The sequence below is a fragment of the Poeciliopsis prolifica genome, unplaced genomic scaffold, assembly GCF_027474105.1.
Source record: "Poeciliopsis prolifica strain line A6 unplaced genomic scaffold, Auburn_PproV2 SCAFFOLD130, whole genome shotgun sequence".
Classification (NCBI taxonomy): domain Eukaryota; kingdom Metazoa; phylum Chordata; class Actinopteri; order Cyprinodontiformes; family Poeciliidae; genus Poeciliopsis; species Poeciliopsis prolifica.
Genome location: NW_026562505.1, coordinates 333118 through 405206, shown reverse-complemented (window position 1 = coordinate 405206; position 72089 = coordinate 333118). Strand labels below are relative to the sequence as shown.

At 39.2% G+C, this 72089-nt stretch overlaps 2 protein-coding genes across 4 annotated transcripts in view; one reads left to right on the top strand and one right to left on the bottom strand.

Annotated features, from left to right (window-relative positions):
* The window catches only part of sub1b (SUB1 regulator of transcription b), a 3599-nt gene extending 1010 nt beyond the window's left edge, over positions 1 to 2589 (top strand). The window contains exons 2-5 of one of the 2 annotated variants that reach the window (XM_055024830.1): positions 88 to 160; positions 398 to 514; positions 2016 to 2124; positions 2233 to 2589. In XM_055024830.1, the coding sequence (XP_054880805.1) occupies positions 92 to 160; positions 398 to 514; positions 2016 to 2124; positions 2233 to 2312 (375 nt within the window). In that variant the 5' untranslated portion in view covers positions 88 to 91 and the 3' untranslated portion in view covers positions 2313 to 2589. The remainder of the gene's footprint in view (positions 1 to 87; positions 161 to 397; positions 515 to 2015; positions 2125 to 2232) is intronic. The other variant, XM_055024832.1, reaches the window with a different exon arrangement.
* A 21085-nt stretch (positions 2590 to 23674) lies between these two features.
* Positions 23675 to 70607, bottom strand: npr3 (natriuretic peptide receptor 3). 2 transcript variants are annotated; one of them, XM_055024846.1, is made up of 8 exons: positions 69720 to 70607; positions 48572 to 48694; positions 39329 to 39495; positions 29312 to 29447; positions 26733 to 26827; positions 26503 to 26629; positions 26321 to 26405; positions 23675 to 24181 (listed from the first exon to the last, which is right to left on the bottom strand). In XM_055024846.1, exons 1-8 carry the CDS (start codon positions 70369 to 70371, stop codon positions 24070 to 24072), a joined length of 1497 nt encoding a protein of 498 aa, XP_054880821.1. In that variant the 5' UTR covers positions 70372 to 70607; the 3' UTR covers positions 23675 to 24069. The 2 variants fall into 2 exon arrangements, with proteins under 2 accessions (XP_054880821.1, XP_054880822.1); XM_055024847.1 differs by lacking the exons at positions 26503 to 26629; positions 26733 to 26827.
* Between the last annotated feature and the right edge of the window lie 1482 nt (positions 70608 to 72089).

The window sequence follows — 72089 nt, the reverse complement described above, 5'->3', positions numbered from 1 at the left end:
TACATTAAGAGGTTACATTAATTGTACCAATCCTATCTGAAGAGCATTTCTCTAAACAATAGATCTGAACTTTAAAATTTATTTCAGCAGAATGCCCAAATCAAAGGAAGTGCTGTCGTCCACATCTGGAAGTGACTCTGACAGTGAAGTAGAGACTAAGGTTTGATCGTAATTGCAAACTTATTTGTTAACTTGTCTGATGAAATATATATGTATATAAAACTGATGTTTAGTGTGGTTTAGTGTGTTTTTATAGTTTCCATTACCTTAAATGTTCTTCTTATTTTTTTAGACAAATCTTTTCCCAGCCAATGTGCACAAGATAAACCATACGCTTAAAATAATTTCTGTGTAGTTTCTATGTATGGATATAATGACAAGTAACATCTGTTCCTAGGCAAAAAGAAAGAAGCCAAGTGCACCAGAAAAACCAGCCAAGAAACAAAAAAGCGGAGAGAGCTCAAAACCTGGTAGCTCCTCCAAAGGCAGTGGTGACGGAGATAACATGTTCCAGGTGAGCTGCAGTAAGATCACAAGTTACTAAACACAAATATTAGCTGATACACACAAGAAGATGGCCACTGAAACTGCAGACTGTTGCATTGACACAGTCAGGGTAGTAAGTGGTGATTTGATCCTCCTTATTCTTTTTAAGTTTGTCCTTCATGCTAAGGTCAAAAGAATAAAGGTTTGAAAAAATACATCAGCATGCATGCATTCTTTCAGGTTGTGTAAAATATTGTGATGGTCCATGGTTTGTTATTCAGCTTATAATAAGAGAGAAAACCTGTTTACAGAAGTTCTACAACCTGCACAGTATTACAATAGATCCATAACATTGGATCCCCCACACACAGCCTCACAGAAATGTGCGATAGAGTTTAGATCAAGAGGAATTACAGGGCTGGTCACTGAACGCCATGCTCAGAACAGTTATATGTTGGAACACATGCAGAACTTGTACCAGTTACTTTAAAGTAACTTGAATTAAACCAGAATTAAGTATGAATAATCATTTTATACTGTTTATTACTCTTTGGTGATTTGGAGGCGACAGATGCCCAGCTCCAACCCTTCCTCCCCAGAAACAGTCATTGTTTCTTCCTGAACTATATGGCTCAAATAAACAAGGTTGCAGGTTGCAGTCCTTCATTAGAACCAGCTCCTTTTCTCCATCACTTCATCCAGCCTCTTCCTCCAAAACTGCACATAAGTCGCTCAAGTCTTCGCTGAAACTCTCACAACATCCTCCCCTTCTGTGTGCTCAGCTTGAATTGTTCATGTTTTGACTTACCCTCATTACAAGACAAGATGGCACCAGCGTTTGACCTGATTACTACAGACAGAAACAATACGACTCTGAAATGTTGTGGAATTTATATCAGTCTGTGTGAAATATTTCTTATTAACAGCTTTTGTGTACATAGAATGAAAACACAGTAGTCCATCGTTTTAAATCATGCAAGTGTTTTCTGTGCAAGTGACACTTTAAGGTTCTCTGTTTATTATTTGTGTTGTGTATGACTGACTGAATAATAATACAATTCTTTTTAGTTTTCTGTCTGGCCATCGGTTTATGCTAGACACCTAAAATAGACATAAGACAAAAACAAAATAAGAACAACACCCTGATTTGGGGAAATGATGTATTTTGTGAGCTGTAAATCAACTCCAAATAAGTTAGACCCAGAGTCATTCATCCCTGTTTTAATAGATGTATTTTGGAGTGAAAGCTTTGGATATTTTCCTGAAGAGATGCAGCCCAAACTTTTCGTGGCAGATCAACACAAGAGAACAAACACTTGGCAGATGGATGGTCAGGAGGATTCAGCTGATTCCTGCTGATTTTGATGTTTCCTGATAATTCCACAGAAGTCTATGTCTATGACTCCTGGCCTCTAACATGATCACAAACTGCTCATGCAGAACATACAATGCCCTTTTTTGGTCCTGGACTTAAAAAAGAAAGTGGGTTTTAAGTTCTGTAGCTGGATTGACTATTCTTGTTCTTGCAGATCGGGAAGATGAGATATGTCAGCGTTCGAGATTTTAAGGGCAAAGTTCTGATTGACATCAGGGAATACTGGATGAACCAAGATGGGGAGATGAAGCCAGGGAAGAAAGGTAATCCCATCAGGAAGTTTGGGTTATGTTACAGATGAATTACCATGGGATGTTAGTATGGCTTTTGCACGCATAGTTATTCTCCTTTGTTTTGTTTTTGGTTTTTAGGCATCTCCTTGAATCCTGAACAGTGGAACCAACTAAAAGAACAAATTTCAGAAATCGATGACGCAGTCAAGAGATTATAAATATTCCTTTCATCTTTACTTGTTGATCTAATTGGGCATGTTTATTAGGTAGTTTTGAAAAGCCTTTGGATTGATTTCCTAATTTGTAACTTTTAGGTTTAGTTATGTGCAAACCTTGACTTTGTGTGAAAGTTATTTTGAGCTATTCTTGTGAGTTGTGGGGGGAGGAGTAGGTGGATAATCATTATACTTTGTTGGGAATAGTGCACCAATTCAGTAACTACAGTCATGTTTTTGTATTGATTAATAAAAACAATGAAAGCAACAACTAGCTTAATTTGTTGTTGTTCCTATTGACATCTCTCTTAGAGCAAAAAGTTGCAAGACATGGTTTAATGTGATGTATTGCTTTGGAAAACTTAGACTAATGCCCCTTTTCCTCTGGTTTGAGTGCGTAGTGTGTCCCACATTCTCCACATCTTCGCCCCGCCCATTTCTGCCCTTTTGCGAATTCCACATTTTTACAGATTTCAGCAAAGTATGTCACCGAAAATTCATTGCTGCATGTGACATTTTGAGTTAAAAACATCACATACAGTGGCAATGTTTTGCTGTTTCTTCCAGTCTTTATAGAAAATTCAAAGAAAATAGCATGACAAGACACACATTAGTAATAAACTCGAAAATTCCTGAAGAAATTTAACTGGGGCAGGCTAAATTGTGCGTGTCAGTTTGGACCCAGCGTTGTGATGCTAAAAATCAGCATCAATGCTAAGTTTAGCTAACAATTACAAAATAGCATGTGGAGAATCACAAGAATGTTAACTAACCTGGACTTGCGCCATTCAGTATGTTAAAATGAATGAATCAGCTAAAATTAGCCAAAAAGGTAATGTTAGTGTGAATGCTGTCAGTAGCATGTGGTGTATCAATAGCATGTCCTACATGGACATGTTCATTCAGTGCACTAAACATGTCTAAAAAATAAGTAAAATATCAAATAGCTTATTGTAGGAAAATGGCTAATGCTAATGTACGAAGGAGGGGACGGGGGGCAGTGAAATGCTAATGTTAGTGCATTAACCTGAGAGAAAAAGAAAATACTGGCTTATATTGCACCGTGTATGATGGTGCACTAACCAGAGAAGATAATTGAGGCTTTTATTTTGAAATTTTCAGTAATCTTTAAATGGCCACACTAATCCAATGTATAACAGTGGTTGGGTTAAGTCAGTTATACAATGCCCAAAACATTCTGCAGTGTCTGTAGTTCTAACATTCTGCTCAGCCTCCTTCTGCAGTAACTGAGTTCCACCATCATTGTAGATTTTATCTGCCAAGCCAGCCCTCCTCTAGTCAGTAAGAGTTCCACCATCTCTGTAGTTCTGACATTCCATCATTGTAGTTCTAAAGTGGAGCTCAGCTTTCAACCAATGGTGTGCGTGTGTGAGACAGGTGGAGAAAGAATTTTATCTTTGTGAGACACCCAGTCAGTTTTTCTGAAAAAAGCATTCTGAACAACTCCTTCCTGTTCAGGAACTGTGAGATGTGTATTCAAAAACCACATGAAGCATATTACCATTTCTCGTTTGCGATTTATATCTGTAGCTCTGCACTAAACTGAAAGAAAAAGATAAATTTTCAGTGAGCTGTGTTTAAAAAGGCTATACTAGTCCTGTGACTAACAGTAGTTAGGTTAAATCAGTTATGTAATACCCAAAACATTCTGCCATGTCTGAAGTTCTAGATATGGCATCCTTGAAGTAATTCAGAGTTCCACCATCATTGCAGTTCTAAACGGCAGCTCAGCCTCTGTTTTAATGGGATGTTGCACCACAGTTTGTGGTCCTAAGCAGCAACTCTCCCCTGCTTTATGTTCTGTTTCTATGATAATTAATCCTGCCTGTCAGCTGTGAGTGAGACACAATAGTCCAAAGTAGGATGTATTTTTGTTTCTTTCCTACTTACGAAACATTTCTGTTTACACCATAGGTTTTAGGTGCCTTTCTATCCGAAAGAAAAAGATATAAAACGTCAGATATTTCACAAAGAGGTATTAATATTCATAAAAAAAACTCACATAACCTTATATTTAAGCAGAAAGTACGACGGCCACTGTAAGAAAGGCTTACAGTATTTGACTAGAAAATTACTGAAGAAATGTCACCAGGCCCTGCCAAAGTGTGCCTGTTGGTTTGGACCCAGCATTCTGATGCTAAAAATTAGCATCAGTGCTTAAAAATTACAAAGTAGCATGTGGAGAATCACAAGAATGTTGAATAACATGGACTTGAACTATTCAGTATGTTAAAATTAGTGTATAAGATAAAATGAGCAAAATACTAATGTATGATTCAAACATATATGGCCATACATTGAAAAAAGACAATCTGCCAGGGATAAACCCTGTTTGATTGGGATGCTAAGCATTTATTCAATCCAGTGGCCAACATTTTTGTGATCATCTTGGGCTCAACATTTTGCAGTGCAATTGGCCTAAAGCTAGCAGGATTGGTTTAATCCCTCCACTTTTTAGGAAAAAGAGAAATGTTAGCCTCGTAAAGAGTTTTGGGCAGTTTTCCATCCTTTTTTGAAGGAAAACTTCAAAAAGGTTTTGAAAATTTTCTTCAAAACTTCACTCTTATTTGTTCTAAATAAGAGTGATGCAAGAAGGTCACAAAATTACTTATAGAAATTAATGCCAAAGCCGTCAAGACCGGCAACTTTTTCAGATGGAAGGACATTTACAGCGCCTCTGACCTCTTGAAGCGTCAAGTCAGACTCAAGATGGTCCTTGTCAGATTTATTCAATTTAGGGAGCAGCAATCTAATTTTAACGATTAAAAGAAATTGTTAAAATTACATTGTGTTGCATTATTCTCGGAAGAATATGGCTTTTCGAAGCTCTGAATCTGTCAGTAGGTTGGTTAAGAGAGTGCCTATTGAAGTTATATTTTTGTGTGTGTGTGTGTATATATATATATATATATATATATATATAATATATATATATATATATATATATATATGTATATGTCCTTGTCTCACTCCCACAAGGAACAATAGCAGACATAGAGGACAGTTACAAGTACCTAGGTATACCACAAGCAAATGGCAACCTTGATGAGGCCACAAGGAAAGGAGCCACAGCTAAATACCTCCAATGAATAAGGCAAGTCCTGAGAAGCCAGCTCAATGGCAGGAACAAAATCTGTGCGATAAACAGCTATACCCTGCCAGTAATCAGATACCTGCTGGAATAATTAGCTGGCCAAAGGAGGAGATAAAAGCCACAGATATTAAGACTAGAAAGCTACTAACCATGCATGGAGGGTTCCATCCCAAATCCAGCACCCTGAGACTGTACACGAGCCGCAAGGAAGGAGGCAGAGGACTAGTGAGTGTGAGAACCACTGTCCAGGACGAAACAACTAAGATCCATAAATACATCAGGGACAAAGCCTCAACAGACAATGTGCTCAGTGAATGTCTCAGACAACAGGGAACGGAGGCTGAGGTGCCAGAGATACCATCATGGGAGGACAAGCCCCTACATGGGATGTACCACCAGCAAATAACCCAAGTGGCTGATATCAGTAAATCCTACCAATGGCTGGAAAAAGCTGGACTCAAGGACAGCACAGAGGCCCTCATCCTGGCCACCCAGGAACAGGCCCTAAACACCAGAGCAATAGAGGCCCAGATCTACCACACCAGACAAGACCCAAGGTGTAGGTTGTGCAAGGAGGCCCCTGAGACAGTCCAGCACATCACAGCAGGGTGCAAGATACTGGCAGGAAAAGCGTACATGGAGCGACATAACCAAGTGGCAGGCATAGTGTACAGAAACATCTGTGCAGAATATGGACTGGAAACCCCAAGATCAAAGTGGGAAAACACCCCCAAAGGTGGTGGAGAACGCCAGAGCTAAGATCCTGTGGGACTTCCAGATCCAGACAGACAAAATGGTAATGGCGAACCAACCAGACATTGTCGTAGTGGATAAACATCAGAGGAAAGCCATTGTGGTAGATGTAGCAATACCAAGTGATTGCAACATCAGGAAAAAGGAGCATGAGAAACTGGAGAAATACCAGGGCCTCAGGGAAAAACTGGAGAGGGCCTGGAAGGTGAAGACCACAGTGGTGCCTGTGGTCATCGGGGCCCTCGGGGCAGTAACCCCCAAACTGGAGCAGTGGCTACAACAGATCCCAGGAACAACACCAGACATCTCAGTCCAGAAATGTGCAGCAGTCCTTGGCACAGCCAAGATACTGCAGGACCCTCAAGCTCCCAGGCCTCTGGTAGAGGACCCGAGCTCAGAGGATAAGAACACCCGCGGTGGGTGAGAAGGGCATTTTTAAGGGTATTATAATCTTAGAACTTTGGACGCTCCAAGATTGTCGCTTGGATTTCATAACCGATCATCCTGTAGTGTGTGGTAGTGTGTGGTGTGTTACGGTAGATCATTGTCGCTGCTCTGATCCAAATCAGGGTTTTCCCCGACTGTTAACGCAACCTGTTGAATGTGACCGGTAGCCAATCAGAAAGCGCGGATTCTCCTCGTGTTTTCTGAGGGGAAACACGGAGGGGAATCCCAAACTGCTGACACGGTGCAACCCGAAGTCCGGCGGACAACGAAGATGAAACGACATTAATGTTTATTCAACAATGACAATATAGAGTTGGAGCAAATTGCTACCACATTTGCAACTTCAGCTGTTAATCGTTAACGTGACATAAATAGGTTATCATGATATTCATTCAGTGAGGACTGAATGAATATCATTCATGTAGCATGTGGCTGACACTAGCCACATGCATTGCAGGTAGATTGTAGTGAAGCATTGATCAATGCCTGGTTTTAAAATTAGTTAACCGGACTTGTAGTCATTATTTTGTGCCCATTGTTGGACACCACACGACACAATTGAACCCAATTGAACAGTCATACCTAGGATTTCTGTCGGCTAATGTGTGGTCTCTCAAGTTTTGAAAATGGGCCGACAATGGGCAGACAGCTCTAAGATTGTGTCGTGTGCGATGGGCATTACACTAAGGAAATGAGGAAGGGAGGGTCACGGGAGAGCACCAAAGTTGAGCCTTTTTTCATTCAGTGTCACCAACACTGAATGAAAATTAATGGGAGAAAAAGGCTAGAAGAAACGATAAAGCCGATAATTAAAATTAGGTTGATTGTTTTAATTTATCGTGCGATTAATTGATTCATTATTTATCGTGACCGGCCTACATAAAGCATGCACAATTACACAATTTTTCAGATGCTAGTGAAACTGGATATGGAACTGTTGTGTACATTCGTATGGTAAATTATAAAAACATCATTCATGTTGCTTTCCTTTTGGGGAAGGCCAGAGTAACACCACTGAAAGTTATCACCATTCCCAGACTTGAACTTCCAGTTGCTGTCTTAGCTTTGAAGGTGGATGCTATTGTTAAAGCAGAGCTGAATATTCATCTGTGTTAAAATATATCAATAATGAAGACAGATGCTTCCACACGTTTGTGGCAAATAGAATTGCAACCATCAAAAATTTGTCGGCACCTACTCAGTGGAATCATGTCAACACAAAAGAAAATTCGGCTGATTATGTGTCTCGTGGATTGAAAATTTCAAACTTACTAAAAACCAGGACGTGGTTGAATGGACAAGAGTTCTTGTGGAAAGATGAAGAAAGGTGGCCTAAACGGTAGAAATGGATGTCAGCAACAAAGATTGAAAAGGGAGGTTGCAGTTAACATCATTGGCTTTGACATTCCGCCACCTACTGACCAGTTTATTGCACATTTTTCGGATTGGAGAAGACTTAAAAGAGCAGCGGCCTGGTAACAAAGGCTAAAGTGAGTCTTAAAGGGGAAATGTATGAGAAAACAACTGGACCCTTTAACGGACAAGAATCCAGTTGTATATCAGATGAACACAAGAGGGCGCAAAAGGACCACTAAGAGCAGAGTTCTTCCTCATTTTGTACTGTCCCAGCACAATTTCCAGCATGACATTGAAGCTCTGTCAAACAACTCTAAAGTAAGGCATACGAGTTCTATATATATGCTGGATCCTGTTTTGGAAGATAGAATTTTAAGAGTTGGAGGTCGGCTTCATAGAAGTGCAATGCCAGAGGAAGTAAAACATTTGATAATTCTTGCCAAAGAACAACACATCTTTTTTTTAGGTTAATCCTCAGGCATTTTCATCAAGTTCTTGGACACGCAGGACTGTTGGGTGTAAGAAAAAAGTTTTGGATTACGAAGGGAAATTCTGCAGTGAGAAAGGTTATTGGTGAGTGCAGCACCTGCAGGCGGTACAACAGTCGACCCTTAATGCAAAACATGGCTGACTTACCAGATCATCCTCCCTTTTTTAATACTGGGGTTGATTATTTTGGGCTGTTTGAAGAACATGCTGCAGGAGATAAGGTGTTTTATTTACCTGCCTGGCAAAGTGAGCCATCCATGTGGAGGTTGCAGCTACACTTGATACAGATTCCTGCATCAATGCACTGACATTTATCAGCAAAAGAGGACAAGTTAAACAGTTGTGGTCTGATAATGGAACAAACTTTGGTGCTGAGAGAGAACTGAAAGAAGCTCTTACTACTCTAGATCAGGACACAAAATCATTTTTGGCACAGGTGCTGCATCAGCAAATTCTTGATGATGAGGGGCTGAGTACAGTATTGTGCAAAGCAGAAGCCATCTTGAATGATGAAGGTTCAAGAATATTTACCCTTGCTTCAAAAAAGGCAGAAATGAAACAAGAAGAGGAAAAGTCTAATTTAATATGTTAGTGTTACATTTGTGTCACATATCGTCTCCAAAAGTCTTGAAGATATTGTGGTCATAATGGATCCCTCTGCACCTTGAGGATCCTGGCCTCTTGGGAAGGTTTTGGAAGAGTTTCCAGAAGGTCATGGATTTGTGAGGTCAGTAAAATTGAAAACTAAGTCCAATGTTATTGAGAGACCGATTTCCAAACTTTGCATGGTGTAATGCAGGGGTCCCCAAAGTCGGTCCTCAAGGTCTGGCATCCTGTATGTTTTACTTCTCTCCTTGGTGGTAGGGACAACCTTTTCAGAATGTCAATATTCCTCTTTGGCCTTTATTGAGCCATCATTTGATCCAGGTGCGTTAAATCAGGGAGAGAAATAAAACATGCATGATGCTGGCCCTCGAGGGCCGACTTTGGGAACTCCTGGTGTATGCTGTCTAATTTAACATGTTAGTGTCACATTTTTGTGACATATTTGTCTCCTGTATTATCACTGTTGAGAATTGACATATTTGTTTATTATGTCAAATAGGGGATGGTGTATTGAAGCCAAATATGTGTATTTTGGGGTTTTGGTCGCTAGGTGGGGCTGTGGCCTCCAGTATATAAACCATGAGGTGACAAATGGCTGACATGCGTTGAACTTGGAAGGGTATATAAGTTTTGAGAGCAGAGTCATTGTTGATGGTGTTGCTGTGTATAGCAACACCAATAAATAGAAACTTCACAAACAGTTCTTCTGACTATAGCATCATCAGATAAAAGAAGAATCTTGGGATTAAATATACATTTGATCAACAGGTACAATGTTGTAGCACATCCTAACAAACAACACTAAGCTAGTGCAGTACTGAAACTAGCTATTATAGTCCCAGGTTTTGACTTGATTCTATCAAAGGATCGTGTGGCTTGGGCTCCCTTACGTTGTAGCATTAACAGTTTACCAGGCTTATCTCCAAGCTCAAAATTCTTTTGTTGTAGTTTCCAATGCAAATTACTAACCTGGTCGCTCACAATTCCGTTATATTCGTTTCCTTATAGTTGTCAGGTGATTCAGAGATGTGATACTTTCTTCAAAGTCAAATTTCTTTTAAGTCATGTTTGATATATAGAACATTTTTATAGTAACTGAATAATTACTAGCTTGTGCTATAAAATGGGACTGAGCCTGGAAAATACATAATACTGCCCCCTTTACTACCCCAATACTGTAGTTGAGTGTTCATGTAAAAACAATGAGCAGAGCAGTCAAGCACAAGTTACACATGACTGACTTTAAGTGTCAATCTTATTAGAGACACATACAGAACACACATCACCAAGTGTATGGGAAATGTCAACAAATCCTCAACATCCCCTCCCTCACAAGACAGCCCACCATTATGCAGTCAGTTTTGTTCAAATAGTTACTGGGTTAGAAGAAGTTTTATTCCCAGTAGGCATGACGATGTGAACTTTACTCAGTCTGCACATCTGAATACTTCAGGGAAATGGAGTGGTTTGTCTTTTGCAAAAGTTTTTTTTAAATGACATCACCTGATCAGAGCAAATGTTGAGGATGGCAAAGAAGGTGCAGGAAGTTAACAATACCTTTTCTTTTTTCACAGCCTGATATTATTTAAAGAGTCCAAATAAGTTCTAAAAATAAAAGCTCAATGAATGCCCCCTTAAAGTCCATCCATCCATCCATCCATCCATCCATCCATCCATCCATCCATCCATCCATCCATCCATTTTCTGAGCACCTTCTCCCTAACGGGGTCGGAACTTAAAGTCCACCATTATTCCAAATTAAATTTTTGATTGTTTCTGTACTTCCATTTTGGCAGTGAAGAGGCTTTTAAAGAGGCAGGGGCTAAAAAGGGGCACATTGAACAAAACACCGTACAGAAACATAGCAACAATCCATATCAAGTTAGACTCTAACATTTAACTGTATCATATTTTATCATTGTCATCATGTGTGGGCAATGCAAAGCATATGTGTTGATCTGAGACTGTAGTTTTTAAACAAACCATAGGAGAGAAGGTCGCTGATTATGAAGTTATGAAATAAGCAAATTTGTTGCTATTTTGTTAAATAAACCCTAATAAGCCTAATAATATCTGACTGTTTAGCCTCCATTGAAACTTGGCTGCAGATTGCTCTAAAGGTCGAAAAAGCTTGGAGGGGTTAACTGCAAATCATTTTTTAATGTTAGCACCTCAGAGAGATTTAGAATTGTAAGGTTGAGAGATAAATTATTTTTCATTAGATTTTGTCATTCTAGAAACGCTTGAGAAAAATCCATGCATTTAAGCTCAGTTGATTACTGTGACAGTGTCTTCATAGATCTGCCCTGAAAATCTATCAAACTTGGCTACAATCTGATGCCATCTGTAATATTTGTATTTGAGCTGGGTTTGTTCACAAATATGTCACAGTAAATAATACCCGATAACTGATGATTGATTTTAAGCTGGCCAATTAACCTGAGCCCACTGTCACAGAGTTCACTAAATCTATATTTAATCACTGCTAGTGATGCGGATGTTCTTAGTAGGAAGGGGGGTTGGGGCTCTAAATCAGATTCTGCCTAAGGTCCCATATTATCTTGGGCCTGCCCTGAGTTAGAGCTGCTCCCCTGCGCTGTGCACTTATCTCCTGGATGCGAGAGACCAACAGGGAAATTTTATTTATGTGGTACTATTAGGGACAGACGACAAGGCTTTTCTGTTTCGTGACTGTTGAGCCACAGAGGCTGTTTTGGTTGCCAGGGTTTCCTGGTTTTTTCCCCCTGATCAATCAGCAGCAGTGCGAACTCGCCTAGTTAGGTTAAAGTGAAGCAGAGAGCGAACAGTGAGCAGGCGCTACCGGGGCTTTGAGGTGCGTCATGGTAACAGGCAGTGTGTCGTTTCTCTATATCAGGGCATCTGATTCTGACCTGCAGCAATGGGACCGACTCAGGCTGCCTGCAGCGAACTGGGCATTTAGTCCAGTACTGTGGCAGCCTGATGAAATGAAAGTCAGAAGTTTTCTCTGAAATCAGCCAAACGATCTCTGTGTTGCAGAACTTGGAGGGGGCTTTCCTGCTATCATGAGGACAATTACGATAATAATAGAAAAAGTTTTTCTAGCTTCCACACCACACCTAGGGTTTTATTCACAAACCAGTGTATGTTGGAAAAAAAAAAAATTTTGCCCATATTTTGAAAGTTAGAGTTCCGTCCCCCTCCTCCTCGCCATGGCCCTGGTGTCTTCGCAACATACAGAGGCAAGGGTACTGAGAATCTGTTCAGTCATTATTAGACCAAGAGAGCGAGACTCATTCATTTAGTTGAATTGTTATTTTTAGCTAAATACTATTTTCGAAGCCTGTTTGTGGCCCTCTAGATAATAAATAAATAAATCAAGAGTTTATTGAAAAAGGACAAAAAAAAGAAGACTCAAAATGGGCACTTAGAGCATCAAAAGGGCAGGAGCTCAATAATCAGCAACCTTTTTGATCAATTAAACTACCTCACGTTCAGGCCCAACTCCTTTCTAATGACCTAAAGCCAACTGTTGGAGGATGGAATATCATAACCATAAATGCCACAAAAATGATCAATTGTCTATACACTCTTATCTCTGTAGAGTCGAGAGGGAAAAGGTTTGATTACTTCTGAAATCAGCTAGGATGGTATGTTCTCTTATGTTTTTATTGTGGGGCCACTGCTTTCTATGGAAGGGGGATTTAAGTAGATATCAAAATTTGACGTTTGAATAAAGCACTGACCTTTGTTTAATAACTAATACCTATCAAACTCTGACCTCTGGCTGTATTGTCTAAAATCTTGCTGATTCTGCTTGTCAGATGATCATGTTTTATCCCCTTCCTTCTTGTTTATCACTGTTGCTATGAGATACGAGACCAGTAGGGTTGTATACATCCAGCATGCACTGGGTGAGCTATGAGGCACACCCTGCAACAGCTCATTACTTCATCACAGACTTGCTCTCTCATAACACAGAACGCATATCAGAGAGCAATTTAAAGTAGCTAATTAACCTAAGAGAGATGGTGGTTTCTACAATTAGAAAACTCATGAATGCTAAACACAGGGCTCAGCAGAACTTTTTGCTCTTCTATATTTTCACTCTGTTTTTTACCAGCTGTCTCTTGCACCTTTTGATATTTTGATTGCATGACAGTGTTTTCTCTTGTTTATGTTTGTTTTTCTCTGTATCTTCTGCCAGGTATCTGTGGCTCCAGAGCAGCATGTGTACTCTGCAGTTACTGGCCCGAGAACTGTTTATTGGTTTTTGTTGTCTCTTTTTCTTTCATCCAGTTTGTTTTTCCTCTTAGTGTCCTCTCATTTCAACGAGCAGAGGCAGATGTCTGTTTTCCATTAGTTTGGCTGCATCAAAGGTTTCCTTTGTTTTAAATTGATTTAACATCATTTGGTGAATATAAACAGGATTGTTGGGTTGATCAAAGCACAAAAGATTACAACATGTCGTAACATACGCCTACAGTGATTAATGACCACAGGTCTATTTTGCTGATTAGAGCTTGCAATATTAGTATTTTTTAAATAACTGTAGAAGCAAGACAAGAATTTGTCACATCTGCCTTATAAATGCTCAAATTTATGAACAAATATATCAGGGCATGTTGCGATAGGCAGAATGAAGGTATGAAACATTAAAGTATGTAAAGGACTTAAAGCAAAGAAGAGTAAAGCAAAGACGGAAGGAAGACATTTTTTCCAAAGCTGAAAGAGGATGCATTCCATTGCAGCTTGACCATGAACAGTAAGAGATCTGATAAGTTTTTGACGTCAGTCAAATCAGCCGTTGATGACTATGTGGATAATGTCCAAATCAGCATCATAACATGGTAGTGAGGAAATGACTGTACTCAGCTTTCTTTGTTAAAGCTGAGATTGAGTGACTTCCTTTTGTGATGTTTACAACAGTCTTACATCAGATATCCCCAAATCCTCTGGGGACGCTGCTTTCCTCTCATGCAACAGTACAAGTTCATTATTATTTATTTCTCCAAAACTCAACATGATTTGTTTTCAAGAAATGTTTCAGAAAAGTGCTGACAAGCACATTTGGGAAATAATCACAGCTGTATATTTATCATCTTAATTTTTTTGGTTTTTCAACATCTTGACTCAGAAAATTAAAGAAGATAATTGATAAAAGTAGAGAGTAACAAAATGCATTTGAAATATTTTAGTAATAGTTACATAAAACATTGTGTCATGTTACTTAATTCTGTACTTGTATGTTTATTGCAGGTCTTCAGGTCTGCTGCACATCTTTCATTTGTCTGGTGTGAATAGCTGAGCATTTAGTATAGCGTAGAATAAAGGAGAAATATCTTTTATTGTACTGTATTGGAGAAATTCGTAAGTGCCAGCGCCAAAGTGACAGGTAAATGTAAGCATGATTCACACAATGATAAAAATATAACAAAGCAAGGTCAAATTTTCTACATAAAAAGAAATACAACACAGTTATTAAAAACAGCATACACAGATAAAAATAAATTTGTGACCATGTAGAGTAATTAAAATATGTATGTCTGTTTATGCATAAAAAAACCTGCACTTACTGAAAAACCTCAAATAACAGCAAGGATGTAAAGAATTTATTGAAACAATTACTCATATTATTTTTTTAATAATAATATTAGGGTTTCAATACATCCTCCTTTGAGGCTAGATACAAAACTCTCAGTTGAACTGCCTCGCTGTCGATCCAATTCATTTTTTATACAGTGCCAATGGACAATTAATGTCAGCAACAAATGTCACTTACAAATAAAATTGTGGGTTTCTTTTCAAAACAAATTTTGAGAAAGGTAGTCAATTCAATCATTCAGACACATTCAAGTATACGTGCATTCCAACTGAGACTATCTATCAAACAATGCAGTGCAGTTCAAATTACTATCAAATTAGCAAAAAAGTCTCACATTTTGGGTTACCGGTACTAACTTTTAGGATTCTTTCTCCTGGATCAGCATGCATGAGTGGTACACTTTGCAGCAATTCCTAATGCTGTGAATGCACATTACTATCAAATTTGTAGTAATGTCCATTACGACAAATGCGCATTACTACATGTGTAATAGACCCAGTCCAAGACTGGATTTGACCAGTAGAAAAAGTGCTAGCCTTTTTCAAGTATGTATTCTCCAGAGTTGGGCAGGTTGGAAAAATAAAATATGTACATTGTGTGGTTTATGCCTTTTTTAAGGCTGCATGTTTGTCTTACATATGGATTACTTTGTTGTTTAGGTCCACTGGATGATGGGAGTTCAGTGGAGCATTTTCCAGCATAATATGTCATTGGTGAAATCTGGTTGAAAACATAATATGTGTGGCATGTTACACAAAAGTTATATAAAAAATATTTGCTTTTTTGAAATTATGGCTAAACAAACAAAAACATAAGAGTAGAAGGATTATAAAACATCTGGTTACTACGGACTCCAAGTGACTGCTTTCACATCCGCTTGCTCTTTCTGTTTTTCCATTTAACAACATTGTGAAGGGAACAGATCTGTCATTTGCTTGTTATTTTGTGGAAAAGGCTATTTTATTTTGTGATTTTCAATTTACGTGAAAAGGTTAAAGGTACATGCAGGTTTTTGCTGAAGATTTTATTTAATTCAAAGAACTCAACTGAATTATAAAAATTACCATAATCAGCGCTTTGTGCCAACTCTTGGCAAAAATCCTTGAAGAAACTGCAGGCAAGCCTGAGTTACTAGTACATGGATTAGCAGCAACTAGGGGTTGTATGTTGCATCCAGCTTATGAGATGCAATTGTTTTTTGAACCCAACAACCATCAACCCCAAAAAATAAAACTGAAAAAGCGACATGCAGGCGTTCCGCTGCATGTTAAGGAATGCAGAGTATTACAGGAATAACAATGTAAATCAGAGAACTGGGGGAATCTTTCTGCCATAATGCAAGACCACACATTGTCATTCTGAAAGCAGGATTTCATGTCTTTTGTTCTCAAAACTTTTAATACTTTTGTTTGCATTTTCATTTTGAGAGCAGGACTTCATGTCTTTCTTTTCAAAACTTGCAAACTTACTCAAAACTTCTCTTCACCCTCAGATAAAGTCTCTGGTCAGATTCTCTGCTCGCTTATGAAACATTTCCTGCTTGTTTCTGGAACAAAATAAACACACCATCTTCTAGCAACCTCTCAGCCAATAGAATGAAAGTGCTGTACTGGGTGCGTTTGATTCCGTCTCACGGGTGTACCTGTGTGGCTACTATCCATTGTAGCAACCTACGCCACCGAGCGGATGTAGGAAGAAACAACGGCCTCAGCTTTTTGCTCCATAAACATCCGCCATCAGTGTGCTACTGATCGCTAACAACCTATATTTGGCAGGCGTGTGTTCACCCAACCAACTCAATACGTTTGTACAACCTGCATCTGATTGTTGTGGCTAATCTGGAAATCTGTGACTTTGTGTTCTCAGATCACCTGCCTATTTTATTCAGTGTTAGTTTGACACCTTCTGCAGTTAAAACCCGCTGCGGCTCGGCGCTGTCGGATTATTAACCCGACCACGGCCACTTAGTTCTCTACTGATTTTCTTCAACTTCATGCGATCATCTGACTTCCTTCACTTTGATACTGAAGAGTTCTAGTCCTGGTTCTATTCCTCCTGTCAAACAATCCTGGACTCGGTTGCTCCATTAAAAACTAGTCAACCAAAGATCAAACCTGAGCCTTGGTTTAATGACAGAACTCGTGCTGTAAGGAAGGAATGTATGTATGTATGTATGGATGGATGGATGGATGGATGGATGGATAGATGGATGGATGGTGGATGAATGGATGATGGATGGATGGATGATGGATGGATGGATGGATGGATGGATGGTGGATGGATGGATGGTGGATGAATGGATGGATGGTGGATGGATGATGGATGGATGGATGGTGGATGGATGATGGATGGATGGATGGATGGATGGATGGATGGTGGATGAATAGATGGATGGATGGATGGATGAATGGATGGTGGATGAATGGATGATGGATGGATGGATGGATGATGGATGGATGGATGATGGATGGATGGATGGATGGATGGATGGATGGATGGTGGATGAATGGATGATGGATGGATGGATGGATGGATGATGGATGGATGGATGGTGGATGAATGGATGATGGATGGATGGATGGATGGTGGATGAATGGATGATGGATGGATGGATGGATGGATGAATGGATGGATGGATGATGGATGGATGGATGGGTGGATGGATGGATGGATGAATAGATGATGGATGGATGGATGGTGGATGGATGGTGGATGGATGGATGGTGGATGAATGGATGATGGTGGATGGATGGATGGTGGATGAATGGATGATGGATGGATGGATGGATGGATGGTGGATGAATGGATGATGGATGGATGGATGGTGGATGGATGGATGGTGGATGAATGGATGATGGATGGATGGATGGTGGATGGATGGTGGATGGATGGATGGTGGATGAATGGATGATGGTGGATGGATGGATGGTGGATGAATGGATGATGGATGGATGGTGGATGGATGGATGGATGAATAGATGGATGGATGGATGATGGATGGATGGATGGGTGGATGGATGGATGGACGAATAGATGATGGATGGATGGATGGTGGATGGATGGTGGATGGATGGATGGTGGATGAATGGATGATGGATGGATGGTGGATGGATGGATGAATGGATGGATGGATGGATGGTGGATGAAGGATGATGGATGAATGGATGATGGATGGATGGTGGATGGATGGATGGATGGATGGATGGATGGATGGATGGTGGATGGATGGATGGATGGATGGTGGATGGATGGATGGTGGATGAATGGATGATGGATGGATGGTGGATGGATGGATGGATGAATAGATGGATGGATGGATGGATGGATGGATGGATGGATGGATGGATGGATGGATGGATGGATGGTGGATGAATGGATGATGGATGGTGGATGGATGGATGGATGGATGGATTGATGAATTGATGGATGGATACTGGTCACGTTCTCTATTGAAATTCACAATTATTCTTCTTACTAAAAACATCGTGTTCATTATTATTTCCACGAGCCATCATCATTCCTGTGTCAAGTCTCCCGTTTTTTCTGGGAAACTATTGTATTCGCAGAAACAAAGTGTGCTACTGATCGCAATAACAGGTTAAATTTGACACATTTTTCTGAATAGGTAAACGGCTTTTTCGTTTTGTTGTAGTTTTCCTGGCCCTTCCCGTCTTGTACATAGGTGTAACTTCCTGAAGGACTGGTGTGGACATGTCCCCACAAACTATGTCCTAAAGGGGACATCCCCCCCAATATTTCCTGAACCTTTTTTTCTTTATGTCCCTGCATGTTTGTAACTTGGCAGCAGCTGCAGGTTGTATTCAAAGCATTGACAGACTGGTAATGCTTTTTAAAATCCCTCTGTAAAATGTAGATGGCAGCTCCACTCAGTGATGCAACACATGAGCCATTGCTTCACATTGAGTCAGGAACGCGAAGCCGGAAATGACAAATATCAGGGGTGTTCTGTAGTGGCGTAGGGGTTAACATGTCCAAATCACTGTGCATTACTATTTTCTTCATCCATCCATCTTCTGAAATGGATGGATGAAGTCGCGGGGGTAGCAGCTTAAGAAGGGAGGACCAGACTTCCCTCTCCTTAGCCACTTCCTCCAGCTCTTCCGGGGGAATCTCGAGGCATTCCCAAGCCAGCCGAGAGACGTAGTCCCTCCAGCGTGTCCTGAATCTTCCCCGGGGCCTCCTCCCGGTGGGACGTGCCCGAAAAACCTCACCAGGGAGGCATCCAGGAGGCATCCTGACCAGATGCCCGAGCCACCTCAACTGGCTCCTCTCGATGTGGAGGAGCAGTGGCTCTACTCTGAGTCCCTCCCGCATAACCGAGCTTCTCACCCTATCTCTAAGGGAGAGCCCAGTCACCATAAGGAGAAAACCCATTTCGGCCGCTTGTATCCGTGATCTTGTTCTTTCGGTCATTACCCAAAGCTCATGATCATAGATGACGGTACTGGTCAAAGGACAATCAACAGCTTCGCTTTTTGACTCAGCTCTTTCTTCACCATGACGGACCGGTACAGCGCCTGCTTCATGGCGGACGCTGCACCGATCCACATGTCGATCTCCCGCTCCCTTCTTCCCTCATTCGTGAACAAGATCCTGAGATACTTGAACTCCTCCACTTGGGGCAGGACATCTCCCGGGCCCGGTACCCCATAATCCCAGAGAACCCCCCACAGGGCTCCTCAAGGGACATGGTCGAACGCCTTCTCCAAGTACACAAAACACATGTAGACTGGTTGGGCGAACTCCCATGCACCCTCCAGGACCCTGCTGAGGGTATAGAGCTGGTCCAGTGTTCCATGGCCAGGACGAAAACCACACTGCTCTACCAAAATCCGAGGTTCGACTATCCGACGGACCCTCCTCTCCAGTACCCCCGAATAGACCTTGCCAGGGAGGCTTAAGCATGTGATCCCTCTATAATTGGAGCCCACCCTTCGATCCCCCTTTTTAAACAGGGGGACCACTACCCCAGTCTGCCAATCCAGGGGAAACTCCCCCTGATGTCAATGCGATACTGCAGAGTCGCGTTAACCAACACAACCCTACAACATCCAGAGCCTTGAGATACTCCGGGCGTATCTCATCCACCCCCGGGGCCCTGCCACCGAGGAGCTTTATAACCACCTCGGTGACCTCGTCCCCAGAGATTGGAAAGCCCAACCCAGAGTCCCCAGGCTCAGCATCCTCAATGGAAGGCATGTTGGGATTGAGGAGGTCTTCAAGTACTCCGCCCACCGACCCACAACGTCCCGACTCACACCACCCCCGCTGTAAACAGTGTTGGTGCTACACTGCTTCCCCCTCCTGAGACGCTGGATGGTGGACCAGAATCGCCTCGAAGCCAAACGGAAGTCTTTCTCCATGGTCTCTCTGAACTCCTCCCACGCTCGAGTTTTTGCCTCAGCAACCACCAGAGCCGCAAGCCACTTCGCCCGCCGGTACCCATCAGCTGGCCAAAAAGCAGGCCAAAAAGGCCCAGTAGGACTCCTTCAGACTGACAGCATCCCTCACCGAAGGTGTCCACCAACGGGTTCGAGGGTTGCCGCCACGACAGGCACCGACAACATTGCACCGACAACATCTCACTGTTAAAAAAAGGTAATAAAATACTTGTTTCCATCTGTATACCAGCTGTTAAAGTAATTTACAATAAAGTGTATGTTTCTATTATTATTCTTTAAAAATCAGAAGCGTTTTGTACTGTAGCTTGGCATTTTGAAACGACAAAAAAAAAAAAAAAACCTGCTGGATATTTTTTGTTGTTGTTTTTTTAACACAGGAAAAGATACTTTTCAAGCGATAAAACAAGCTTATATTGTGGGTTTGCAACAGTTAAACAATTCTTAAGTACAAATGGAGAAAGAATTGCATAGCTGATCAGAAGGGAACTCAACAGGAGCTGATCATATTTCTAGCTGGAACCTCTCAGCCTCACACACTAGCTCCGGCTCCTTCCCCACCAGAGAGGTATGGTGCACTTTGTTTCAAAGTCATGAAACATTGTCGAGGCAGCTCCAATAAGCCGCCTCGACAATGGAGGAACGGAACATGGTCCACTCAGTGTGGACATGTTCGAAGCTTTGCCGGAGATGGGAGTTAAAGCTCCGTCTCACAGGGGACTCCGCCAGACGTTCCCAGCAGACCTTCACAACAAGTTTGGGCCTGCCAGGTCTGACCGGCATCCTCCCCCACCACCGGAGCCAACTCACCACCAGGTAGTGGTCAAAGGACAACTCCGCACCTCTCTTCACCCGAGTGTCCAAGACATACGACCGCAGATCCGGCGAAACAATGACAAAATCAATCATCAAACTGCGGCCTAGGGTGTCCTGGTGCCAAGTGCACATATGGACACCCTTATGCCTGAACATGATGTTCGTTATGGACAATCTGTGACGAGCACAGAAGTCCAGCAACAGAACACCACTCGAGTTCAGATCGAAGGGAGCATTCGTCCCAACCACACCCCTCCAGGTCATTGCCAACGTGAGCGTTGAAGTCCCCCAGCAGAACGAGGGAGTCCCCAGTAGAGGCACTCTCCAGTACCCCCTCAAAGGACTCCAAAAAGGTTGGGTAAGCTGAACTGTCATTTGGCCCGTAAGCACAAACAACAGTCAGAACCTGTCCCCCCACCCGTAGGCGGAGGGAGGCTATCCTCTCGTTCACCGGGGTAAACCCCCAACGTACAGGCGCCGAGATGGGGAGCAACAAGTATGCCCACCCTTGCTCGACGCCTCTCACCGTGGGCAACTCCAGAGTGGAAGTACATCCAGCCCCTCTCAAGGAGACTGGTTCCAGAACCAAAGCTATGCGTTGAGGTGAGACTGACTATTTCTAGCTGGAACCTCTCAGCCTCACACACTAGCTCCGGCTCTTCCCTACCTGAGAGGTGACATTCCACGTCCCAAGAGCCAGTTTCTGTAACCGAGGATTGGACCGCCAGGACCCCCTCCCTCGGCCACCACCCACCACACACTGCACTCCACCCCTGTGGCCCTTCCCATAGGTGGTGAGCCCATTGGAAGAAGGACCCATGTTTCTTTTTCGGGCTGAGCCCGGCCAGGCTCCAAAGGTAAAAGCCCGGCCACCAGGCGCTCGCCAACGTGCCCCACCTCCAGGCCTGGCTCCAGATTGGGGCCCCGGTGACCCGCGTCCGGGCGAGGGAACACTAGGTCCAAAGTTTGTATTCATCATAGGGGTCTTCGGGCTGCGCTTTGTCTGGTCCCTCCCCTAAGACCTGTCTGCCTTGGGTGACCCTACCAGGGGCATGAAGCCCCAGACAGCATAGCTCTTAGGATCATTTGGCACTCAAACCCCTCCACTACAATAAGGTGGCAGCCCGAGGAGCGGATTTTCTTTTGTAATTGAGTTTGATTTCCTCTACACATCTTGGGAAGTCACCAGCAGGTGACAGAAACAAATACAATTGGGGAAGAGGGAGAACCGCATTTTATTGCAGGAAAAACAGAAACTATTTTGAGTTTCACTTACCAAGTCCGATTATTATTAGCAACTTTGGGCTTGTTGTTTTTTAAAGTTGCTTGCAGATTTAATGAGTCTCAGGTTGAAGTTTTTGGGCTTGGAAAAAGCAGACATAAACCTCAGAATTTGTCTGACATCCAGTTAGTTTTAGTCAGACTCACCCCAGTCTGTCATTTTCCGGATGATCTGTCCTGTTGTGTCTTTGCTCATGTCAAGTTAATATTTTACCTCTGAATGATGTCGAGCTTTGCTTTGCGCTCCAGAAAACCACAAACATAGAGACTAACATGAACAGCGCAATAAATGTGAAAATGATAAACGTGAAACTCGAATGAATGAGTCCGTAAAGTTGTGAGTGGTGGAGAAAGTGTTCAGTGTACTTAAATAAAAGAACAAATCCACAGACAAAAATGTACTCTCATAAAAATACAGTCTTTTGACTCTGTATTTTTGTTGTCACCTTGCAAGGTTTTAATAAATTTCTTATTTCTTCTCATCCAGACTCTTGTGAAAAAAATTTATTCCATGACATTGTGTAAAAGATTTGAGTCTGGGTTGAAGGGTCACCTTAAATGTAAAGCCACAGCTTTAGAATTATTTAAAACAAAATGATGCATGTGTTAGAATGGCTCAGTCATAGTCCAGACCTAAACTCAATTGACAATCTGTGGAAACATCTTAAAACTGCTGAAGACAAACATTCTTCATTTAATCTGACTGACTTGGAACTTATTTACAAAAAAAGAATGAGCAAAGCTGGTAGAGACAAACCCTATTAAGACCTTCTGCTGTATTAGCAGCAAAACATGATTCCCCAAAGTATTGAGTCAGGAGCACTGAAAACTTTTGCATATTGCACTTTTCCGTTTTTTATTTGTAAAAAAATGTCTTGAATCATGTATAAGTTTATGAATTATATTTATGTTTGTAGTTATAATGTGACAAAATATAGAAAGGTTCAAGGGGTATGAATACTTTTGCAAACCATAAGAAAACTCAGTAATTTACACACAATACACTTTATATGCAAAATGCTATATTTGATTATTTGTACAATTCCTCCATCATTTAGCCTTTTTTCACCACATTTTTGAGTCACAAATTTATTATGTGTGACTCAAAAATAACTCTTCAGAGACATTTGTTAAGGCTGGGATTTAGGTGACTGGGGTCATTTTAACTGTAAGTGAATCGTAGTTTTACAGGAGCACCCAGAGAATCAACAAATGCCACTCTCTGAAACTGAAGCTAAAACGCTCTCACTGTGAGGCCGCACAAATACTGCATAATTTTTTCTTTGTACAAAACACAATTTCCTAAATTTTTATTTCTAGAATACCAATTTTTGTACTTCTGTATCTGTAGTCTAGGACATCAGTCTACCTGTTGGATCAGCAAAGCAAAAAAAAAAAAAAAAAAAAAAAAGAAATGTTCCTTGCTTGATGACAATGAAGTAACCAAGTTAGTTTCAATACAGTTTTACTATAAATAAATAAATATAGATATTTGGTTGTTTTCAAACAGACAGTGTAATTTTAATTTAATAAACAGTCAGTTTGAAGAGGATAAATCTGTGTATTATAAAATATATTTCAGGAGCAATACACCAGAATAAGAGAGAGAAAGAAATTCTAATAAGATCATAAACTGAAAACCTGAGCAATGGAAAACACACGCACATAGAAGGAAAACATTTTTTTATGGAGCACTCTTCAGTTCAAAAACTTTATCGTTGTGTGTTTAAGGAAAGTCTAAGGTGACTGTGGTGTGTACCTGAAAAAACAGTCCTGGGTTCTAAGAAGAATATCTGTACTAAATACAAGAAATGTCAAATTGCAGTAGATACAGAATCACTGAAAAATAAAAACTTTATCCACATTCAAATGTATAGTCTTCTGTCAGGTGAATTAAGCTGCTGAGAAGTTTGATCTTATGGAGTCCTCTCGTAACTGATGGTGCTTCATGGATTCAGGCTCTTCAACATGTGTACGCCGCTGAATAGTTATCCTGTAGTTTTTTCTGCAGAGCCAGGCAAAACAAATTTGATTATTTATTATAAAACAATACATAATAATAATAAAAAAAAAAAAAACAATTTTTTCTTTTGTGTTCCCTCACAAAACTTTTGCATTACCTCGCAATACTGCATCAATCAATTGAATACTGTAAGCCTTTCTTACGGTGGCCGCCGTACTTTCTGCTTTAATATAAGATTATGTGAGGTTTTTCAATTAATGTTAATATTTCTTTGTGAAATATCTGAAGTTTTATATTTTTTTCTTTGGGATAGAAAGGCACCAAAATCCTATGATATAAACAGAAACGTTCCATAAGTAGGAAATAAATAAAAATACATCCTAACTATTTGGACTATTTCTGAGTTATTATCGTGGGATAATCAGTCATCTGACAGTTTTGATTGTGTTTCTGTTGTGTTCATAGTCTGAATGGTTTAAAGAGCTGCTTTCAGTGCTGTTCCATCTTAAACATGCAGTAAATAAATCGATTTTCAATCAGTGTTTTGCACCAAAGAGTTAATATTGCTTATTATTTTATTCAGTTATTTAACTTGCCTTCGAGAGTTGCTATTTTTAAAATTTTGTTTGTGCACAATGACAACAAAAGGAATTCTGATTCTGGTAGAGTCAGAATATTGGACTCTACCAGAATCTCTGTTCTGGTAGACAGTTGTAGCATGCTGACAACATGATGGCTAATGTTAAGACAGCAAAGAAAATGATGGGTAATCATGGCAACTAGTGACAGTTTAAATGCAGACTGGCTCTTTTTGACACCAGGTTGTGCATACATCCACCATATTTACAAACAAATAATCCCTTTGTATTTTATGGATAATCTTGTTTTTCAACATACTTTTAACTCTTGGGAGTTTAGAGTGACAGTGATCATTTCACTGTACTCTAGTGAAATGATCACTAGGGTACAGAAGATGGAGCAGGAAGCCATCTGTTCTCTATACTTGCTTTGTCTTTTGCTCTTAAAGATTTTAAGTTTCAGCGAATGAGAACAGGCGTTCACTGAGGTAATTAGTGATTAATTCACCACCAGATGTCCTGTTAGCACCACATAGAGGTACGTTTAAAACATGTCTAACCGTATTTGAATTTAGCATTTAACTCTTAACTCTGTGAATTATTTACATTTATACTGACAATTTATGATGAGTTCCAACAGTGACACGTTAAAGTTTAACCTGCACATCATCATTGTTGTCAAAATAATATTGGCAGATGATCTTGTTACCGATCCTTGTGTTGAACATCCAAACATGTACGAAGCTTTAAAGCCACATGCTGTGCATAAAGACAAAATGATTCTGTCTTAACTGCTTCCAGTTGAGACTGGAAACAGCCTTAACTGCACACACCACACATCATCACTACATGATACCACTGAGCAAAACCTGCTTTTCTTTAAACACAACTAGAACTATCACAATTCATTGATATAAACAACTATAAAAATTAGCTGATACTAAATTTTCAAAATTCAAAGCTCATCCTGAACTGTGACATCATTGCATCTATTCATATTTGTTTATGTATTTCTGTTTCACTTTTTGGTAGTTTATTACTTTAATCAGGAAGCCAACTAAGCGTGTAATAGTCAACCACACAACTCAGTAAAACTGAAAAATAATGGATGTATTTTAACTGGATGGTTGGAGCAATTTTGCTCATAAACTTGTGAATTAGAGAAAAGTTGTCTTTGTTTATTCTGCATATGAGCTCAGAACCATGAAGTTTGACAACATCAGTACTGAACTTAACTCGCCATCTATTGTTGTCTAGTACCCAATCCTTATCAGGCAGGTATTCATAAACAATAACCGAGAAAACTATCCATCCATCCATCCATCCATCCACCCACCCACCCACCATCCACCCATCCACCTTTGTCCCTAGTCCCTGCTGGTGCCTCTCCTGCTAACATTCCGGGCGAGAGGCGGGTCACCTGGACAGGTCGCCAGTCTGACACAAATAACTGCCGATGGCATGTATTAATTGCTATTCATAGCCAAACCAAAACTATTGTCACACATTAACTTGTTGATTTGAAGGAAGACAAATATTCTTTGGTTACTACAGTGATTAAAAAAAGAAAAAGAAAAAGCTGGGAGAGCTGAAGTATTGTTACCTGAAAAAGTAGAATGCTATCAGCATTAGAGCTCCAAGAACAGCTCCAACCGTGACTCCAGTCAAGGCTGATACTCCCAGTCCACCTAATCATGAGAAGTTGAGAAAAATGCAAACATACACATTATCAAGACAATGAAGCTGAAAGTTCTATGAGTTCTTCAAACAGGGAAATATGTTTACATGAATGATTTTCCACTTCTTTTTCTTTTTTTGGCTCTTCCTTTCTTCTTTTCAGAGTGAAATGATCACTGTTGAAGGCAGGCAACAGCTGAAAAGTTTTATTTTCCCCAAAGTAGTTGACTACCACCTGTAAATCAGATATCTATATTACTTTCACAAACCTTTACAATCTTTTATATCTCAGGTACAAGGTACTTTACTTTTTAGGGAACTTTTAATATTTTAATTACCTCATAGCTACCTGCTTCAATGTTGGTCATAGCCATCAAAGAGAAATCGCCGACTCTATCACCATTGACATCTATGGATACCTGGCCAGCAATTCCTATTCATCATCATAAAAAAATTATATGAAATACCTTAGTGTTAAAATTAAATACACCTTATATCACCTGCTCACACTTGCAATCAGTTGTCTCATGTAGCAAGACCCATTGTTGCTTTTACTACCTCTCAGTACTTAAGCTCCTCTATGTCAGTCACAACCCGCCATCACTATGCTTGTCACTTTATTCATCACCACCCTCCCTGGATTACCTGTTATTACCTCCTGTTTCCAGTTTGCTTAGTGTTTGAAATTTCCTTGTTTCCCCTGGACTTTGGATTTTATGTTGATTAATTTTCTTCATTAAAATATCCACTTATTCTTTGTCTACAGTCTGCTGCGTTTGTGTCCACTTCTACACTCATCATGACAGTTTTACTTTGAGTAGATTAGGTTTGAACATTTCTAAACAAAATACAATGATTTCTGTTCAAAATATAATAGCGATCTTTAAAATAAACAATCTTTGCATTTTCCAGTGAAAAGAGAGTTTTAAAATTTGACAAAGTACAACACTTCATCAGTTTTTTGAAGCACCTAATGTACAGGCCTTGGGTTAGGGCGGGGGTCGTGTTGCCGACCCCCGCACTAGAGGGGCGGATGTGGCTCTTTAGCGCTGCCCTAGTGGCTCCCTGAAGCCCCGGCTCCAGGCGAGTTTAACAAGAGGGACAGAATCTCTCTTGTGATGTCGTTGTACAATGTGAGCCAGCAGAAGATGCTTTTTGCACACCACTTTGTTGCGTCAACACCTTGGTGTCCTTTATATATATATGTCTTTGTGCAGAGAATGTGGAATAACAGCTTTCTGGCCTTTCATTATGATTCCATTTTCCACAATTAGCTTATCTCTGCAGGGAAGGAATGGGTGAAGAGCAGGCTCAAATTGTCTCTTTGGTTGGCCGTCCATTCTGTATGACGTCGGCTCGGCGCTGTAAGCATGTTGCCAGTTGCCACGTATTCCCTGAGTTCTTACAGTTGGGCTGTTGAAATGTAGCTCACCAACATGATATCGAAGGTTTCATCTTCAAATGGATTCTGCAGGTTGTAAGGATTCGGAGCTCTCAATAGTACATTCTAAGTACATTCGCTTTCCTTTTTTGTGCACTGACCTGATGTCATAACTCTGTAGTCTGAGAAGCATTCTCTGGAGATGGACTGGTGACATGTGAATTGGCTTTTTAGGATGCTGAGCAGGGGCTGATGGTCTGTTTCCCCAATGAAATGATCTTTGAACCGCATGTTCTGGACTATGAGTCGCAGTTTTTTTTTAATAGTTTGGCTGGGGGTGCAACTTATATTCCGGAGCGACTTATAGTCCACACAGTACTTATAGTCCTGTCTGAGCGTCTCTCTGTGTCCGTCAGAACACGTGATGCAAAAGCAATAGGTTTTCCATTTTGCATGCAGGCAGCTCCTATTCTAAAACAGGATGCATTGCATGTCAAAGTGACAGACTTTGCAACATTGTAATATGCAAGAACAGGTGGGCTGGTCAGGCATTATTTGAGACGGCAGATGAAGTATGGGAGAGCCTTAAGTCAGTTTTCACACTTTTTGCACATTAACCAGAACACAAAAGTCGCTCCACCATTATGTAGCGAGGTGGAATATGAAATAGTGTTAACGACAGGTTTGGTGTAGCAAAGCAAAGCAAATAAAAAAATCTTTCTTTCTATTGTGTTTAATGAGGGTGAGACTCATGCTACTTAGAAAACACTATTTGGAGCCAGTGCACTCATTCAATGTCTACTCCCTGCCATCAAGTGAAACATGATGTATCTTAGAAGATTATTCACTTTCCATAGAATTTTTTAAAATATATTGGAATTTATCCATATGAACACATTTTAACAGCCTCACAGTGATTGCACTTAAATAATCATTAAAATCAGTTCCTGCATCATAAATATCACATTAGATGTTATGTTGTTTTATTTAAGTTCCAAACAAAAATGAGATTAAAACAATGACGGTCAGTACTGTTAGTGTAGATTCCCTGTCATTAAGGGCATGACAATCATTATAGCTTAAATAGAAGGCAACTGGAAAACTAACCTCACATGTAAAATTGTTTTTCACTTCTCATCATGGCTCTTAAGAAAAACTCAGTCATATAATAATCACAATTCACAAGTGTGGATTTGCAAGAAAGAAAAAAGTCTCAAACACACAGCCAATCTTACTTGGTTTCAGAGAAAGAAAGTAAAATTTCCAGAATTGCCCAATCAAATTGCCTGACAAATATTTTACTGAAAAACTATAGAAAGAACTGCAGATCAGTGCAAAGAAATAGTTTCCGGAACATCAAGTAAAGCATATTCAAATTGAGAAAATGTGGACATATTAAATACTTATTTTACTTCATAGATCCCAGGTTACTTGCATGACATCAGAAGAACACTTTGTTAAAATAGAATTATGTTAAAATAGAATTATGTATAAACTTATCAGCTTTATTGAAAGATTATTAATAGTGTGCTTTACCTTCAAAAGTTCTGTTCCACATGTGTGAAGTTATCTCAGTACCGTTTGTCTTTGAGTATCCATTCTTCTTGCCTTCATGTAACGCAATGGAATATAACACCATGGCATCATGGAATCCTTCAACAAAGATGTTAACCTGACAGGATAGAAGATGTGCTAAGTCAAAAACAGAAGATGACCTAAATTTAAACTTTATTTCAAATTCTTAACTGTACTGTAAGTAAATACAGTAAAAATAAAAAATACAGCCATTATGATTGCAATTAGTGGAGCTCCTGCATTTGTGTTCTGAGTTTACATTTGTCATCCATGAAAATGTAAGAGTTGTTACTGCTGGGTCAGACAACAGCAAAGATCAACTTGTTTAACCAAGAACAAACATAACCTTAGGCTTCCTTTTAATGGAAGCCTGTCCGAAGACAGGAACCTGATGAATAATGTAAAGACACACTGGTTTATTTTAGCCCACATGCGTGCTGGCCATACAATTAGAATATCATAAAAAAAGTTTATTTAGATCGGTAATTTCATTTAAAAAGTGAAACTTGTACATTATATTAATGCAATACACACAGACTGATATATTTCAAATGTTTATTTTGTTTAAACCTCAAGTCCTAAACAGAGCCATAGGCATAACTTCCTGAAGGATTGGTGTGGACATGTCCCCACCAACTCTGGAATGAAGGGGACAGTTTCCACCAATATTTTCTGAACCTTTTTTTTTTCATATACCTGCATCTATGTTCGGCAGCAGCTGCTTGCTGTATTCAAAGCATTAACAGACAGGTAAAGCTTTTTAAAATTCCCTTGTAAAACATAAGTGGCAGGTCCGCTCAGCGATGTAGTGGATTGGACGTCACGTGACTTACTGTGTGCGCCGGGACAGTGCACCACATGCTTTGCATTGAATCAGGAATATTGGTGGTCAGGGAATTGACACAATCAAGTAAAGAATAATCTGAAAAAGGGACGCAAAGTTTTGATATTAATTGTCAACACTAGGACAGCAAGATAACAAGGTCCAAGGATATCACACTTCACAGGTCAGTGAAAAGCTTTAATTAAAATGTTAATATTGTGGCGTACACAATGTGTATATTTCACACCCGAATGTATACTCTTATTGTGAACAGGAGAAGGTGAGGTTAGAAGACACCAACTGTTGTACTTCATTCTATTTTTGGTTTGGATTGGAAGATATTGAGAATAAAACAAAACTCAAATGATATTTTCTTCTTTTACTGCTGATTTCAAATTGGTGACCCCGAATATCTGCGAACATCTGAACATGTGTTTTTAACAAGAACTCACCAGATGCTGCCGCTGCTTCTCTGCCAGCTGTGGTTTTGGACCCAGTTTCTTGCCAGACAACCGTTACTCCAACTGCCGCTTCTGTTTTTGCTGCCATTATCAAGCTTCTAGAGTTCTGGCATCACGATCCAGAACCATGGTTCCAGCATATGGAAGCCCAGTTCCATCAACTACTCAGCTGTCCACCGTATTCATTCTATCTGCTCACCTGTATACTCCCCCAGCGCTCTTCCTGCCGTTCGCCCTGAACCAGCAGCTAATGGGGGAGAAAGGCTGCCGTCCTTCAGGCATCGCCTCAGTCATTTCAAGAATGCTTATTCGTCCCCCAAAAACGATGAAAACATGGGCATTATCATCAATCAACTTGAAAATTGGACCTTATGCTGCTAACACTTAGCATTCGTCCACAACAGAGGTGGAAGTCACTGCACTAGTGTCCTCTTTAGTAGTCTGTATGCATTTATAACATAAAACTCCACAAGAAACACAAGAAAGTGGGTTTTAGATAGCTGTCCACTGTAGTGACCACAATGCATGAAAGGGTTAAGAACATGAATATCATGGTCCTGAAACCAGGTACTGGTAGCTTTGGCACTGTATGTAAGTGCCAAGACCTGCTGGAAAGTGACATTTCCATCTCCATTAAGTTGGTCAGCAGCAGGAAGCATGAAGTGCTCTAAAACTTCATGGAAGATGGATGTGTTGACCTTGGATCTCACTTTTTTTTCACATCTTTTTCTTCCTTTCAACTCTCTATGAATGTCTGTGAATAGTCAGCCTCTTTAGCAATGACCCTTTTGTGACTTAACCACCTTGTCCAATATGTTTGAAGTCTTTGAAGATGTTTTGAATTAATTAGCACCCAATGTCTTCAAAATCAAACCTTTTCACCATATTCTACTTTTCTAAAATCATATTTGGGTTTTTCATTAGTTGTCAGGAATGATCATCAATATTAAACAAAATTAACATTTGAAATAACTTAGGCTGTTTGTCATGAATGAATATAACACAAATTTCAATGGAATCACTGATTTAAATAAACATATTTTATGATATTTTAATTTTATGGCCAGTATTCAGTATATTGTAGTATTCCCTATATGTTTATACCAAACACTAAGCATATTTAAATGATTAGACAAATAACAAATTAAATATATATAATTAAATAAACTTGAAGTATTCAGGAACAAGACATAAAGTCTCCAATGTGCAATTTTGATTTACTCTCCAACCAATGGATTAGTATGATTGGGTTAAATTATCTAACATGATTGTTTTGTCTCTCTGCTCATGACTTACCTCTTTAATGCATTCCAAGAAAACTTCCCCGTTTCATTAAGCCCGATGAAATTGAAGCCATCATTTCCACAGATGCTCATCTACATCTATCTGCCACTATTTGCATTCACTCAAAGTTTCATATTTTCCAGATCAAACCAATCCACCCTTGGATGAAGTTTTCAACAATTTAATTGTTGTCATTCATCTGACTTCTGTCTGCTTCTACTCTACTCTTTGTTATCTTTATCTTCCTTCAAGCAACCTGTCTTCACTCCAGCATCCATTCCAAGTCCATGCTCATTTCAAGCATCCAGCATCTTCTGTCACTCTTCTCCAAGCCTCATTGCACTATCTGATCAACCATGAAGCTGAAGCCCTCTGATTCCACTCTCTCCTCCCTGCCTTTCATCTAACTTTTCACCTAGATTCACTTTCAGCTCAATTTCTCAGCGAAGAGAGGGAGAAGTTGTGAATGATTATGTAGATTTTCTGTTGTAGTTTTAGCAATGGCAGCAGAGGAAATGAACAATGCCCTTCAGTCTGTGTTGGCCACACTTCCAAATATTGGCTGAACATTAACACCTGCCTTGTTCAGCTCAGCATTTTTCTCCTCGCTTTGGAGCATGGCTCTTTACAGCACAGACAATTTCTGGTAAGCTTCATAGTATCAAACCAATGCAATACATATGTCTCACAAGTAAACATTAATGATTGAATATAGTCCTCGCCTCCAATAAGCAATCGTTTCTCAAGAGCCAATGATCCAGTCTGAAACAAAACAATGAACAAGGGGCTGGTTTGGACAGAATTAACAACAGCCACTGCAGCTAGTAGTAAACAGTTATCATAGTGGGCACTTCTCATCAAACCAGTATTTCTCTTTCATCTCTAGTCACAAATCTTGGTATCAAAGTGATGCCAGTTCACTTTTGAATCTCATATCAACAATCTCAGCAAGACTTTCTTCTATCACCTACAAAACATTTCCAAACTCTGTCCCATTCTCTCCTTCTCAGACACTGAGAAACTGTTCCATGCCTTTGTCTGCTTCAGACTGGACGACTACAATTCACTTCTCATGGGGATTCCTGCAGAGGCTTAAGTACATTTAAAACCTCTGCTGCTAGGATCCTGATGAGAGAATGACCACATCACTGATTCATGTAATGTTTTGATTCTTGAGTCTATGTGCATGACTTTGTGTTTGTTACGATGTAAAGCACTTTGAAATGCCTTGCTGCTGAAATAAAATAAACTTGATTGATTGATTGATTCTTATTTTTTCAAATTAACTTTTTTTATTGTGATATCATGACAAATACAAGTGTTAGAAATGGGTGTGCAAAAAAGAGTCCAGTGTGGTACCAAGGTACTTTTAGTGTTGTTGATATGATAAAGGAAGACAGTTAAAATTACTGACCAATTACTACTACTAGAGAAAAAAAGTAATAACAATGTTAGATAAAATAAATAGAGATTCTCTGCCCCTGAGACCAAAGATCAGAAGGCATATCACAGTGAACCCAGACCACAACCAAACCAAACCATCAGTCCACAGGTCACCACTCAGCCCATGTCAGACAAAGAATGAAAAGTCCACCTTGTGTGATGTGTTTTAAACTTTTTGATATTCTATGCATCCCCAGTCTTGTGTAATGTAGTTAAAACATTACATTGTGGCAATATACAATGTACAATGACGGTATGAGGCACATCCCATCAGCTAATATTCTGATGGGATGTGAAAAATGGGATGTGATCCTGGCTTCGACCATGCTTACCCTATTATTTGTATATTCCGCCTGTTTTTTTTAAAAATATATATTTATTCATTCATTTATTTTTGTATTTATCTTAAGTTTTTCTTTCATGATGTCATTGAAGAAAAAGAGAATAAAACAAGAAAAAAGAAACTTAATGAAATATCATTATTTTATTAATATTTTATTAATACCATTAATATTAGTGATGTTAATATTAATGATAGAGCACAGTGGAGAGAGGTCTGGAACCTCACCCCAATATTTCCAGATATTCCTTCTCTGCAGCAGCCTACACCAGAGCAGACATCACCAAAGGATGAAATATTCAAGCTGACATTATTATCAATAATAATAATAATAATAATAATAATAATTGTTATTATTATTATTATTATTATTATTATTATTATTATTATACAAAACAGCAACATCCATAATAATTATAGTAACATTCAACAATAATCAAAGAACAAACACAAAACATAATAAGTTAGATTAATTCAGTGCAAGAAAATGCACTGAATGTGCAGGTTTGTGTGTGAGATTAAACAATAATTTGTTATGTTTATCCAGAAACTGACTATGAAAATAACATTGATCTAATTAACTGGTTAATAAAAACTTCATTAGAAGTTATGTAAAAAGTGACTTTATTTAGTCAACATTTTAATTGTTGTTTTTTGGAAAGTGTGCAGCATCGCCCCCACTTCATTTCCATCTTTCACTCTCTCCATTAGCTTCTCATTTCCACCAGGATTGAATTCAAGATTTCCCTCCTCACACACCAATGCATCTACAGAATTACTCCCAGCTATCTCAAAAAGCTAACACAACTCGCTCACTCTGCTCCACCCACTAAGACCTTCTCCACATACCCAGGGCCTTCATTCCACCTTTGTGGAGCACACCAAAATCCACTGACTGTTTTAAAAAAGACCTCATTTCCAAAGTTCATTTTCTTGTCTGAAAGACAAGACCTGTAGGATGGATAACATTTCTACTGAGCATCTGAAAAATCCAAGCAAGAAACTCTGTCCATTACTTCATATGAGTTTTACTGGCTTTCAAGTACATGGTTTGTTACCTAACTCGATGCGATCGATTATTGGTACCCATAATTAAGGACAACTTGGGTAAGATCTTAGCTCTTTGGAGAATAACTGATCCATAGCTTTAGATAGTAGTCTGTCAAAAATTTTAGAAAGAATCCTGTTATACAAATTGACCTCTGATGATCAATTTGGTTTTAAACAAATTGATCATCAGAGCGCTAAAGGAGATTTGAGACTTGTATAACATGCACAACACTATAGTATTCATGTGTTTTATTGATGCCTCTAAAGCATTTGATTGTGTGAATCATCAAAACTTGTTCTGCAAGTTAGAAACGAGAGGCGTACCCAAATACCTCATTAGAATTCTTGTCTACTGATATGGACATCAGTCAGTGTATGTGAAATGAGGTAATACCATGTCTGATTCATTTAATGTTGGCAATGGAGTAAGGCAGTGAAGTATTACTATTACCTTTATTACTCTTACTTTTACTACATAGATAAACTGTCAAAGTGTCTGAATTGCTGTAAAACAGGCTATGTAGTTGGTGGCAGCATCTCATAACCCTTAACTTCTATCTATCTGGTGCTGTTCTCAAGATATGTGATGAAGTTAATATTTGGGACATTACATAAATGATAACCTGTATGATGACCATGACATACATAATCAGTATCATATAATGTATGCACAAGCTAATATTCTGATCAGAAAGTTTGGTATGTGTTCATCCTCTGTAAAGATAGCTGTTAATAAAGCTTTTTGTACTCTGCTATATGTTGGCCATTTGTGGCAACGATATAAGAAAAAGCAACCTGCAGAAACTTTATGCGGCAATGTACAACGATGGTATGAGGCTACTACTCAAAGTGCCCCGATGGAATAGTGCTAGCCATATGTTTGAACATAATGCTGTATCCACATGTGTTGCTGTGCTCAAGAATCTTACCTACAAATGCACATGTAGATTATCTGTCATGTAATATTATAATTGTAATTTTATTAAACCCTACACTTAGTGCTGTGAGTTTTTCTTCATGATTGTGGAATCATAATTTATTTCTGACTCATTGAATAATATAATGTGTCAAGTTCATTTTTATCTTTTTCTCATTTTGTTTGTTATTCTTTTACTATGGACATTTTTTGTGATTTGAATAACGATATCATGATGATAATCTCTTATTTATGTATCTATTCATTTATTTAACTACTTTCATCCATTACAATTGCTGTTTTTGATCCTCTTTCCTCCCTTTTGAGATCTAAAGTTATAAAAGGTGAAAACTGAATGTACTAAGTACGTTAAATTTTAGTATACTTAAGCATACTTTAAGTCACACTAACCATGAGTATACTTCAAGTTCACTTAGGATTAGTTAACTTAAAGTGTGACATTTTGGAACAACTAATGTTGTGCTTAGTGTATTTTAATAGTATTTAAATTGTATTAAAGTACCGTTTAAAATGTACCAAGTATATGTTTTTGGAACACTTTTAGTTACACTTAGTATACTTTAAGTATTTGGCTTTTTAAGTCATAAATATGCTTGATTAGTATTTTTTGAGTGTATTATTTTTGTGAATGAATTGCATTTAAAATATATTTTCAGTATATTGGCATTACATATTTTACATATTAGTAGTGCAATTACAGTATGCTACAATTACACATTTGGTTTATTAAAATTGCTAATGAAGTACACTTTTTAGTTACTTAATGTATTTTATTCTGCTTTGCCATTTTGAACAATATATGCTTCATACACACTGCAGTGTTGCAAACACATTAATCTACCAGAACACAGGTAGATTAATGTGTTCTTTACAGGTGAAACATTGTGCTTTCAATGTACGGTATCACCATTTTGGTAACACTTTATTTGATGGAGTGTGCATAAGACTAACATGACACCTGCCATCCAACTTTTAAAGCAACTTCTTATTAAAAGTGTCATTATTTACTGAATAACACCTGTTAGTATGTTATGTGAAGTAGATTTTTCTTTAAAGAGAAAATCTGTTATTTGCATCATACAGTAACATAGTCTAGATGTTTTTTCATGCAGCTGCAGAAGGTGTACAAACTAAGTGAACAAGATGTGTCTGTTGAAGTTTCCCAGACAGGTTATCTGGGAACTTGCTGTTTTTCCCGAGGTCTTCCCTGCATGGAGATAGAGTGTTTAGTTTTAGGGCCATCCTAATGCAGTGGATTTTTGCTCTCCGTCTGCAGATCTATTAAAGATTTCTTTTGCTCCCTGATTTTTGTCTGGACCTCAGTCTCTGAATTGTGCACTTCACAGTTCCTAACAGGTGTTATGACATGTTTATGACAGTATCTTGTCCGTCTTATTCACACCCCATCAAATAAAGTGTTACCCACATTTTTCAAGAGTACATTGACAATACACTATCACAGAATTGTACAAATTGTCAATATAGTCATAATTTACAGAAAACATGCTAATGAAATTTAGCACAATAAAACAACAGGTATACATTAGAGAAAATGTAAAAAATATTTCACCATGGAGTATTGTTTTAATTTAATGTCACAGTATTCCAGTAATACTGCAGACAAACTGACATTTCTCCTTCCTAAGAACAATGAGGATCAGCAGAACATTCCCATTCACTGGACCACTGCACTTTACAGAAACCTACAAAAAGAACAACAAAACAAATAAACAGATAAAGCACTAGTATTATACTGAGTACAGAAAAACAGCAAAGAAAAAATATGACTTACAAGTTCAAGACCTTGTGGACTTGCTATATATGTGACATCATCAGAATTGATGATGATTGGGACCGGATGCCTGGGGTGGAAAAACATTTCTGCGTGTCTTCTTTGCCTGTTTTTGTTAGAAGTAAAAAAATTGTCAGCAGTATAATAAAATCAGCTGATGCTGGCATCAACTATGAAGCTGTTTTAAGTGTGGATTTAAAGGAGACTAACTACCTTAAAATCTTTCCATCCATGATCTGAACACGCTGATTCTTGCATGGTGGTGAGGGGGGCAGGTGGCTGGTGGTGAGGTCATCAGATGAGAGGTGGGGTTCACCCTGGACAGGTCACCGGTCTACCGCAGGTCTCTGAAAGCTAACAACAAATAAAATGCATGAAAGAGAAATTGTAGATTAACAAGGGGAAACATTTCTGTCCATTTAGTTTTAAATCAAATCATGTTTATTAAGCACTTAGTGTTGCTTACACACCAGTTTTTGATGTTAAAAATGTGACCAACTGCTCAGTAAAAAAAAAAAGACTTACACCATGAAGAAGATGTGGAGGTTCATCCTCAGAACTGGTTGGTGATCTGGTGGAGCCAGGGCCTCTTCTGGACAGGAAAGTCTTTAGCTTTTCTAATTCCAGATCCCTGGCTTCATTTCCATCCAGTTCTTGTCCAGTTGTGTTGTTGTCTAACTCCGACAAGGACGTCGCGAGCTTGAGTTGAGCAAAATTACTGACTACTATCAAGGTCCTCTCTAATTTTAAGGCAATATTATCTGAGTAAAAATTGTGAATTTGAACAGCATTTCATCCGGCTTCATGGCTGTTTGTTTTATGGTGCTTTTCAAAAAAACTGAAAGTGTGCATTATGGCTGCCATCTGGTCTTAGTAGTTTACTTTTTAAGTAAGCATTAAGTGAATATTAAAAAAAGTCATTTTAAGCATATATTTTAAAATATACACAATTTTTTTTTAAAACATATTGTTTCACTCGAGCAAATACATATTTTGTTCACTTAAATCTACTTTTATTTCATCTATTTCTTAAAAGCGTATTTGATATCACAATACTTAAAGTTATAATGTCAAAATTGGTACTTTAGTATACTTTGTAGTACACTTAATACTTAGTATACTTAAAAGATACTTTCACTAATGTAAGTATATTTGAAATATACTAAAGTATATAACTAAATAATACCTATATGATTGTTATTATAGGTTAATAAACTCTATTATGATTGTTGTTATAGCTTCAATGTACATGACCCCATAATACCCCAAGATCATCCAAGTTTCAGCGTAAATATCACAAGAACATCAATGATGTTACGTCTGTGCTACCAGTCACAAGATGACATGGAGTTACAATAGCTTGAACAAATGAGTAGAAAGATGAAAATGATGAGAGGAGAAGGAATCTCTCTATGTGATGGCTGCAGTTTTAGCCACACAAATGGAGTAATGTTCAATCACACAGCTTATATAATAGGGTTAAATAAAAGAATCTTTTTTTTTAAGTTCGACTTGTTCCTGACTGTCCTTTTTACTGCTTGTCCATCTACCTAATTTCATCACCCTTAGACTCCATGCTATGGAACAGAGGCTAAGGACTAGTGAGCCACATTAATGCAACATTAAAAATACCATAGATCTTGGAGTATAGCAGGAAGATGAATCAGAATAATCAACTTCTAAATTATTATCTCAAGAAGTAGAAACCCAATTACCCAAAATGAGGAGAAAGGGTAATAATAATTAAAATAAAAATACATTTTTGCAAATTTGGTCATGACATGAGCATCAGTTGTATGTACAAGAATGTGAACATTTGTTTTATTTGGAACAGATGGAGATACATACATTTCCACAGTCATAAAGGCCAAGTCCCTCTATGGATCTTTTCATCTCCATGGAGAAGTTCTCATACTCTGGCTTGACTGTTCTGAGTAGAGTCACTGTGTTTAGGGAGGCAAAGGCTTTCCTGGCATCGTCATCAAACTCATCCTCTCTCTTCCAAGAGCCATTGCCTGCAATGTTTAATTAATCACATTTTAATTGAAAACCACATATCTACAACATAAACATCAAAATTATTAAAAGTTATTCGATAATTTGCAATAATAATAATAATTTTTCAATTAAATTCTGAGCTCATTTTTTAATGTCAAGATGAGCTACTGGATATTAAGCTCGTACATCAGATAGACATACACACTCAACAGTAAAAAATATTTGTTTTTAATGAACTATTTAGGTTATTCAACCATCAGATTGGCACAAATTGCTACTATAATCTATGAAGCTTTCAAAGTGTTTCAGGAACCCATGATCATTTCTGGAACTCCTACTGCTTCTTAGAAACGTGGAGTGTGGATGCTAAAATTAGCATCGGAGACGTCTGTGCTGCTACATATTTAGCATTGAGATACTATTTGAGAATTGAATAGATTTGGCTGTGTTAGATTCAGTCGATCATCCATCTCTTAAAAATAAAGGAAATTAGCGTTAACAAGTCAGCTGGCCGGTAAATCTGTACACCCCTATTATTTTTTATAAGAGTGATAATTATATTTAGGCATGTGCAGGGGCTGGGGGACTGCCCTCTATTGAGTCTCCTTTTGTTTTTGGTTTTTTTAATATTTTATTTTATTTATGTTATTTTTAATCTGGAGGGGCACAAACACGAGGCCTGTTTATACCCCTCCACAATAACAATTGAGCAAAATAAATTAATCTGGCTTTCCTCAGTCTAATAACGATGTGAACCGATTCTCATTGACCTGATAACTTTCCTCCCTTGCATGCGAAGCACAAAGTTGGACCAAAACATGATATGGGAAGTAAGCTGTTTAGTTGGATAAGAACAACAATTTGTGATTAATTGACTTGTTTTGCAAATCTGAAATGGAACGGATGTCTTCAGGTTCATGAGGTCGATTGGTCTTAAAAGGTACAATTAAGGTCCAATACTTACTCAGTGTCAGAGCTGCCAGAACGTTGATGTAAAAACTATAACCAATACGTGGTCGGTATACTTCCCAACACTCACTAATGGGAAGTATAAAAGAGGTTGTGGTCAAGCATACGGTGAGATTTTGGGGGAAGACTGTTGGAACTTTGATTTTGTACTAATGCATCCGTGGTGGAAGTGATAATAAAACTCCCGACCCGTCGCGGCTGGCAGTAAAGAACTCATCTCTGAGTATTATTTGTTTACTTATATAATCAAAAGTTTTGCACCTTCCGATTCTCCAACGTGTTGATTGTTCATAGTTTCTTCTTTTTCTGACTTGATACTAACCACCAGCAGAAAACCTGTCTGTTAACACCGACACACAGTGCTATTCAAAATGATTTGCCCCATATAGATTTCTTTTTTTTGTTTCTTTTTCTCATCTCTGTTTCAAAGTCAGTTGAATTAAACATCAGACAAAATGACTGAGCAAATTATAAAGAGATAATTATCGTGTTATGTGGGGATAATAAATTTCTGTGCAAGATTTGCATGTTCTCTGTGCATACTGCAGGGTTTTTCTCTGCATACCCCACTTTTCTCTTACAGGCCAAAGTTACCCAAAATTGCCCTTAGGTGCGAGTGTGAATGGTTGTTGTCCTGTGTTTTTGTGTTGGTCTGTGATGTCTGCTTGGACAGACATCACAGGTGTACCTCACCAAACCCAGTGAGTGCTATAGACAGCTGTAACATGTTTTTTTTTTAATTAAAAGTGTGCTTAATGGTGTGCCGTGATAGCACAAGGGTAAAGTACAACCCATGTATGGAGGTCTTAGTAATTGACGCAGTCTTCACAGGTTCAAGTCCCGGCCTGTGATCTTTGCCTCTCCCTTTCTCATTTCCCATTTCCAAATAAAGACTAATAGAGCCAATAAGACCAATGTGTGTTTAAGATTCCATTGTGTTTCATCCAGTTGTTTTCAAGAATGCTGGCAGAAACAGTTGCAAAAAGTTGTGTCTTCTAAAGAATTAAAATATTTGTTGTTTTATATGAGATCTCATTATGCAAAGGCGTGACTGTGACTAAGCTTCCTCTCATCATATATGTACCGTATTTTCCGGACTATAAGTCACACAGGAATATAAGTGGCATTTTTGAGGGAAATTTATTTGATAAAATCCAACACCAAGAACAGACATGTCATCTTGGAAGGCAATAAAAATAGAATAGACGCAACAACAGGCTGAATAATTGTACGGTATGCTAACGTTACATGACACATGAACAAAGAACTGAGAACGTGCCTGGAATGTTAACATATTAAGAGTTATTTAGATAATTAGCATAAATAACATGCTGACAAGTTTACCAAACCATCCGTGTCTCTCCAAATCGCTAAATGCCATGGAATCTTCATCTTGGGTGTCGCTTGCAAACAACTCTGCTAACTCCAAAGGTAGAATAACACAGGCCTGGAGCGCCCTCTTGTGGTTTAGTGTGAAAATAACATGTGATATGATATAATGATGTGTTAATTTCCACACATAAGTCGCTCCGGAGTATAAGTTGCACCTCCAGCCAAACTATGAAAAGAAACTGCGTCCGGAAAATACAGTAGTCCTGGAGTTGTTTTCGTCCCATCAGTATCTACAGTTTTTGTTATGAGTGACTTGGTTTTAAGCCAATTTTCCATCATTATTTTTAACAATCATCTCGTAAACTTGTAAATAAACATTTGTTTACATGTAGTACCTCGCGGACCACTAGGGGGCGCCCGCTGACAACCAGGAAAAGCAATGGAGCACAGGTAACCTTTTCTTGACGTCACCTGTCCCTTTATGGAGGAATTTTTCAGTCATAGTCCAAGAGCAAACATTTTCAGTGTGAAAGCAGGATTGCATATCTTTTGTTCTCAAATTTTTTAATACTTTTGCTTATGTTTTTATTTTGAAAGAAGGACTTTATATCTTTCTTTTTAAAACTTGTAAACATTGTATTCAAAACTTCTTACACTCATACTTAGTCTCTGCTCGGACTCTCTGCTTGCTTAAGAAACATTCTCATATTTTTCTGGTAGTTAGAGGAACATCAGAGACATGTACATCAAGTACTCCAATGCCTGTCAGAGAACAAACTATTTGTCAAAGCTGAGAAGTGCGAGTTTCATGTTGCATGTATCAACTTCCTGATACATGGAAGTGTCCTTGAAAGTGGACAAGTGAAGGCAAGTCTGGGCTTTGCAAATTTCTTCCGCCACTTTATAAAAAACTTCAGCCAAACTGTCGCTCCTCTCACACAACTCCCCTCTCCTAAACAATGGTTTCAATGGTCACCCCAGGCAGATAAATCATTTGAACTCCTCAAACTGAAGTTTTCTAAAAGCTAGTATTCTTTCTTAACCAGACCCCAAAGTCCAGTTTATTGTGGAGTTGGACGGCTCCATAAATACACAGGCCTACCAGTTTTCAAGAGGTTTACCACCATTCTCGCCATAGGCAAAAAGTTACCATTCTGAGTGCACAGCTTCTCTTGAAATACGTTTTCCAGGTCCATGGCATCCCCTGGGAAATCCTGTCTGAAAAGCCCCAAATTCCCAACCAGAGTCTGGAAGGCTTTATGCAATGCTCTGTCCCCTTTCGAGGCCTCCCTGGGATATCAACCACCACTCTATCCTTCTGAGGAAAGGGAGACGGTTGTCACTTCAGTTCGGCGTTTCATCCGCAGATGTAAATATACCTCGAACCATCTCCACTGCCCTCAACCATCTTGATTCTGTCTGAACAGAATCAATAACTAATTAACTGTAAGAGAGTCCCGGCCTAAGAATACAATCCTTGTCAGAAGTTCTGGCTCTCTACCAAAGATATACGTCTGAAAGGATCCTGCAAAAACTGTCCCTCAGGTTCACTGGTCCTGTTTCTGTTCGTCTCATTCTCCAAGACAGTCTGCAGATTTGTACTGTTTTTCACATCTCATTACTCAAGCCTGAGTCAAGAAGTCCCCTGTGTCCTCCTGCAGAACCTCCCAAGACCCCTACTTCTTCAGCAGAACGCAAGATCAATCATCCAAAACAACATTCAAGAAAACTTATCTTACAAGTAATGATCTTCAAATCAAATGCTGTCTTTCTCCCAGAAGCTGCTGATCCTGCTCAACATCCACATTTTCTGAATTGCACATGTCCCTTCTTGTAGTTTTCTGCAGTCTTGGTTTGATTCTGCATGTGGGTTAAACAGCTTCCCAAAACCCTGACTTGAAGCACAACATTATTTGAAGCTGTATTTCAGGGTTATAGTTTAGTTTAGAGTGCATATGGCACAAAATCAACTTTATATATCAGTTTTGTGTTCCACAACTCATATTAGCTGCGGTAATTAAGCTCAGAATATTTAAATTTTACCAGGTTTCCTTTTATTTGAAGTAACTTTAAGGTTTTTGAATAGTCCACATTAAATTTTTATAATGAGCCAAACTTAGCAAGTGGGCAGGTGAAGGCCCAATGCCTTCACCTGCAAGTGGGTCAATGTTAGTCAGCATTCTGGTGTTACCGCACTTGCAAGTCACAACATTTAGCTAATATTACATTTTAGCTACATTTATTTATTACATGGGTTTTATCACAATGCATAGAGTATATTATACATCAAGATTCTGGTGATTGCTGTCAGTATTTTAGCTTTAGCTTTTGAGCGAGTTTTAGTTTTTATATGGGCTGTTTCACACTGAATGAGCCAACTTGTTAGTGATATCCTCCATGTTAGCATTAGAAAATGAGCTAGCTTTAGCTTTGTGACTAATTTTACCTCATAAACTGCAGAGACCTTACAGTTTAGCTTTGAAAGCAGTGTTATGCGCCAGTTGCTAACAGTCTTTGTGTGGGACTTTTGCATTATCTAAAAGTTTTTACTTCTCCAACAGTTTTTCTAGGCGTTTTGCCGGCTTTTCCTTTCTTCCACTGCTTCTGCCCATTTTGTACATTTCTGCAAGTCCTCTGTAGTTTACTTCAAATTCTTCTGCAATTTTCACCCAAAAAATTCACTAATTGCATTAACACTGCAGTAAGCTGGAGATGCTGCTATCCCTTTGTTTTTCAACTCATAACCTCTTGTCACATAACATTCCTACAGAGCTTTAACTAATAAATAACTGTTCTGATGGCAAAATGGTAAAACGAGAGAGATTTGAAAGTCCACTGCATTCACAAAGCAGCCCTGAAGTGATCCAGTTCTGTTTTTTTTTTTTTGGACAAATTAAATTTTTTTGGTGTGGTCGTCACACTTCCAAATATATGCAACTTGTACGTGATCTCTAGTGTGAACTGTAAACGATCTGAAAGTGTCCCACACGCACAGTAGAGGGCGCAATAACGACACACGTGCACAGAATGTTCAGTGTTCTGTCAGCTGGCATAAAAAATGCTCTGTAAGGATTTAGTTTTTTCTGTGTATTCATTCAGGTTTCTGTGTCTATTGAGTCTCCATGTTGTCCTGTCTATCCCTTCATTGTTCCAAGCTGTGTCCCGTTTCCCTGATGCCTGGTTGTTTCTCGAGTCCTCGTCTACACGGTGTTCCAAATTCTTATGCAAGTGACATTTTCTCAGATTTTGTTAAATGGTCAAGCCAGTGTTGTAGTACTCGAAAACAGTCTTGGTCTCGAGACCGGTCTTAAGACCATTTTTTGATAGTCTCGGTCTTGTCTCGGACTCGACCACATTTGGTCTCGGTCTTGTCTCGGTCTCGGACATTGAGGACTCGGTATTTTATTTCAAGACCGGTCAAGACCACAACTGTGAAAATAACGCTAAATCATCAGTATCAATTTCTTTAAGATTCTTCTTTTTTTGGATGCACTCCTGATTCAAATCCAAGCAATAACCCGTCTCATTGGTAAATGCATGTTGTTGTTTTTTTAACTGCTGTCGCCCTACCCCCTTTCACCTTGAGCTGCGGACTGCAGCACTTCGATTGAAAGTTACAAGTGGTTGTCTGGGAAGGGGATAAGATGTCGGCCAAATCATTGGTTATAAAATTTGGCTATTTAAATCACAAACAATACATTTGTAAAGCAACATTGAGAAAAAAGCATACAGCGCAATGTAAGTTCTGCAGTGCTTCACTATCAGAGACGGTGGGGACTACGTCCAACTTATATCGACACCTTGAAAGAAAGCACAAAGAAAGGTAAGCTGTGTGTAAAAGTGATATTAGGAAAGGCAGGGAAAATACTATTTTGATCGACTTTGATTGTTTGAAATTCTGTGATTACAACATAGAAGTACTAAATAAAGATGTTTGTTTATTCCAGTTCTCTGTGTAAAATATCTAGGTGTTTTTACGTGAATGTGGGTCTTTTAGATCAATTTTAGTGATTTTGATCATGTTTCACATTTTATTGTCACATACTGGCGCTGGTCTTGGTCTTGACTTGGTCCCGGACCCTAAAAGTCTTGGTCTTGTCTCGGTCTCGATACACTCTGGTCTTGGTCTTGTCTTGGTCTCGGGTTAGGTGGTCTTGAACACAACACTGGGTCAAGCAGTAGGTAGTTAGTTCCAATTGGATTATACTGACCAAATAATGGTCAGTATAATTTTCAAGTCATGAACTATTACAGTATATTTCAAATTTCACTGAACAAAGCTCCCCATGAGAACAGGAGTTTTTTTTTTTTTTCTTTTTCTTCAAAAATAAAAAACTCAAAATGCACTGTTCCAAATTATTATGCAAAGCAGATTTTCTAAACATTTTATGGATTATAAAAACTGCAAATGGTCATTCTTTGAATGTGCAGCATTAAGTGGTCACATGTACTAAAATCAAAAGCTATTTCAATCAAAAACATCTTTCCAGACCGAGTTACATGTTCCTCTTTAATATCACCTGCATCTTGCTTCTTACATCTATTGAACTTGTGAGTTTGTGGAAAGTTTCTGCTTGAATTTCTTTGCATGATGACAGAACGGGCTCTTTGCACGTCAGCTTCCGCATTCGGGGAAAAGCGGCTCAGCCATTTATGGGCATTATACACTAGGTGCTTGCAGGACTTGGCCAAGGTAACAATTAATGATGTATATCAATCTGAAGCCCCAGCGAGTAAGCTGGAGAAAGGTTTTGAGATGTATGCCTCGTTATAAATGCACAGATACAAAGATGAGTTTTACTTTAAACTTTGTGCTAGTGGACAATATTCTCGGATATAGTTCTTGTAAAAATCTGCTATTTAAGTATCTAAACATTTTTCATCCATTCTAACAGACAATGTTTTTCCTTTATGTTCAAGTATATTACGTCTGTTTATTGTCGTTAGTGTCAGAGATCAACTAATGGGGGATTTTAGGTTCAGGCTTTTTGCTTCCAATGCATGAGGAAGCACAACAAGCCCAGAGCTTAACAGCAGAGCAGCTCTGGTGTCGGAGTTCAAGTTCAGCTGGTTGTTCAGGTTCAAAGTTGTTGGTTGTGTTCTTTAAGGTATCCATGTTATTTTGTTTTATTATTTTTGCATGCTTGTTGTGAAGCAGGACGATGTTTACAGCAGTGTGTACAGGCGGATCAGTTGCTCGGCTGTCTGGTTCGGATCCGCGCTCTCGTTCCCATACATTCGCTCTTTCAGGCTGAATACAGAAGTGATTCCATGAAAATAACACAGGACGGCTCCTTTACCTTCGTCTTTAGGCTGAAGAAGCTGATCCGGAGTGAAGTGAAGGATGCAAACTTTGCTGTGTGGCGTTAGCTTTAACTGGTAGCGACGAATATTTACAAGCCGCCATCTTATTAATTCAGGATCGTGTGGAAATCTTAAAAGCGCATTATATTTGAAAGACAACAATGTGCGAAGTATTGCTTTATTTGCATCTGAGATACAACTTTGTCCTTTCTAGCTGTAATTTTGTCCATTTTAACAGCTGCCTTCTTAATCCCATGAATTTGTCTAAGAGAAACCTTCTTCATGACTTTATCTGTACAAACCCATCTTTGATCTGAATCAGCCACAATTCTCTTCACAGCATGATAACACTTCAGTTTTCATTAAAATCTAATATTTTCATACCTTGTCATATGGCACTACACTATCTGATGATTTGGTCGGCAGAGATCCTTTCCTTTTCCCATATTGCTTGAAACCTGTGGCCTGCTTAATAATGTGGAACATCCTTCATAGGTAGATTTCCTTTATTTGAGCTCTCCAGACAAGGACATAGAGTAGGGAGATTAGTTGAGTATCATTTACGTTCAGCTTGGATGAAAGCGATCTAGATGTTCAGGTACAGGTCACATTTGAAAAGTTCAGATATCGGATATGTTGCCTTTGAAAAAATTCAACTTGTGTTGTTCAGACTGTCAAGAACAGATCAGATACAGGTCACATTAAGACAAAAAAGAACAAAACATCAGAATTGGGTCACTTCTGGCTGCAGTGTGAACACAGCCTTCTGAGATTACAACCAAACATCGCTGAAGAGATGTATGCACCAGAGGTACTATAAAACTTGAGCTAATTAAATATATGGAATGGTCCAGAACTTGATGCAATCTAACTAACTAACTAAAAAAGTTAAAATTGGTAAATTTAATTTCTATTGTGATTAAAACTTTAGAAAATGATTTTAAATGTTCTCAGCCTAGAGGATGACCTCCACAGCCTTGTGTGCTGCTCTCACTGCTTTTTATTTTGCATTCAAACATGCAGATGTTCTACAGAAAACACTTGTTACATTCTAATGTTCTCGCTCTCCTTCATGGAATGGAGACTTTTCCACTTTTCCATGGCATAGTGTGATAATAAGCAGGATTTATGTTTTGTTGACAATTATCCTAATATTCACTCTGAGCTGGATTTTTTTTTTTTACCAACTATTTTTTAAAGGGTGCAGCCAGGTCAACAAAGTGATGTTGATGTATTACATAGTCAAACTTTGTAATAATAAAAAAGTTTGAAATAACATAAAATCCCTGATGGAGTTTTTTTGTCTGATGTCAATGTTACTTCTTGGATGTAATTTTTCATTTTAAATGATTGCGTGAAGTATATCTAAAAAAAGACAAAATGTATTCCATGGTACAGACATGTACAGTCTACCCTTCTATCTTCCTGTAAGATCATAAACATTAATACTAAACAACTAATTTAATGAGAAACATGATGTGAACTCACCATAAGAAGAGGCATTGAAGAGATCAACATTAAAAAACATGTAACTGCCATTGGTCAGCTGCTGCTTGTGTGCTGCAAGCATGATTTCTCGAATCCTGTCTGCTCCAGCGCACATAATCACCACTGGAGAAAAATCACAGTCACAATTCAGTCACAATTTTTGCAAAAACACTACAATACACAAATTGTCATTACTCACAAGAAAACATTCTTTTGCAAGAACACTACCATGGAAAATTTACAAAGCACTTGTGTACATGCACCGTTCAGATGAAGAATGTGGCAGAATAGCTCACAAATATAACATCTGGATGATGAAATGGAAAGTACATGAACTGAACCACTCCTCTAATTATAATAATCACTCACTCAAACACATTTACCCAATAGACCCTGGAGTTTAATGCCTTGTCTTCAAAATATTTCGTCATTATTGCTGTGGAAGCTGGAATCAAACTCACAACACTTCTGATTGCCAGCCTACTGGTCTGTGCAAAGGGGGCAACCAAATAATTTCTGAGTTGCATGCAGACACATTACTGGCACCCTCACTCGCTGAAATTTTCAATATGCAGGTGAAGAAATATGAATCTTTAAAATACAAGACTTCTATTTCAGCTTTTTATTTCATGTGATTACATGTAGGTTATAGACTCCATCAAAATAAAAAAAGGGTTACAATATAATAAAATGCAACAGTAGCAGGAGCCAGTGCTCAAAACAACTTCTGTAGTGGAAACGTGAAATTATGATATCTTTCTTTTTTTTTTATTTCTTGTTTTTTTTATATTTAATGTCAAAGTAGAAAACATATGGTGTGATATATTCCATTAATGAAAGGAAAATAAAATCATAGAGCTAACAAAAAAGAAAACAGAGATTTTTGTGTTGCAAAGAATGAGAATTAACTGTAGATGTATGTGTATGAAAGTTTGTGAGCAAAAATGATAATATGAATAATAGCAGTATGTAGAGCAATAAAAAAGCAGAACATCCATAAATTAAATTTAGACATATCACAGATCAATTAATGAAATTGATAAATTAATTCTACTGAGTTAATTTATCAATTTTAAATTGCTAAATTAATGAATGCATCCACATGCATATAGATGCATATATTACATCTGTAGGAAATATGACAAATTCCTATGAATTACATGAAATGAGAAGGAAGAAATGATGCTGAAAAAGGAAAAAGACCAAAGCCGGGTCAAGACAATGATCATGAATGACATTATTTAAAGTATATATGAGAATCATATTTTATTTTCCATTGAAATGTGTCCAATGAGTAAATTTTTCCAAAATGTCACAATGATGGTGGTCCCTGTTTTCCAGTTCGTAAGAATTGTTTTCTTAGCAATGGTTAAAGCTATGAATAGTTGTTTAGTATTTGGAACATCATTAATGATGTTGGTGGAGTCTCCCAATAAACAAAGAGAAGCTGATAATAGGATGAGACAGCCAAACCTACTGGAGAGGAATGTAGTTACTCTTATCCAAAATTGTTGAACAGGTTACATAAAATACATAAAATTATGTATCAGGAGTATTTTGTGAACAATTTCTTAGTCTGAATTTCTGCACGATTCAGACTAAGCTGAACCCATTTTTTGCATTCTTTGAGTTGTATAGTGGATTCTGCGAAGCCCTTTATATTGAATGAGCTGATGATTAGCTTTTTTTTCTGTCATATAAGAGATATTATTGCAAATTTTAATCCTGGATTCAGAGTCTGAGTTTATATTCAGATATATTTGCCATTTTAAAGTATATTGTGGATATTGTTGAATCAATCCTATTTAACATTCTGTAGATCGATTGAGCTTTCTTTCTAGATGCAATTTTAAATAGTTCCATAATTTGTGTATTAGGTTCTAAAATGAGTTGTTCTAGGTCATATTTACTTTTTATTAGATATTTTAATTGAAGACATTCTGAAAATTGAGTATCATCAAGTTTATATTGTTTAGTTAATTCTGAAAATGAAAGGAATTTATTATATCTAAAAATTTGCTCAAAATATTTAATGCCTTTAGAGACCCACAAGCTAAAAAAAGAAGAGTTTTTTTATTTATTTATTGTAAGATCTGGATTGTTCCTAAGTATTTTGAGATGGTAAAATTTGAGTTGATAATATCATTGAATTTCCACCAAACTGAAAGAATGGCTTTAACCCTCTCCAGGCAGATGTTGCAGATTTGCAACAGCTAAGTGCTACTTAGCTAGTCTTTGCAAGTAATTTGAGCCTGAGAGGGTTAAAAGTTGGTGATTTAAAGCAATCATGTTTCTATTCGCTTGACTAGAGAATGGTGAATTCATTCTTTACCAGAGTAAAGCACATAACAATTGCTCTAATTCATTTAAATCATAGTGTTGTCAGTTTTGGGTCCACTCAATTATGTTGTGTAGCTGATTGGCTAAATAATAATTTAAACAATTTGGTGCATCTGGCTCTCCGTATTCTTTAGATTTTTGTAAAGTTGATAACTTTATTCTTGGTAGCTTGTTTTTCCAATAAAATGTGAAGATTATAATATCTAACTGTCAGGTTCTGTGTTTTTCTGTGTTTAATTCTGAGTTTCTGTGTCCTGAGTTCTCCTAGTTGTCCTGTCTTCCCCTTGATTGTTCCCAGGTGTGTCACTGATTACCCTCAGTGTATTTAGTCCCTCCTGTGTCCTTTGTTCCTCGTCGGGTCCTTGTCGTTGTTTGTCAGATTGTCGTTGTTTTTTTGTGCCGCCCTTAAGACCAGTTGCTACCGGTGTGAGCCCTGGCTTCTGCTCAGCCGTGCTGCCTGGCCGCGGACTACGTCTATTGACTGTGTTTTTGTGGAGTATTTTGTTATTAAATTACACTATTCACATTACCTGGGTCTCCAGCGCCTGCCTCATCACCTCCAATACACCATTTTCATGACAGAAGGACCCGACCAAAAGGAATTACGGTGAGGCCCGCATTATGGACCCAGAGGGTTTAGAGGAGCTGCTCCGAACCATTCGCGAGTATGAGGAGTCAAGGAGTACGTCCTCGTTTGCGTTGAGGCGACTGGGGTTCGCCATACGCCTGGGACTGCTGTTGGACTACTGGGTTCCACGTCTCCAGCACCCCGCGCTGGTGGAGCTGCAGCGGGAGGCAGAGGAGATACGCCGGACAGCCTTTGCTGCCTGGGATGCTAAACCTCTGCCTCCCAGGCCAGACATCCGCTCCGGCAGCCCAGCCCCAGCTCCAGCCTCTGCTCCTCGTGCCGCTCCGCCGGACCCCGCTCCGGCTGCCGTTCCTGCTCCGCCGGACCCCGCTCCGGCTGCCGCTCCTGCTCCGCCGGACCCCGCTCCGGCTGCCGTTCCTGCTCCGCCGGACCCCGCTCCGGCTGCCGTTCCTGCTCCGCCGGACCCCGCTCCGGCTGCCGCTCCTGCTCCGCCGGACCCCGCTCCGGCTGCCGCTCCTGCTCCGCCGGACCCCGCTCCGGCTGCCGTTCCTGCGCCGCCGGACCCCGCTCCGGCTGCCGTTCCTGCGCCGCCGGACCCCTCCGGCTGCCGTTCCTGCGCCGCCGGACCCCGCTCCGGCTGCCGCTCCTGCTCCGCCGGACCCCGCTCCGGCTGCCGTTCCTGCGCCGCCGGACCCCGCTCCGGCTGCCGTTCCTGCGCCGCCGGACCCCGCTCCGGCTGCCGTTCCTGCGCCGCCGGACCCCGCTCCGGCTGCCGTTCCTGCGCCGCCGGACCCCGCTCCGGCCTCCGTGGGCTCTGCTCCGCCGGATTTCGCTCCGGCTCCTGCTCCGCCGGATTTCGCTCCGGCTCCTGCTCCTGCTCCGCCGGATTCCGCTCCGGCTCCTGCTCCGCCGGATTCCGCTCCGGCTTCAGCTCCTGCTCCGCCGGATTCCGCTCCGGCCTCCGTGGACTCTGCTCCTTCCGAGATCCCTAGTGCTCCTTCCGAGATCCCTAGTGCTCCTTCCGAGATCCCTAGTGCTCCTTCCGAGATCCCTAGTGCTCCTTCCGAGATCCCTAGTGCTCCTTCCGAGATCCCTAGTGCTCCTTCCGAGATCCCTAGTGCTCCTTCCGAGATCCCTAGTGCTCCTTCCGAGATCCCTAGTGCTCCTTCCGAGATCCCTAGTGCTCCTCCCGAGTCCCCTAGTGCTCCTCCCGAGTCCCCTAGTGCTCCTTCCGAGATCCCTAGTGCTCCTCCCGAGACTCCCAGTGCTCCTCCCGAGACTCCCAGTGCTCCTCCCGAGACTCCCAGTGCTCCTCCCGAGCCTCCCAGTGCTCCTCCAGTGTCCCCTAGTGCTCCTCCAGTGTCCCCTAGTGCTCCTCCAGTGTCCCCTAGTGCTCCTCCAGTGTCCCCTAGTGCTCCTCCCGAGTCCCCTAGTGCTCCTCCCGAGTCCCCTAGTGCTCCTCCCGAGTCCCCTAGTGCTCCTTGGCGCCGAGGACGTGCTCCGGACCTCCCCCGTGGGGTCTGCCGCGGGCGCCGAGGACGCCCTCCGGACCTCCCCCGTGGGGTCTGCCGCGGGCGCCGAGGACGCCCTCCGGACCTCCCCCGTGGGGTCTGCCGCGGCGCCGAGGACGCCCTCCGGACCTCCCCCGTGGGGTCTGCCGCGGGCGCCGAGGACGCCCTCCGGACCCCCCTCGACGCCTCTGCCCTCTTTCTGTTTAGTTTTGGACTCTTGGCCCCTCCTTGTGTTTCCGCCCACCTTTTGTGGGTAGTTTTTTTTGTTTTCTGGACTCTGGCCCTCCTTCCGTCGCCCCTCCGCCCACCCTGGTTTTTGGATTTTGGATTTTATTTTTGGGCGTCTGGTAGCCGCCCTTTAAGGGGGGGTACTGTCAGGTTCTGTGTTTTTCTGTGTTTAATTCTGAGTTTCTGTGTCCTGAGTTCTCCTAGTTGTCCTGTCTTCCCCTTGATTGTTCCCAGGTGTGTCACTGATTACCCTCAGTGTATTTAGTCCCTCCTGTGTCCTTTGTTCCTCGTCGGGTCCTTGTCGTTGTTTGTCAGATTGTCGTTGTTTTTTTGTGCCGCCCTTAAGACCAGTTGCTACCGGTGTGAGCCCTGGCTTCTGCTCAGCCGTGCTGCCTGGCCGCGGACTACGTCTATTGACTGTGTTTTTGTGGAGTATTTTGTTATTAAATTACACTATTCACATTACCTGGGTCTCCAGCGCCTGCCTCATCACCTCCAATACACCATTTTCATGACACTAACGTTGTAAACCATTCTTTTGTTGGTTGGATGGGTAACATAGAAAACAGATAATTAATTTGGGGAAGTATTTTCATTTCAGTAGTCGCTATTGTACCAGTGATGAAAGTGGTACATTTATCCATTGTTGAAGTTGTTTTGTATTGATTCTTGAAGTGGTATGAAACTAAGATTAAACAAATCTGTCAATTTAGGAGATCATTTATACACAATTTATATTACATACCTTGGATTAAAGGAATAGGTATAGTTTGGATTATCTCATCCCATTTTAAATTATTTAAAGGAAGAACTGGAGATTTATTCAAATTTATTGAGTAATTAGGTATTTTTGAGAATTGATTAATCATTTTGATTATTTCAGTCATTGAAGAACATGGATTCTGCAGTAGTAATAAGACATTGTCAGCATATAAACAAATTTTATATCCTGTTGCATTAATTTGAATACCTTTTAATATGCGAGTTTTGACAAATTGCTGCTGACGGGTTCAATGAAAATAGGAAACAAGAATGGAGAAAGTGGACAACCGTGTCTTGTGCCTCTTTGTAAGATGAAATTCTTTGAAATTATATTATTGGTAGTAACAGTCACTGCTGGTGATGGATAGAATAACTTGATCCAGTGAATAAAAGAATCTCCAGATCTAAACCTTAATATTGAAAACAAAAATGACCAATTCACTTTATCACATGCTTTTTTAGCATCCAAAGTTACAATGGCTGAGTTTTGTTCATTTGTTAAAGCATTTAAGTTAAAAAATCTCTGTATGTTATATGAAGAGTGTCTATTTTGAATGAAACCAGTTTGATCTGGATGAATGAAGGATCAGATGACTTTTCAATTCTGATAGTTAATGCTTTGTCTTTCGCTGAAAACATTTGACAGAAAATGTTTTTCAAGCTTGTAATTCTTTTAATTATGTTTTTTTCTATGTGTTTCAGTTAGTGAATTGAATAGATGCATAGATATATAGATTTAAGCTCTGCAGTTACTTGTCTGTTGATTTATTTTTAACTATAAGCACAGACTTAAACTGCAATTGAACCGTAACCAGAGTCCCTGTTAATACGGAAGATTCAGAGTCTCACTGGAACATTCCTCATAACTCTGTCACTTAAACATACCTCCTGAAATATCCCTCAAGTGAGTGGGACAAGCTTCACCTCAGTCCTGCCAGCACTATAGCACCCTTTAATTACACTGGACTCTGCACACACTACTAGCTTGTGTATGCTCTGCAGGTCATTCCATGAGGCAGTGTTTGCAGCCAGTAATATTTCAAAAAGTTTAAATTATCCTTTTGCTTTGCTCTGATGAAAGTAAGATATGAATTCAGGAATGGTGGGGCAAATGGTGCTCTTTTAGACCAGGGAGAGTTTCTTTCAACTTTCTGTACTTGTTTTAAAAGTAACTTATCTAGCCCATATTCAGTGTCAACATTTTACACCAATTTTTGTCATTTACATATTCACACAAACACATTTTTGCTTTTGATGCTAGCTATTTTTATTCATGTATCATAGACTAGTAAGCACAATAGGATATGCCTTTGCAATAGTCTGACATTATTGGGAAAATGATCATTAGCCCTTCTGATTACCAGTTGTTCCTGATTCACTGGAATAAATATCATTAATAAAGGAAATGTAAGGAATTATTTACAATTTACAAGCTGAGCTACACACTCAGGAAAATTATGTAATGTAAGTCCAAAACTTGGAGGAAACAGCAGAAAGACCATGGTGTACCTCAGCATTGGGTAATATCAAGTTACATTTACTCAATTATCTTTTTGAAATAAATTACTTTTAGGAGTTTTTTTTATTGCACTGTACTTTTCACTTTAACAAAAATCTTTGTCTTTTGAATTTTTGGTTGAAACATGTTTTTCATTCACTGGGTAGAGAATCCAGAAATTTTATTCAAGTAAGAGTTACAATACTTTGTAATAAAATTCCTGAAGTTAAAGTTACCTAAGTTTCCTAAAGAAAGAAACTGATTTGGGAACATTTTCTTTTACCTGATGTTTGTGTTTTCTTTACTTGCATGAATTATGGCCATCTTGGTTTTAACACCAACATTTCCTCTTAAATTTACATTTTGGTCTATATAATGATGCCATTCTTAAATATTAAACAATTGATAATTTGATCAGTTGCTCAGTACTTGAGTAGACTTTTTCTCAAATACTTAAGTAATTTCTTAGAAAGCTACTTTTTACTTTCACTTGAGTAAAAATATGTTGATTTAGTGTTACTCTTCAGTACATTTTGGGGTTCTCTGGTTTACCTTCAGGTGCATGTGCTTTTTTTGTCATTGTAGCTCTGTTACTTATTTATTTTTACTTTTTCCTGACAAGGAATGAAATTGTCAGTTTCAACTAAAGGAATATTTTAGCCTCAAGAAGACCTGCAAATCTTTTCAGCTATTTAGTTAGAAAACTATTTCTAATCTGCCTTTTTATTGATTTTCATCAGAGAAGGACAATGTGCTCTTCAGCATCCTCTGACACATTCCATCAGTTTACATGGCATATCACTTTATGGCTGACTTGCTGTCATTCCCAAACACTTCTATTTTCTTGTACGTATGTGTGTGCGTGTGTGTGCACACACACGTACACACACATGTACTCAAACTTACAGCTGCAAAGACAAATGACGTGGATTTTAGATAAGGGAGCTTCTGCTGGAGAACAGAAGAATAATTGTGTGGGGGTTTGTCTATGGAATGTGTCTTGAAATGGATGTTTGTGCTGGAGAGTCTTGACCCATGTAGAATACTAATATCTATTTAAGGAAGATGATTGCTTATTTAGATATTCAGGACCCACACTGCTACTCAGACACAAATATTCAACCATCTTTTTTATTGTATAGTTTTCATTTGAACTATTTTAGCAGACATTAACATTGTACATTAAATTACCACCCCTCCATCAACCACACAAAATCAGAAAATCATTAACATGAGATACACAACATGGGATAAACTCACCCCAAATTGATCCATGTCTTTGCACAAGCATACCAAGAAAAAAAGGCACATATACTACTAAGCATTGGCAGGTCAGTCGTCTTCCTAATTCCCCTTCATTGTAATAGTTCAGTCTTTCCAGATTTATCAGTTCTGATTTATCAGTGATTTACTAGTTCCTCCAACCACAGGTCACAAGCGGGCACAGAGTCCTTCTTCCAACATCTCAAAATCAACCCTGAAGCAATCGCCATGCTAAACAAAAAAGCATGGCGATTGCCACGCTTTTTGAACAGCAAAGCGTTAGAGGTAATGGTAATAAGTGGTTCTAGGTCCCATTGTTTTCAAAAGCTCTTTAAAAATAGTGGAAGGTTTTCTTCCAAAATGGGTGAAGCTGAACACATGACCAAAATGAGTTGCCAATAGCAGCTTTACAACGATTACAAACTGGAGACATATTTGCATAGAAAGTGTTCAGCTTCTCCATCAAGTAGTGGAGCCTGGTTGGTTCTCAACCAGAAACCATTGCATTGTTCCCATCATGCTTTCTTTATTTTGGTTGTGTCTACATGCATATTGTTGAAGATCTTATAAAAATATGACACTGATTGATAGGATTGAATTCATTTATTGAATCTATAGTTCTGTGCTTGGTTAAAGCTTCAAAAATACATTTTTCCTAACATAGTCCCAGAGCTGTAGAAAATGGAAAAAACTTTGATAGTGGAACATTACATAACTGTACAAAAGATGCAAAGGTTCTGTCAATATATAAATCTTCCATTATACAGATGCCCTTCATTTTCCACATCCGGAAGACAGCGTCACTGAGACCCGGAGAAAAAGAGTGATTTTCACAAATAGGAGCATCAAATAAAAATCTAGGGCCTTTATATATATCTGCTTCCAAATCCTTATAGTGCTGCCAATGACAAAACTATTATCATAAAGTGATTTATTGACTTTAATGGGACTGTTAAGGAGGGAAGTCAGGGATATATTACAATAAGAAAACCAAAGGTAACCAAGCAGAACAAGAGCCATCGAATGAGAGTGGACCCTTCTTCCATCATGCCAGAATGGATAAATGAGAAGCCCAGTGACATAGTTTGAAATCTGGTAAGGGAATCCACCTTTCATAGCTAGTTTTCAGATTCATAGCTCTAAATAAATATGCAATTAAAAAGTAGGAAAGAAGTTGGTTAACAAACAGATTGTTTCGGCCCCAAATGAGATGCAAGTTTGATTATTTGGTAAAAGCTTCAGATTTTTAGTGCAAATTACCACATTTTAGAAACCTTTTGAATTTTTTTCCAGATACAAATCCATTTAATCAAAGAGAACCACTCTGCCCCCATTATGTAGTCATCCTATTTGGCCACAAAATGAAGCCATATATACATTCACTGGCCAACAATTGTGTAAAACCGGACACAAACGTTTTTTTTTTTATTTCAGCTCAATGAATGTTTATGGACAAGTACTTGATTGTGTCTCACAGCCACACCATTAGAATTAAGAATTACTTATTGTTCCCATATTTTAGCCATCTTATTTGGCCAAATAAACTGTTTTATACATTTATAGTATGATTTGGATACAAGCAGTGCTGCCTGGATGTATCATATTATAATGACTTATTATTTTGGTTCTTTTTGGTGTTTTCTTATTTTTTTCTTTTAAAGAAACATTCAATATGTGAGAAACATCTTCCCACAATAGTGTAGTGTAGTTGCTATATTTCGGGAAACTTTCAGTTGTTGCTGGACCTACTGTTCCATTTATACGTGTTTTACTGATGCCTTCACTTTACATGTTTTACTTTAGTTTAGCTCATACTATGAGTATCATCACAACATATGATGCTTTATCATTTACAGCAGTCATCCCCAATCCCCGGAGCTGGTCCATGGACCAATTGGTACCGGGCCACACAAGAAATAATTAAATATTTCCGCTTTATGTATTGTCTGAGTCTGAGGAACTTTTATCTTGAAAATCCTTTAAGCGGATTCTTTAGATTTCATCTTGCACACCATCAGTGAGCCTTCAAGAAATCAAAATGAGGAAGAAACAGATGTCTTTGGAAAGTTTCTTTGCAAATGGGAAAAGTCTCTGTGAAAAGAGAGGAGAATTGATTTTACCTGGTAAGTGTTTCCCACATTCCAAATAGCCGCATATTAATGCAGTCGGTCGCCAATCAGACAATGAAGCCATCAAAATTGCTTCACCCTGTGAATAAGCAACAGTTCGGGTGTCATTGTCTCCCCTCACTCCCAGGTGGGATCGTCTCGTTACAGAGAAACAAGGTCAGGCTCCCATTGATTTGTTGCCATCGTGAGTTAAATTTTTAATAAAAATAAAATGTTGATTTTGTGGCGCATCTGTACATTATTCTTAAGGGATGTTTCAACGTCATCATAGCGACCAGAGTCAGAGAATGTTGGGGCAGTGGTTGAGACTAGAGAAGAGTCTTGTGAGTCTTTGTCTGACAATTCTAAAGTTGTGCCATGTGAACCAGACCAATTTTCAAACTCAAGAGACCACATGAGCTGATAGAAAATCTTGACTATAACATTTTTGATTGATTCATGTGTCCAACCACATGACAGGAGCAACACACCACACATGAACCAGTTTCACTCACAAACATCCCGATTCCAGAAGAAAATTCTGTAAACCAGAATTTTCTCAACTTGAATTTGATTAAATTCAAGTTGATACCACGCTTGAATTTAGAGTAACCAAATATGTCCCATGATGTAGAAACAAAAGTCACAGTTTGTGTACTCATTTTTTATGACATAATGCAACAATTCAAGGCGCTCCTGCCGTCTATGTGAGTTATTCTATTTTTTTCATAGTCAACTTTCTTTTTTACCCTGTTTAGATTGTTTTCTGTTCTGCCTTTTTATTTAGCATTCAATTAGTGTGAATGCTGTAGTCATTCACACTTTTGTTTTCCTCTCTTTATTCAGAATTGAGAATTGTAATTCTCAATGTTGCCACAAGATGGCGCAATAAAAAATTGATAAAAAGCTGAATATTCTAAAAAGTATGACGGTTCTGAATACCAATAGCTATAGCCGGCATTGGGAGAGCAAGCTGAATAGTATAAAAGTTGAACGGTGAAAATAGCACAAAGCATACAGGAGAAGAAGTGCGGCGAAATTTACAGAGCAACCAGAAAAGTGGAACTCAATAGTGCCTACAGCATTCACACTAAATGTCCGTTCTGTTTCACAGTGCATGTCTCAGGTTGGCTTCAAACACTTTTGCCATTTTCACCAAAAGCATTCAGCATTCACACTTGCATTTTCCTAGGAAATGCACCCTAGGTTTTCCACGTTTCTTTTTATTCTTTATATTATTACTATTATTAAACGTTATTATTATTTCACTTTTGTATTCCCTCGCAACAGTGTACTGATCAGTTCATGTTGCATAATTGAATACTGTCTTTCTTACAGGCTGCCTTCTGCCTTGATGTAAGGTTATGTAAGGTTTTTCCATGAATGCTAATATCTTGTTGTGGAATATCTGAAATTTTATATAATCTTCTTTAGTATAGAAATGCACCACAAACCTATGATATAAACAAAAACTTTCTCTAAGTAGGAAATAAATAAAAATACATGTAAACCATTTGGACTATATGAGTCATTATCACAGGGTGAACATTCACCTGATTGTGTTATTAATTGTGTTATGAATGGTCTACAGGTCCATTTTCATCTCAGCCTTACACAGACATAAACATGCAGTGTCATGTCTGCACCAGAGTTAATAAAAAACACATTTTCACTGAGGCTCTGCAAAAGTCATATCCTTCTGTCATATCAAGTAATTAATCATGACAGAAGCACGAGGCTTTGACACTTGAGTGGTGGATGTGTCGATGTGGATGTGTTGATGTGGGTGTTACTGTCACTAAGTATGAATTGAATGGTCACTGGGATGCTGGCTTTGTGTCTATGAGGGAGGTCAGTCCTTGCAAAGTTTGGAGCATAATAATCAAAATGCATTAAATCGATAATTGTGACAGAACAAAGAAGTGGTTTGGAGTTGATACACGGATAGATGAGCTCCCCGAGTTAACCCCGTTCGGCCCTCTGCCACCATTAGTTTACCGTGTTTTATAATAAAGAAACTTGTTTATCATTAACTCTTTGGTGCAAAAAACTGACTGAAAATCAGAACTATTGCGAGATAACGTAAAAGAGAAATGATTCCCCATGTGTCCTGCAGGGCTCTGTAAGCCTGGATGCTATCAAATGGTTTCTCACACTGCAGGAACAGTGAGAAATTGAATTTTGTTTGCTTAGAATTAATTCTTTGTTCTTTCCTGTCGGGACTTACTAGCGTTGGAGTTGCCAGACAGAAGGTGGGGGGCAGGGCTCAGCAGGCTTAAGTACTGATTGGACTGCACCACTAGTTCCTACTGGCAGGGGGAATATGTAGTTTCTTTGTTTAGATAAGTTTTATATATAAGAAAATATTAGTATTTAAAGTTTAATATTTTTGATTTTCATTTTTTGGGTCTTTAGTTTAGCCAAACTTAATTGTACTGTTATTTGTTTTTGTGTTATTTGTAATTGTATTCTGTTTAGTTACCCCTATTGTGTCTTAATTGGTCTGATCAGCCAGTATATAAACTCCTGTTTGTCAGTTTTGTTAATTTGTGCAGCCAGTTTGTTTACGTTTTTTGCTTGAGTTCAGTTTTGTTTCTTTGACCTCTTTTATGAGCTCAGTTTATCATATGTTGTTTATAATCTTTGGGTTAAAATCAAAGAAACCCTTTTTTTCTAATACATCCTGTGACTCCTGTTTTTAACTCGGTCCATCACACAGTCCTTTTAAGCATTCACTCAAAGCAATCGGGGAAAAACTGTAATATGAAAGTGTATATCTCTACAATCAGAAAGAAACTGCATAGGTTTCATATTATGGCAGTTGTGTAAAAGAGAATACATTTGATCCATATAAAAAACAATGGCAAGAGTGTCATGATTTCAGTATGCTTTAATCGGTGATGTCAGTTACTTCAATAAATGTACTTTCATTTGATTACTGATGATTTGGTTTGGAAAGTAACTAAATTAGATGATAACTTTTAGTAACTTTCAGCAGCTGCTGACAGCACCCTCCCCCACCACTTCAATATACAGTCATATGAAAAATTTTGGGCACCCCTGTTAATCTTAATTATTTTTATTTCCCAATATTTGGGTGTTTGCAACAGCTATTTCAGTCTGAAGGATACAATGATATTTCAGTATTGAATTGAGGTTTATTGTACTAACAGAAAATATGCAATAAATTTTGTTTCAATATGCATTAAAACAAAATTTGACAGGTGTAAAAATTTGGGTACCCTTGTCATTGTATTGATTTGAATTCTCCTAACTGCTTTTCACTGACTTACTAAAACACAAAATTGATTTGGTAATTTCATTGAGGTTTGAACTTCATAGTCAGGTGTAGCCAATCATGAGAAAATGTATTTATGTGGCCAATTGCAAGTTGTTCTCCTGTTTGAATCTCCTCTGAAGAGTGGCATCATGGGCACCTCAAAACAACTCTCAAAACATCTGAAAACAAAGATTGTTTAACATAGCTGTTTATTAGCAGGATATAAAAAGTTATCTCCGAGATTTAAACTGTCAGTTTCCACTGTGAGGAACATATTAAGGAAATGGAAGACCTCAGGGACAGGTCTTCTTAAGAAGTGGCAGGCCAAAAAAAATATCAGAGAAGCAGAGAAAAAGAAAGGTGAGAACTGTGAAGGACAACCCACAGACCACCTCCAAAGACCTGCAGTATCATCTTGTTGCAGATGGTGTCACTGTGCATCGTTCAACAATTCAGTCCACTTTACACAAGGAAAAGCTGTAAGGGAGTGATGCGACAGAAGCCTTTTCTGCAAGCATGGGACAAACAGAGTCGCTTGAGGTCTGCAAAAGCACATTTGGACAAGCCAGCTTCATTTTGGAATAAGGTCCAGTGAACTGATGAAACAAAGAGTGAGTTTGTTTGGTCATAAAAAAGGTTTTATGCATGGTGGCAAACAAAACACAGCATTCCAAAAGAAACACTTACCTCCACCATAAAATTGGTGGAGGTTCCATCATGCTTTGGGGCTTTATGGCCAATACCAGCACTGGGAATCTTGTTAAAGTTGAGGGTCGCATGGATTCCACTCAATATCAACAGATTCTTGAGAATAATGAAGAATCAGTTACGAAGTTGAAGTTACGCCGGAGATGGATATTTCAGCAAGACAATGATCCAACACACCACTCTAAATCTATTCACACATAGGAACAAATGTTCTGCAATGACCATCCAATCCCCAGATCTGAATATCATTGAACATCTGTGGGATGATTTAAAGCGGGCTGTCCATGCTCAGCAACCATCAAACTTAACAAAACTGGAATTGTTTTGCAAAGAGGAATGGTCAAAAATCCCTTCATTCAGGATCCAGGAACTCATTAAAAGCTACAGGAAGCAACTAGAGGATGTTATTTTTGCAAAAGGAGGACCTACTAAATATTAATGTCACTTTTCTGTTGAGGTGCCCATATTTTTGCACCAGACAAATTTTGTTTGACTTATTCTACCTAACAGTGCCAATCATTGACATCTTCCTTTTCATGAGCCGCTGGCCGAGTTTATAAGAAGTGAAAAAAATGGTCACGTGACATTGTGCCCCCTCAGTCCAACTGTCAATTCCAGCACAACCCTGACCCCCTGGTTCTTTTCTGGTGCTCTACTCAGAAGCTTCTCTGTGTACACTTGCATATTCCATGCATGGCTGGATTTTGCATCACCGGCCCACCCATATTCTGATGCTGTATTTTGCTGGTTTGCTTGACATATATTGCCGGGAAGGACAGCAACCTGTTGATGTCAAAAAAAGAGATTACAATCGCTGAGCATGAGTGTCACAGAAAACTGCATGAATAAAGAATGTTACATCACAATAAAACAAATATTTCAAGAAAGTTAAATTGTATACATGACAAATAAAAAAAAATACCTTTAAATACAAGTAGCTCATCTACTGTGACTTCAGGCCCAGGGTTGTACAAGTAATATCAGACGCTCAACCCTCTTGTCCCAGGCCTCTCTGATGGCTGCCAAGTTATCCATCACATGCATTGATTCTTGGTTGTCAAATTTTAGCATTTTTGAGAAAGTGTGAAAAATTTTCAGCACATAAAATTACCTCTCTGTGACCCAGAGACTACATGTAGCCTCATCACTGTACCCATTTTGTGCATGACAGAAAACTGTGGGGCGTCCTCTCTCTGCCCAGGGTCTTTCTCACTGGCCATCTCACAGACTTACATTTCCTCCAGACTGGATCTTCCAGAGAATCTGAGAGCTCACTCTACCAGAGGGCTTTCATCTTCCAGAGCTCTGCATGGAGGAAAGTCTGTGGAGGACATTTGCACGGCAGCTTTCTGGTCATCTCTGTGGTCATTTATTCGGTTTTAGCTGTGTGATGTTTCCACATTCTCTATGAGCCATTCTGTTCTCAGAGGTCTGACAGAATAATTCTTTTTGTTATATGTTAATATTGTCTCACCCTTGCATGTAACGCCGGGTGACATGATGTTGAGTTTCAGGCACGATTCATGTCTTCTGTTGTAATTGGTTTTTCCCGTGTTGTGTCTGTTGCACACTGAGTGGCATTTTCTGCCACTCACTGTTTAATATACAGCTGATGTTTATTATCATTCTGTTTTTTTTCTGGGGAGTTCTGTGTTTAAGCGTTTGAGAACAACATGGTTGTGCAAAGTGCTAAGAGGTTTTCATCGTTACAGTTTGTAATGTTCGTTGTTCCAATTTGCAGCAGCAGGTTTTTTTGTCTCATCCTTTTGTGACCAAAGGCTATTCTCCTCTCTAGTCTTCTACTGTATGGGAGTGTGTGAGTGCGTAATTATGCACTCGAGGCTGAGACTGTTTTTTGTTATGTGCGAGCAGATGCTTCCTGATGGTGGTCTGGTTGGCCCAGTGAGGCAGAGGCATAGACTACATCCTGCTAACAAACCCACCAGCAATAGCCTTAAAGGGCAACGCCTATATGAAATGGAACGTTAGTTATGTATTGTAACCCCAGATTCTACGGGTATAGGCACAGCCCTTAAAGCTGTGGGCCTCACTGGTTCCTGAATAGTTAAAAAAAAAAAGGCTGTTCGGAATCATTTGTCTAGTCTGACCGTTCTTTGTACAGACCAGTGAGGCCCACCCAGTAGGTGGGCGTGGATGAAACTTTTTTGAGTGCTGTGTTGCGCGCAAGGGATAAACCCACTGGCAGGGAGCCCTCCACTTTTTTTGTTGTTGTTGTTCATAGAATTTTTTTTAAAAATGGGGCCATGCCAATTACAAAATTAATCATATTTTGTTTTCTAAAATTGTTTTTAGCTGTAAAAATTAAATGTTGCCACTCTCAGACCAAAAAGCACACATTTCCTCCAAATACCCTGGATCTGCATGAAATGGTTCATTCCTGCTTAGCACCTTGACTGTCACTTTGTTTTGCAGCAGTCAGAAGACAAGAACGGCTGTGGCTGTTAATAAGCTGCTAAGAAAAACGATAACATCAAACTTTCAAAATAATAGAGACAGGGAGGGAGAAAAAGGTAAGATGAGATGACCAACCATTTGGAATAGTTATCTTAGCTAAAGATTACTGTTTGCTTGTTTCGCTAACATTTCATACGGCGATTGCCAGTTTGTCTCGACAGTAGGTGACAAACTGGCAGTTTGCCACAGCACTGGGTGTGCGCAAATGAAGAGAGACTAAAAAGGTACTCATGGTTTTGAGTTGATCACCTGTTTGGGTTATTTTACTTTGTTTACAGTCGCTGTAGTTTCTGAATGTTCAATAATCGTGGACTAATTACCTCGTTAGTTACATCATATGTCACATCAAACATCAAAGAAGGACAAATATATTTTATTATTTAATTAGGTGAAATTAAATTAAATAGCTATTATTTACAACAACAAAAAAATAGTTTGCTGCACTCTGGAATCTCGCATTGAGCTCAAAGCCTGAGAGATTTTCCTCTATCAAACATTACATTTATTTTTAATCTCTTATTTAGCAGAAATGTTTATGTTGATGTGACTTTCTCCAAAATTAAAATAAAGAGCTGACATTCACAAATAATATTGAAAGAAATTCCAGTCCAATATTTGAGGCGATTTCTCTGGAACACAAGATGTGCTTTTAACTTAACAGAGCTCTGTGGTTCCTCCTATCAGTCTGAAATTTCTCATATTTCCATCATCAAACCAAAGACCAGATCTACTATGACCTACTGATACCTGCTGGCCTCAGGTTTGGTTTACCCAGTTTCTGACTGAGAAACCAGTAACCTGCTCCCAGTTAGAGAATCTCACTGAGGAACAAACTGCATTAAGTTTTCTATCACTTTAATATTTCTGCTATGTATATTTGCATATAAAGTAAGATAATAGAGTTAAATTTATAATTTGCTTATCTTCGTGTCGTGGTAGATCTCAGCCGGCTGGTGAGAGAAAAAAGTAGATCTTGGTCTCAAAAGGTTTGGGCTCCTCTGCTTTAATGAATTAAGGAAAAAAATCAACAAGATATTCATATGTTTAACTTGTCCCCATACCTGTCAGGTTAGCAACCGATGACTCAGTCATCACAGCTCTAACCCACATCTCTCCTGACCTGTCTTCTCCAAAGTGAAATTAAAGCTGCTTATGTAACCTTTATATATATTTTACATATTTGTTAAAACTCTCATTATGTTTTCACAGTATGGCATGAGAGATAATCTGTGAACAATCTAATTCCTCTGCCTTATCCCAATGCTATCTAGAAACAACCAGTCAGTGGCAGGAGAGTTTTAGTGCTGTCAATCACAATCTCATGTGGCTGCTCATCCCTATGCTGTAGCTAGCACAGCCTGTTATGAATGCTCAGTCTAGTTAGCATAGCTACCAATGACAGCAGATAAACATTTGTCCTGGAATGATAAGTTGTTTCTCCACCATTAGCATATTTAGCAGTGAATGAATTAAGTTGATTGACAGCGCTAAGACCATCCTACTAGTTATGATTGGTTGTTTAGGCTGGAACTTTGCATTACTTTAACCAATAATAGTAGTGCAGGAAGCAGGTGGAGGAGATTGATTGTCTGGATTGCTTCATGTATATTTTGCACGTTGCCTATGACTGTTGCTCGTGGGGAGAGACATTTCAGTAATCTAAAACTAATACAAAAAATGTAAGCAACCGACTTGCATACTGTATGTGGACCATTGGATGTAAAATTCATGAGCAGTAAATATTGTACTAGTTATCAGTCTTGGACCAAAGAAAACAAGGCAGTTGCAAGTCTTTAATATTGTGACAATTTCTTGGGTCAAATAGACTCAAAAGGTTGTAACAGCAGTTGCACTGGGAGGTCCCCAATCTCATTTTTTTGTCATGGGCCCCAAGATTCCTGGTGGCAGCCCTGGCTGTGCCTATACTCTATAAAACATAGGATTAAAATATGCAACCAACAGTTTGAACTGTAACAGTTTTGTTTTCATCTTTATCAGCTGCTAACTTCAGAAAACCTGGTGACAGGTAACATACCAGCCCAAGTCGTAAGAGTGTGAAAACTTCACTCTGGGCTTAAAGCAACATGGATTCAGTGCTCTGAGCTCTTTCTTCACATCTTGGAACCTTGAATTCCAAATGAAAGTCCTCTTTCTGGAAAGAGGACTTTGGACCATTGAGCAACTGTCTAGTGTAGGGAAGCTTCTTCTGATGTTGTCTCTGCTTCAGGAGTGGCTTGACACAAGGAATCTGACATTTGTTGCCCATAATGGCTTTTGATTCGCTGACTACCTCAGTCCACTCCTGGTGAAGCTCCCTCCAAGCTGAATGCAGCATATTCCTGTTTCTGCTCACCTTTTTATGCCACACATTTCCCTTCCATTCAGTTTTATATGAACATGATATAAAATTTTAACAATACTCTGATTTTCTGAGAAAATGTTGTTTTCATCTTTAGAATATTGTGGGAAAACTTTTAGGTTCATTTCAAAAAGTAAAAGTTCTACATGGAATATTTTTAGTCATTGTATTCTGTAATATTGACAATTAAGTTTGGTTGTTGACTACCTGTAGGATATTACAGCTGTGTAAAAAAACAAAACAAAAACAAAACTGTTGCATTTTCTTGGCAATAGGAAATTTGGGGGCTTTTAATGATATAATACTTCAACAAACATGTCTTGAATCTATCTATAAAAACTCAGCGGCTCATATAGATTCCTGGTTTCCTTTGAGCTTTAAAACATAGAAGAGCGTGACAGAGTCTGTCTGGTTCCCCCTCATTTGATTTCTGCTGGCAGCAGTTTGTTTGATCTCAACACCAGGCAGAGGTTAGCTGAGATGATGTCTTATTAAATAAACATCATCTGTGCTAGCAGGGCTTTGTGCCACTGCTCCTGGTTAATGATGTTGCACACTGTGCTGGTCTACTGTGAGATTGACATCTTGTAATAAAACACACTCATTTTCTGGCTACACACACTTTTGTTCAGGGGGGCTGTGGTTCATTTCAGCAAATTACCTCAGAGTTTAAGCTGTTTGCTATCTAGGTTATCCAGTCTGAAATGTAAACTTACTTAGGGTTTGTCCTACAGCAGTGTTCCTCAAACGTTTTCAGGCTGAGGACCACTTAACTCATTTAACAAACAGTCACAGACCACCTAAACTGAAACTGCCCCATGACAGACAGCACATCTTACTATTTCATGCAACCTCCCCATTTCCATCAGTTGCCTTTATTTATTGATTTTTTAAAATTTAATTTTATATTTTTGAATTAAATAAAAACAACAAGAGCTGTTGAATTGAAAGCAGAGCATCATTCATTACCAAGCAAAGTGGTAAAAAATATAGAGCAGTTCTGACTAACTGAAGCGATTGCTACCACTGAGCGTTCAAAGGAATCCAGTCGCTAGTCAACCACAACATCAACACTCAGCAGCTGTGGCTTAGCTTTTCTTTTGAGTGACCCAGTTTTAAGCCAGTTATCCATCATTATTCTCAAATACAACAAGCTAGCATCACACTATGATCTCACATCATGGCAAATAAATGGTTGTTTACATGCAGTACCTCATGGACCACAGTTTGAGAAAGAATGATTTAAAGTAACTGCAAAACAACTGGAAGAATGTCGATTTGTAAGTCACAGAAATATTGAGATGTTTAGCCATAATTAATAATTCATCAGAAACACCTCATTCCAACACTCCTTCACTTGCTGCAAGGATGATGATTTGGTCTTGTTTTGCAACCGCAGAACCTGGGGACCTTGCAGTCAGTCAATCAGCTTTCACTGTATTCACCTGTATTTCTAAGGCAGTCCAACAGCTAAATATCGGCTTCTGTTGCTTCTCAGCAACAGGTCAGTGACTGGGAACGAAACGGCAAATCTGCAACAGAATGGCTCCAAATAAAAGGAATCAATGTGAGTGATAAAAATCCTGATTGAAACACTTTGGAACCTCAGCAGTGAACTTGTAGATAAATCTCTGTGACTCTCAAAGAAATGAAACTATTAAAATAACCTATCAGTAATGTGAGACTGATAAATCCAGATAGCACAGATTTTTCAGTCGGCTGCTGAAAGTGGTTTCATCGGCTGGTGAGTCTTCAGTCAGACTTAGTTTACATTTCCACTACCTCCATGTTGACTCCGTTTTCAGAAACTAACTTAAGCTTAATTAGGTTTTGTTCATTTTTTTTTGTTTACCTTTTGGGGATTTTGAATCTAAAATTTGTTGTCAATATTTCTATTTAACTTGTAAAATATATTTCCAAATGAAGTAATAAATTAAAAATCACAACATTGAAGTTACAAAGTAATTGGTCAGATTATTTGAAACACTTTTCTAAACATTTTGTATGAAGCAATAAAGCCACTTTACCTTCCATGTCCTGATTATTCTTGAACTTTTCTTCAACATTGAAAGGAGTCTGTTCATGGATTATTTCAACCTCCACATCATAGTCGTCCATTAAATGGTAGACTGCCTCCAAAGTGAAGTAACAATCCCGCTCCTTCATGTCGTCTTCGATGAGCAGCAGTGCGCTCTTCCATGTGAAATGCTCGAACATCGCGGTGAAGGTTTCTGCCATTTTAACGTAGGACGGGGCGATCCGGGTCAGGTGAGAGAACTCCGTCTCCTTGTTCTTGAAGGCGGTGGCCAGAGCACCTGCAGAGATCACCGGGATGTTCCAGTGGGATGCCAGCCTCACCACACCTGCCGCCTCGTACTCACGCACTGGACCGAGGATCAGGTCCGGCTTCAGGCTGCACGACCTGTCCGCAAGCGTGAACAAAGCGCGATTGGCCGAGTCGGAGTTCTCAAAGTGAATGTTGAAGTGGAAATCTGGATGCTGTGCCTTCAGTCTGTCCTGTGCGTAACGGATCGCTGGAGCGACTCTACCGTGAGAAAACAGGAAAGAGTCATTCTGTGGCAAAAACACCAAAACCTCAATTTCTTCCGTGAAAGAGTTGGTGATAAGTGGGTTGAAGATGACCACAAAGAACAGAAAAGGCTGAATGACCGGTGCCATGGCGCCTCTTTGAAACTTCAGCCTCAGACAAAAAGCACTCAGCTGTGGAGAGGCGCTCTCTCAACGCTTCCCTCTCCAGATTGGCTCCCCCTCTGCAGCGCACTGAGCTGCACACAGCCCTGCCTGCGTCAATGTTTCCAGTGAGCAGGTAAAACCAAACGCTTCTCAGATCTGGGTTTTGTTCTGCAGAATCAAAATATGCCCAGCGCTGAGTCCGGGCAGACTCGTGGATCCGTTCAGCTCCAGCTCAGACACACACGCTGCCTGGCTCCAGTCTGGAGTTTTGAAGCATCCTTTCAGGGATATTCCTGCGTCATGAAGCGCTGCCCACCTCCATCTTAAAGCTACACTGCTGCGTGGCCCACAATGAGCCACTTCAGCACAGCCAACTTTCTGTACGGCTGAAAACGGCTCAACATACTCAACTCTCCTCATAGAAGCACAGGGTGGTGGTTTTAAAGATGCATACTGTATTTATGTCATATTCTGTTTATAATATACAAAAGCATGTTAAACACATTGAGATGAATGAAAAAAATAAAAGATATTTTAAAAGCAGATATTCTGCAGTAAACTTCAACCTCCTGAGGCGTCTGGCTGTTTCCACAGCCATGTTCATTCTACACTTCTCTGAGAAAGTATTTGGTCCCTTAATGATTTTTATCTTTTTTTCTGTTCTGTTTTCTGATGCACTGTCAGATCATTTTTTAAATATGAGACAAAATCAACTTTAGAAAGTTGATTTTCTAAAGTTTTTACCTTCGTCTTTAGGCTGAAGAAGCTGATCCGGAGTGAAGTGAAGGATGCAAACTTTGCTGTGTGGTGTTAGCTTTAACTGGTAGCGACGAATATTTACAAGCCCTGTCTTATTAATTCAGGATCGTGTGGAAATCTTAAAAGCCCATTATATTTGAAAGACAACAATGTGCGAAGTATTGCTTTATTTGCATCTGAGATACAACTTTGTCCTTTCTAGCTGTAATGGTAACTCAAAGCAGAAACAAGAAAGCCACATTTGTTCATGCGGATGTGAAGTCAGCGCCAGAAGTGCAAAGAGTCCATTGCACTGCACCACCAGCAGCAGTAAACAGTGTCTTGCCTCAAAACATGTTAAAACAATTTTTCAGACAAATGAATGTTACCTCTAGCACTCAAAGCTTCATTTATCCTCTTAGGTATTCCAAAATGAGGCTTCTTTGAAATGTGTTCCATAGTTTTGGGAGCAGCAGGGTGTTTCCCTTCTAACTGATCTCGGCAAGTTGATCTGTTGTTTTCCGCTGCCTGCCTATCACACTTTCAGCCTCGTAGCGGCTGAAAGTGTGATATGAAGAGTTTAATGTGTTTGCATATGTACCATGTGATAGCTATGTGTATCAAAATATAATCTCCCTCTCTGGAGATTTCTATAGTTTTGAAGATGTTAGTATTTTCTAAACCTTGATGCATTGTTTTCTTCCAATACCTTCCTCTGATTTTGTTTTTAGTTTGTATATTCATACTCTACTCTGACTCTCCTCTGACTCTCCTCTGACTCTACTCTGACTCTACTCTGACTCTACTCTGTCTCTCCTCTGACTCTACTCTGACTCTACTCTGACTCTACTCTGTCTCTCCTCTGACTCTACTCTGACTCTACTCTGACTCTACTCTGTCTCTCCTCTGACTCTACTCTGACTCTACTCTGACTCTACTCTGACTCTACTCTGTCTCTCCTCTGA

Coding starts and splice junctions, on each gene's coding strand:
- npr3 (XM_055024846.1), bottom strand. CDS start 70,371: ATGGCACCGGTCATTCAGCCTTTTCTGTTCTTTGTGGTCATCTTCAAC. Junction 39,496..48,571: donor CTTCAATGCCTCTTCTTATG/GTGAGTTCACAT, acceptor TAAACATTGCAG/GCAATGGCTCTTGGAAGAGA. Junction 26,406..26,502: donor AGAAGTGGAAAATCATTCAT/GTAAACATATTT, acceptor TCTCATGATTAG/GTGGACTGGGAGTATCAGCC.